This window comes from Aegilops tauschii, chromosome 2 (genome assembly GCF_002575655.3).
Source record: "Aegilops tauschii subsp. strangulata cultivar AL8/78 chromosome 2, Aet v6.0, whole genome shotgun sequence".
Classification (NCBI taxonomy): domain Eukaryota; kingdom Viridiplantae; phylum Streptophyta; class Magnoliopsida; order Poales; family Poaceae; genus Aegilops; species Aegilops tauschii.
Window position 1 is genome coordinate 636,085,896 of NC_053036.3, and position 72,089 is coordinate 636,157,984.

At 46.2% G+C, this 72,089-nt stretch overlaps 3 protein-coding genes across 3 annotated transcripts; 2 read left to right on the forward strand and 1 right to left on the reverse strand.

Moving 5' to 3' along the window:
• Positions 1–20,774: 20,774 nt before the first annotated feature.
• On the forward strand, positions 20,775–22,389 carry LOC109734153 (protochlorophyllide reductase A, chloroplastic). Its single transcript, XM_020293371.4, has 2 exons — positions 20,775–20,938; positions 21,031–22,389. The coding sequence occupies exons 1-2, from the start codon at positions 20,894–20,896 to the stop codon at positions 22,150–22,152; spliced, it is 1,167 nt and encodes a 388-aa protein (XP_020148960.1). The 5' UTR covers positions 20,775–20,893; the 3' UTR covers positions 22,153–22,389.
• A 17,297-nt stretch (positions 22,390–39,686) lies between these two features.
• Positions 39,687–40,811, reverse strand: LOC109734158 (uncharacterized). Its single transcript, XM_020293374.1, has 3 exons — positions 40,737–40,811; positions 40,329–40,481; positions 39,687–39,947 (listed from the first exon to the last, which is right to left on the reverse strand). The coding sequence occupies exons 1-3, from the start codon at positions 40,809–40,811 to the stop codon at positions 39,687–39,689; spliced, it is 489 nt and encodes a 162-aa protein (XP_020148963.1).
• Positions 40,812–41,077: 266 nt separating this feature from the next.
• LOC120974294 (protochlorophyllide reductase A, chloroplastic-like) lies at positions 41,078–42,081 on the forward strand. The gene has a single exon (XM_040400767.3). The coding sequence runs from the start codon at positions 41,126–41,128 to the stop codon at positions 41,840–41,842; it is 717 nt and encodes a 238-aa protein (XP_040256701.2). The 5' UTR covers positions 41,078–41,125; the 3' UTR covers positions 41,843–42,081.
• Positions 42,082–72,089: the final 30,008 nt, after the last annotated feature.

Consider the following 72,089-nt stretch of genomic DNA (forward strand, 5'->3'; position numbering starts at 1 on the left):
CCGCGGTGAGCGACACGCTCATCGTCGCTAGACACGGTCGGTTTCAGTGTGCCGAGGGTGGCGTTAGTGCTGTGGCACGACCAACAGCTAGTATGTTTGGTTTGTGCCCAAGGTTGCCCCATCAAAGCATTGGGTAGCCAAAATTTTGGTTGAGGTTTTGGTTGCCCATGATTTGGCCGACATCGGCAAGAAAAATGAACTAGAGTTGGCTAGAGTTCATTGGCATGCCAAAAAAATGGCAACCATCCATTTTTTGGGTCATGACCAAAACCTCAAAAAAAATGGCAACCATCCAAACAAAGACCAATCTTTGGGTCATGACCAAAATTTTGGTAAGGTGCACTTTGGCCACAATCCAAACACACCCCAACACCAGGCTCGTCGAGAATGCACGGGGCGCCGGAACGCGTCCATGGAGTGGTGTAGCGCGGCCAACTGCATCCTCAGGACCTGAGACCATGCCGGGTCGTCTTGCTTTTTCAATGACATGCGTCGATCACATGTGAGCAAAGGGCCTCTCCAACGTTGCCATGACCGCAGCTGACTACCCTGGCACACCAAAAACCCTCGTCCCTCGCGTCGTCGCGTGGTGCGTTCCCAGCCGGCGCCAGCTGCCCGCATTCATGCCGTCCGTCCGTATGCCGTCGTTAAGAGGCTCGGTGCCCGAGGAACCAACTCCGGCGACTTAATGACGCACCAGGACACTTGGCCTCACCGGAATGCGCTACTTAAAGTGGCAACGCCCAGCTAACCTCCACACCATAGCGCACCGTCCTCCTACCTGGCACCACATTCGCCATGACCGCAAGCGCGAACGCTCTGCGGAAGAGCCTGTCTTCGGGGATGGAGCTCGAGGTCACCGCCCTCGCTCAAGTCGCCGCACAAGCGGTGGCCACGCTGGGGGCCGACGACGGGAGCACCGTCAGCCACGCGTCCTACTTGCCGCCGTCCAACGTCCGGCACCGCCGAGGTCGGGGACTCCTCCGAGGATGAGTAGGGCATGGGAGGCGGCAGGGCATGGTGTGCCAACTGGCCGGTCCGTCTCCCGTGTTCTACTTTTCCTCGCCGGAGACCGCACCTTCACTTCACGGGTCTTGAACCCCGCCCCCGTACATGGAGATCGCAGATGGAGGACGTCGGTCGCCACCATAGAATAGGTTTAGGGTCGGGTTTCTTTTATTTTTCTATCCTATAAAAGTTCGAAATGTAATGAAAATCTGCCGTGTTTGCATTAATCTCGGCCGGTGTATATGAACTTTCACAATAATATAGTATATTGTAGGAGTATTAGCAAGATGCCCGTGCGTTGCACGGAAGATCAAGATCTTGTGGGAGAAAAGGATGAATGAGGGAAGGCCTTATCTGCAAATGCACATTCACGCATTTCACATTTTTCTACATCTACGGGAACCTACGAAAGGGTTAACATAAATTGCCTCTCTCTCTCCTCCCCTGATTTTCATGGTGGTGGGCCCCTCCCTCCCCCCAATCTACAATAAACAGCTCACACATTTCACATTATGTTAATTACGTAACTGGGACTACTTAGGTGTAGCATTACTCGTCCTAAAAAACCCAACTAAGCCATCCTCCCAGCATATCATGCGGGAAAAGACCCGGCTGCGCCGTTTTAGTCGGGATTACTGGATTACTAGTAGTAGTATCGATGGATCGCACGAAGCAACAAGTTTTTTTAGGGGGCGAAGCACCTAGTTTAAAAGGAAAAAAGGCGGTACACTCACAGCACCCCTGTCGTGGTCGCATTGCACCCCACACACGTTCGGTCCTGCACACGGCTCACGCAAACGAAACGCGCTTCGGCTTGCCTCTTTACTGACACGTGGGACTGCACTTGGAGAAACCGACCATGCGCCAAACTCCCCCCGCCCACCGCGCGAAAATCCTCCCCCACCCAAAAATTCCCCTCAAATCCTAGATTCAACCGCCCTTCGGCCAACTAGCCAATAATATTCCCCAAACCCCCCTCCCCCCGTCCCCCTCCACTCCATTCGCTCCGCCAAAGCCGCCCTCCCCGCCACGCCGATACGTCGGCGCCCCGGTTCATCGAGGGGAAGCACGGCTATCCTCTCGCTCCCACAGTACGCTCTCGTAGACTGCCGTCCTCTAGCCGCGCCGCCACCGCTGGCGACGTTCTTGTGGAGGCGCACGCGGTCAGCACTGCCACCACTGGCGACGTCCGTGTGGAGACGCACGGCGGTCAGCTTCTCCCACGGTATGCGCATTCTAGACTGAGGCCCCGTGCATGTCGGTGTAGCGCTGAATGTTAGCTGATAGACGTTGTTAATCTCACTGTTTGCCGAAGTAGTTTACAGTCAACATGCTCTCCTTAAGAAGCTTCCTTGCCCTGTTCTGCACTCAATCTGCTTAGCTGAGATGGCAAGCCAAGGCCGATTAGTTGCTAAAATATCCTGCCATATATTTATTGTGTCGTAGATTGCCATGGTCTAGTAGCCAATCTGTTAGGTGAAATAGCTCTACACCATTTTATACTCGATCTTTGTTGCTGCGATGGCCTTTGATAGTTCGATGGCTGTGTGCTCGGCCTCATTGACTGCTGAAACAGCCTGCCATAATTTAGCACTCAAATCTGTTTGCTGAATTAGCTTTACATATATTTCGTTACTTAGATCTGCTCCTCCAAATATCTTTCCATAGCTTTAGACATCGACCTAGGTATTTTCTTCTGGACTTCATAAAAAAGCATATATGTTTTTCCTGTAATATCTAGTAGAAGAACTAATTTGTATGTCTAACAGATGGACATGACTTGGATAACTTCTGCTCAAAGATTCTCCGCTGCATATGTCGAGGGGGTTGAAAACTTCATGAACTTTATCAGAGCTGAGTACGGTGGTCTGAAATCAGATGTGCTCTGCCCGTGTAGCAGTTGTATGAATTCAGTTACAAGACCCCGGTCAACTGTGCAAAATCATCTACACTTGTATGGGATGTCGGTCACATATACTAGGTGGGTTCATCATGGTGAAGCTGTGAACGTCTATGTTATTGACTACATGGAAGCAGCAGATCACCATCTTGATCTGCCTGATGCTCAGGTGGAAGAGGAGGTGGAGGAGGTGGTGGCGGAGCAAGTGAGTTTGATCAACATTGAAACAATGCTACAAAATGCTCGTGCATTCCGTGAACTTTCACCTGCAGAAGAAAAACGGTGGGCCCGCATGTTGGAACAATGCGACGTGGCTGTCACCTCAGGAAATAAGCTGTTAGTATTCTCAGCTATGGTCACCTTTCACGTGTGAGATTCCCACATGGATTTGCTTCCAACCCTGAAAGGAGAGTCAGTGCAGATGGAGACAAGGTACAAGGGTTGAAAACTCATGACTGCCACGTCCTACTTCAAAGGGTTTTACCTGTTATCCTTAGAGGATTGGGCCACCCTGACTTATACAGAGCAGTTGCAGAGTAGGGACAATTCTTCAGGGAACTCTGCAGTAGAAATATCAGGATAGATGCTTTGGAGCGTCTTAGAGACAAGATACCAACTATCCTATGCGACCTTGAGAAGATATATCCTCTAGCCTTCTTTGATGTGATGGTGTATTTGGCTGTTCATCTACCTGATGAGGCACTACTTAGAGGTCCAGTACAGTATGGCTGGATGTAACCTATTGAAAGGCGGCTAGGCGCTTTCAAGGGCTATGTTAGGAACAGAGCTAGACCCGAGGGTTCCATTGCAAAGGCATATATTGCTACAGAAGCGTTGACATTCTGCTCAAAATACATTGAAACAGCTGATCAGCTTAGCAAAGACGTGGATGAAGACAATCCCGGGCTCAATGTTTTCGATTATTCTGTTTGAGTTACAGGGAAGAGTCGACAAGAGGACAAACCTAAAGATTTGGACAAAATGGTTTGGTATGTGTTGAATAACTGTCCTGAGATACTACCTTATATCAAGTAAGTGCTAAGTACTGCAGCTTATACATCGTAATCTACTAAACTTGCAGGACATTCTTATATATTTAGATGTTTAACGCGATCACTATGTTGTGCAGCATCTACAAAAAGGAGTTACCGCCTCAAAATCCAAGAAACATTGACAAACTGGTTATGGCAGGATTTGCGAAATGGTTCAAGAGCCATGTAAGCTTTTGAATTGCACTGTCAGTTTTTTTTAATATATTGAGTACATAAGATGATCAGCTTGTCTATTTTCTAACCATAGGTTAAGAAGATGCGGGAGGATGGGCAGGCAGTTGATGATGCCCTTTACTCACTAGCAATGGGTCCTGATACTCGGGTAAGACATTATGAATCTTGCGTTGTTGGAGATGTGCGCTACAACACCCTTGCACGAGACGAAGGCAGGAAGACACAAAACAGTGCCATCATGAGCACGGATACATATGACAAAGAGACAACTGAAATGTATGCTAACATAACAGACATTGTTCAGTTGCAGTATATCTCCAGTTTCGAGGATCATCGGTGTGTGGTTCTGTTGTGTTGTCGTTGGTATAACTTGTTTTCCAGGATCGCAAAACCCAGAGCTGATGATTATTTCAAATCCATCAATGTCAAGGCGGCGTACCAGACCAACGATCCTTTTATTTTGGCAAATCAAGCAACACAGATATTTTTCTTGGAAGACACATTTGCACGTAGCGATGACTGGAGAGTAGTGCAAAGGTTTGAGCAGAGGAATTCGTTTAATGAAGTTGCACAACAAGATGATGCTTACGCTGCTCCTGATGTACAAGATAACACAGATGTTCCTAATATCTTTGAGAACCATCACGTTAATGACGCCGGCGAAAAGATTGACTGTCGTGTTGTGGACATACAAGAGTTGATCAAGAAGAAGCCAACGTTCGAGGACGTTGAGGACGAAGAAGAAGATGACACCATGGGGAATTACGATTCAGACTGATACACATGGCGAAGATGTTGACGCTGCTGCTGCGGATGATGATTACATTGCTTTTGTCGTATTTGCCTGTTAGAAGACGTTTTTTTTATCTACTATGTGAAATTGTGTTTGCTATGACAACTGAAACCTGATGAACATGTTGTTTAGTATTTTCCTGTGAGAACATCACTTGTTATGTATGCTCATTTGTGTTTGGTGATTGTATGACGACTAAAACATGATGACATTGTTGTTTAGTTGTACTCATATTTGGCTGTGAAACTTGAATTTGATGACATAGTTTGTTGTTGGACTGCAATTTGCTCGACGTCTTCGAATGAGAACAAAGCTGACCCGACAGGTCCTATGCTAATTTATTTATTTATTAGCAAAAAGGCCTCTGCTATTTATTTATTTATGAGCAAAAGGGGATACCCCCTGATTTCTGTTAATAGAAATCATTAGATGTTCACAACACTACACCCAGACTGCTACACAGGTTTCATTCATTACTAGTTTCAGCAAAGTGCTCATGTCATAGCCACTTAATACATCACGAGTGCTACATACACTGCAAATAAAGAGACAATCATCCTACAGAGCACATTAATTTTGCCCATTATCTTCACAAGCTCTTTCATCTCCTCATTGCTGTCAAGGCCGTTCAACAACTGTTGCTTGGCCATGATCAGAGGAACTGCATCTTTAACCTTCTGCTCTGCATCTTCCTCTTCTGCCGTTCCTTCAATTACTTGTCCAACACCCCAACCTGCTGGTATTGGGATTCCTCAGCTAACCAAATAATCAGCATAGTTGCACTCCCCCACATCAGCAACTTCCCAGAAATACAAATCACACGAATATTCCCTTTTCTGCACGAATCAGATTGGAAGATCATCAACCAAACTATTAAAAAATCAGCAACTGAAAGCAGCAGAACAACACTTAAACATATTATTACCCCATGATTCGGGCATTTGTAGAAGACTCGGCCAGGGTTGAGGATTGTGGTTGAGACGCGACGGATGAGTCTGCGTGATTTGCAGCAGTGGCACGACACCAACGGCAGCGGGTTGCGATGAGCAACCGGCTGCGGTGCGCGTGCCGGCGGGGGTGTGATGAGACCCACAGGCGATGGTACGGGTGGCGACTTGGCGCATATTTGGTTGTTGCCTGCTGAAGAGCAGGTGGACGAGCAGCCAGCGGACATGGTTGCTGCGGCCGGAGCTTCTGATGCTAGGCAGAGTAAGTAGAGAAGAGGAGAAGCAAACGTTGGATATGTCAGTTTCATTAATTGCAGAGTAGCATAGCACCATATATAGTCATAGTCTAGGTTTGGATTCGAACCAGCTACAGGAGCACGTCTCTTTTTTTTCTAAAACTCAGCAACGACTCTTTACTGGTACACTAGCTTGTTCTGTACGCCTTCTCAAGTCTTTGATTCCTCCACCTGACATCTGGGACCCACCGGAAGGGCCTCTGTATTTCGCGAAAAAAACGTGCCCCCCGCTGATAGGTCGGACCCACCAGCTATCTTCGCACATAAGGAAGTGCCTCCTTATTACGCACAAGAAAATGAATACTCCCCCTGCCAGCTGGAACCCAGCATCGTGGGAGGCTGACTTGTGGGCCTACCAAGTTGACAGGGACGGAGGGCTTTTTCAACTTAGTCAATATAAACGATTCTAGCTCCAGTTACCGTACGATGTTCATCCAACGACAGTAGTGCTTCTTCAACCTCTGGTCTTCTTGCTCCAGCCGCCCAAACCAGCGCCGGTCGTGCCGCGTGCTCCTGCCTCCCGTGGCTGGCTGTGATGCCGCGTAGGCCTCACCGCCCCCTACTACTCCCACCGCTCGCCAGGCCATCCCTCTACTCACCCACACCCCCTGTTATTCTACGGCGACGGCAGCCTCACACCGCAGCCGAACCAGTGAACCCTCGTACTCCTCTCCGCGTGGGCATCCACTGCCGCGTCTTCCCCGGCTTTGCGTCGTCCCCTTCCTAGGCCTCGCCGTCGTCCACCGCCTTGGTGCTCTCGGCGCGGCGTGGTCAATGTGGTCAACGACCGACTTCTATCGGAAGAGTACTGTACGTGGAGAGGCTGACAGCTGGGTCCACGGCCGCAGCTGGGTCCACGGCCACAGCCCAGTTTCTTTGTGATTTGCCAAGTAAGTCGCTTTGTCAGGCCTGTTGGGCTACAAATCTTTCAAGACAAGGAGAGCTTCATTTGGCTGGCCGAGAAAATGGCCTATCAGTAATGAGAAATTGGCTGTACATTTTTAAAACACATCAAACCGGCAATTAGATTCAAATTTCTTTTTTTTCATTTCGAGATTTTAAATTGCATTGATTTTATGCGTGGACAATTTGTTGGATTTTATATTGATATAAATTTATTTTTAAAATCAGTTTGAATGTGACTCGAAATTTCGGGATAAAAAGCAGTTCGGACCACACCGAAATATGCAAAATTTCGTATAATTTTTTAACCGTGGCCACAATATGGGCTGTAATGCTAACAAAAAGAATATGGGCTCAAAAAAACCTTAAGAATTAGCTAATGGGCTGTAAATTATTAGAAATAATGGCAGATGGGCTGTATGATGTTTTCCACAGATTTGAGGCTTTCCTAAAAAAAGGTTGACGCACAAGCAGTGACTGTTGGATGTCCATCCAACGGCCGTCGTGCTTCTTTAATCTCTGCTCTTCTTGCTCCAGCCGCTCAAACAAGCGCCGACGGGACTGCCTGCTCTCTCCTCCCCGTGGCCGGCTGTGCTGCCGCGCAGGCCTCACCGCCCCACCGTACTCCCATCGCTGGCCTAGCCATCCCTCTACTCACCCACACCTGCTGTTATTCTCCGGCGACGGCAAACGAACCAGTAAACCCCCGTACAGTCGTACTCCCCTCCGCGTGGGAAACAACTGCCAAGTCTTCCCTGCCTCCGTGTCGTTCCCTTCCTAGGCCTCGCCGTCGTGCACCGCCCTGGTGCTCTCGGTGCGGCCTGGTCAACGTGGTCAAGGAACGACTTCCATCGGAAGAGTATTGTACGTGGAGAGGCTGACAGCTGGGTCCACGGCAGCCGCAAGGAAGTGCCTCCTTATTACGTGGAAAATAATTATTCCTCCACCTGACGACAGGGACCCACCGGACGGGCCACCGTATTTGGTGAAAAAAATGTTTTCTCCCTGACTGCTGGGACCCACCGGACGGGCCAACATATTTCGCAAAAAAAAGTTCCCCCCGCTGTCAGCTCGGACCCACCGGAGGTGCCTCCTTAGTACGCACAAAAAAATGAATACTCCCCCTTCTAGTTGGGACCCACCTTGGGCCTACTAAGTTGACGGGGACGGAGTGCTTTGTCAACTTAGTCAATATGAACGATTCTAGCTCCAGTGACCGTACGATGTCCATCCAACGGCCGTAGTGCTTCTTCAACCTCTTGTCTTCTTGCTCCAGCCGCCCAAAGCAGCGCTGGTCGTGCCGCATGCTCCTGCCTCCCGTGGACGGCTGTGCTGCCGCGGAGGCCTCACCGCCCCCTACTATTCCCACCGCTGGCCAGGCCCTGCGGCGACGGCAGCCTCACACCGCAGCCGAACCAGTGAACCCTCGTACTCCTCTCCGCGCGGACTTCCACTGCCGCGTCTTCCTCGGCTCCGCATCGTCCCCTTCCTAGGCCTCGCCGTCGTCCACCGCCCTGGTGCTCTCGGCGCGGCGTGGTCAACGTGGTCAAAGAACGACTTCCATCGGAATAGTACTGTACGTGGAGAGGCTGGCAGCTGGGTCCACGGCCGCAGCAAGGAAGTGCCTCCTTATTACGCGCAAAATAATTATTCCTCCACCTAACAGCGGGGACCCACCGGACGGGCCACCGTATTTCGCGAAAAAACGTTTCCCCCTGACTGCTGGGACCCACCAGCTACATCTTCGCACGCAAGGAAGTGCGTCCGGGCAAAAAAACGATTCGCCCCCCTGACTGCTGGGACCCACCAGCTACATCTTCGCACGCAAGGAAGTGCCTGACAGTCGGGACCCACCTGGTCGAAGCGTACATAGCGTTATCATTCTGGTCGCGAATGTGTACGTACATACTGGTCGATGTATAGGCGCGCACGTGTCGTAGTAGAGGCGCGCACGTAGCATGTATAAGTACGTACAGCGGCCAGGGTGCAAGAAAGTAAATACGGCCACGTACGTACATACGGGCAGGGTCTCGAACGCCTACTCGCGCGTACGTACGGCCAGGGCTCGTGTACATGACTGGGTCGGAATGGAGAAACAGCGTCGTCGTCGTGTTCATGGGGAGGCAACGGAATGCGTCGTGTTCATCGGGAGGCAACGGAACGCGTGGGAGCCAACCGGCTTGGACGGAACAGCCGACGGAAACGAGGCCTGGCGTATCGCAGAACGGAGGAAACGGCCTTGTGTTCGACCGGCCACGTTCGAAACAGGATCCTGTTCATCGGGAGGGGTGTGGCGTACCGCAAAACGGAGGAAACGGACCTCCTACGGTCGAAACGGGGGTCCTGTTGATCGGGAGGGGTGTGGCATACCGCAAAACGGAGGAAACAGACTTGTGTTGGATCGCTACAGTCGAAACGGGGGTCCTGTTCATCGGGATGGGTGTGGCGTACCGCAAAACAGGACTCCACGGGACACTGTTCATCTCCACCGTCGACCCCCTCCAGCCTCCACGGGCTACTGTTCATCCACCGTCGACCTCCTCCAGCCTCCACCTGCGACTGTTCATCCATCGTCGACCTCCTCCAGCCTCCACCTGCGACTGTTCATCCACGGGCTCCTGTTCATGCAGCTTCCACCGCGCGCTACTCCACTGGCTACTGTTCAACCAGCCCTCTCCACGGGCTCCTGTTCAACCACCCCTCCATGGGCTACTGTTCATCCTGCCCTCCACCGTCTACTGTTCATCCTGCCCTCCACGGGGGTGGTCCTGTTCATCCAGCCCCAACCGGCTCGATCGATCGGGGTCCTGTTCATCCATAGGCAACACCACGGGGTCCTGTTCATCCACCCCCACCGGGAACTGTTCATCCAAATCCCCCCAGCACGCTCACCGTTCATCCAGAGGCAGCATCGATCGGCTTCAGTTAGCAACAGTAGCGGAGGAATCGCTCGATCGGGTTCAGTTAACAGCCATCGATCGATCGCTCGGGATCAGTAACGCGTAGCCTACAGTGCAATCGCTCGGGTTCAGTTAGAGCCCAACGCCTCGCTCGGGTTCAGTTAGATCCCAACGCCTCGCACCCACGCGCGTGCGTGTACGAGAGAAACGCGCATCGCTCGGCCCCGACCACCCACCGTAACCTGGAACACCCCGATATTTTCCTCGCCCTCGCGTCTACCACGGTTTTTTCCGTCATGGACGGCCCAAAGAATGTCATGCAGTTGCGTCTCTGGCCCGCCCAAGACGAAAAACCCATTTTCTGTCATGATTTTTTGTCATAGAAGTAGGACCCCACCACATCTATGATGATACCGTGTTTTGTCATAATTATTGTCATAGAACTGTCATAAGTATGACAGAAAAAAAATCCGTTCGGCCCAAAATGTCACGGATGTGTCTTTTTTTTTATAGTGCCTGGCCGGCGCCCTGGCCACACGAACCGGGAGTGGTGTCCCCTTTGGTCCCGGTTCGTGAGTGAACCGGGATTAATGCCTTTACCCAGGCCTCAATCAAAGCCTTGTTTTCTACTCATTCTGTAAACTAATATAAGAGTGTTTAGATAACTAAAGTAGTGATCTAAACGCTCTTATATTACTTTACGGAGGGAGTACTAGTGTAAAGACATACTGTGTTTCCATTTGCCCGCCGCTTTTTGGATTCACTTAGCTAGGGAAACTGAATTGTTCCGCGTGGTGTTAATATGTTTTTCTAAATGATTAATGAGTAGTAAAGAAGGACGTATGTACCAATCAGCGCGCATGCCTCGGTACAATTGAGACCTCTGTGTTAAGAATAGAATAGTTGCTTATTATTAAGTTAATTAGGATTAAGTTAATTGTTAGATAGGTTGCTTGGTTCTCAAGCAACCATGTACTTCCTTGGCTCTCAAGGCAACTATGTAATTCCTTGGTTCTCAAGTAACTATGTGTTTACTTGACCGCCAAGCACCATGTGTACTTCTGCCTGAGTATAAATACCCCACTTCTATCATCAATAAAGACTGATGGATCATCTTTCGTTCAAACTCTCTCGTTCTTTACTTTTCACCCGAAACACGTTATTATGCACTTTGCTCTCCGCTCGGGCGAATTGGTCACAGAGAAAAGGGGATCACCCTAACAAACGACGAATGGCACTGTCCTCGACCATAACAGATGCAACTCCGGCGGTCTTCAACATCGACCACTGGACACAACGCTGGCCTCGAGAAAAGATAAATCGGAGTCCAACAGCGTGGTTCCTTTCTGATTTAATTTCTGCCATAACAAGTCCTTTTGCAGGAAGAATAGAGAAGGAGAAGATGCAAGAGGAATCAGCGAAAAATTAGAAACACTCCTCTTACGGCAGAAAACTCAGGTGATTTCTTTGAACGGCGCCAGAAACAGAGGCAATCCATCAACGACATCGTCAACAAAAGATCAAAGAAGAACAGAGCTTGTCAACCTGGCCTCAATTAAAAAAACAGAGATTACTAATCTTTGCCTATTTGATCTAATATCCTTGTGATGAACAAATGATCTAACAATGGATTGCTTTTCCCTGTATGGCTGTATGTACGTACTCACGCAAATCACACATAGAAGCAATCAATCGTTCGAAGCACCGGCACAAGCGACTTAAGCCCAAGACAAGGCGACTTCCAGCGGGGAGCGCATGACAGCCCTCGGCACCGTCGCTGCTCCTACCAGCGCAGCACTCCATGGCGCACGGCGCCCAACGGCGTGACACCACTTGGCCTTGACGCGAGAAACGGCCGGCGTAGCCCGCTGCGGACGCGTTCCCATCGCGACTCCCGGTGGCGCGTCCTCAGGCGCGCCCAACAACCGGTGCTTGGAGCAACGGATCCATCCGGCTGCACGGCGCGGTCCATGCACCAACCGGCCGGAACGCGGCGCCTTCCGGTGCAGTCCCGTCGAGGCCACGGCCCGAGACGAGGTGGCGGTAGAGATCCCAATCCTCCGGTCTGGCCCGCAGGGCAAATCCCTAGCAGCGGTGGTTACGGGCAGAACACCCGAGTTGGAACCGCACAGGATAGACAGATCGATGATTGGGGAAATCTTTATCTCTTTGGCATTGTTCCAATTAGCCTTGTATTCTGTATATCCAATACATGTCCCTGCAGTTTCAGCGTAAAGGACGTGGGTTACTAGGATTCACTAAACCTACGGTTTAGTTCTCCAACAATTTGAAACTATGTTCTGAACATAGCACTTGCAAAATATTCCATCAGGCTTACTTTTCTTTTGCAATTTAGTATGTGTACGTACTTTAAGTTGTAGATTTGACGATCAACTATTTTGCAAGTTTGGATCGGAGACTCGCTTTCCATATTGCATTTACAGATTGTAAATGATAATTCTATCTTAGAAAAAATCAACATGTTCAATACGTCTGCCTCAAGCATTCTATGTAGCATATAATTTTATTACAACAACTATATTATACAACTAAAGTTAAACTTGGAATCACAAGGTATTGATGACATCTACTGCATAATTTGCAGATTATCCATCATTGCTATGAGGTCTACGTCTCGTCGTTTGATAAGATGACTACCTTTTCAAAGTGCTCTTTCAAATATTAATATTAGATGTGACTACCTCAAGATATCATAAAGTAATACTAGCAGTTAGTGCGAATTTTGCAGACTATCCATTATTACTGCAAGGTCTACATCATGTCATTTTGGCAGATGATTACCTTCAAAGTGATTTTCTTAAATATAGCATAACATAAGGTAATATAGATATGAACATCTACTGACAAAAGTCAGACTATGTTTTCTATTACTGTGAGATCTACACCGCATTCGGTGATTATCTTCAAAGTGTTATCTATATAATTTGTGGTATACACATAAGACCCCGATAGCATCAGCTATATTTATAAAATTTGCTCCTCAGAAGCATTTGTTGTTGTTCACTAAAATGATTTACTCTCATAGTAAATATTGTTCTTGCGCACTCACTATACGCTGAAAATGGTATTGTGTGCTAATATCAACTGTTTAAGCCTAATTTTGCTTGAATATATCATAGGAAACTATATAAATATTTGCATATAATCGTGGTTGACTTCTATTACATTGGTAAAATACATGGCAGTGAAGCCTATGTCACTATCTATAATTATAGTGTTGTCCATCCATCAAGATGGATCCCATAATTATGGCAACGGTCGAGTGTCTCAACACTTTTGCAATGTCCACATCATATTGTGGTTATACTTTCACAGTGACTAACCAATGTCAAACATGCAACATCTATATTTTTGGCGGTGACTCTAAAGTTGCAACGCTCATATGCATTGTATGTGTCCCAACTTCACTTAGTTCTCAAACTAAGTACATAATGGATGAATTTTTTTTCACGCTAAATATTTCCATTAATATAAACATGATGCCTTGAGCACATCACGAATGATTACCATTCGTCTTTCAAGACCTCAAGTCTATCGCAGCTCACATTTTTATCACATAATCAACTTCAAGTTGAGATATCGTGATCAAATATTTTCCTATATACAGATCCAGTTGAAAAGTCCTTAATGCACATTATATCCTCTTAAGGTGGTGCTACCATTTTTATGATGAAAAAACATGAAATTTCTTAAAATCATCAGATTTACCCAACGGGTGCTATTACATTATTTGAGATTCTTGCTAGTACTGAGAATACTAAGCAATTCATTGGTCACAAAATAGAACCATGAGGAATACGAAGTAAAGTGGAGGCTAATAGACAACCAAAGACATAATTACCTCTTGATAGGAATCGGTCATTTTCAAATGATCACAAAGAGAACTTTCAAGTTTGTCAAATGTGTGGTTATATAAATATCATACCTATGACCACCAAACCCTCAAACATATGGTCAAACCACACCACATATTTATTAAAAAGGCAATAAGTTCAATGGGATAAACCTGAAAATTTGCAAATAACAACCAGAAATATTCTGGTAAAGCATTGTTATCAGAATCTTCATCACAAGGAGGACCAAAATTGAGTGCAGAAAATGGAGGATGAACTCATTTGCACTCAATAATATCGGAGACCTCAGGTAATATCCTAATTATCCCAACATATTATTAGCCTATACTTGTACTACTACATGTAGTAAAATGTCCAATATCATATCCCTTGGATGCAATATTCGATAAATTTGAATGTATGTTTCAATTCATACTCCATATTCTTGCGTACACAATGATATTCTAAGTACTAATAAATTAAATATTAGGCTTGATAGCCTTAGCCATCCTGTGGTTTGGGGATGATTAGAAAATTATTGATAATTCTGTTGGTCACAACTTAAAAGTTACAAATTCTCCATATCATCATATTATATGTGCACCGCATGTGCCATAGGGGGAATTATTTTTAAGGAACTCTCACCTTAAAATTCTAAATGAGCCACTCAATCTTCCTTGAATACATTCAGGGATATATGTGGATTAGTTAACCATTATGTGGAATTATTTAGATACTACATGGTACTCATAGAAACATTTATAAAATGATTTCAAGTGTGCCTCTTATCACACACAACCATGCATGATCTTACTAAATAGATTGCTCAACTTATCAAAGTAGGAGCAAATTCTCCCGAACAAAGGATAAACCCATTCGAATGGACAATGTTGTTGAACTCATTTCACGAGAATTTTCTAATTGCATTCATTACCCTATGTACATACCCAGAATGGTTTAACTAAATTTCTTATCAAAGATAGTCAAATGAATTACATGGCCACTTTTAAAGAATTGTAAATTTACCAGCCTCTTGCTGGACGCATACGACCTTACACACCGTAAGTATGATCTAAATCATACCAACTGCATTTCACACTACTTTCCCCTTGTAGTAACTACGTGGAAATCAACAAAGTATTTCCCATCTGTGATAATTTGGTTACATACCGATATCACCACTCCAGCATACATCAATAGGCACTCAGAGAAGATTAGGGATCTATGTGAGGAATAACAATTTATCCATCAATCAAAATTATTCATAGCCCGTATGCTGATTGCATCAGCAATAAGGATATTTTCCGGCATTAGGGGGAGATAAGTACCACAAGGATTGCCGAGAAATAAATTAGAAATGTTAGTGACATTCAATCCTTATATCCACGTACTCAAAGAATCTGAACTAGAAGTTTAGAGAATCATATATTTGCAACACATTGCAAATCTGCCACATACATTTACTGATGACAAGGTGTCACTAAATTTTATATTCCTGCAATAATGGTCAGAAAGAGTGGAGGTGCCTAATAAACCACTCTTCTCCCCAAATGAGAGCAAGAGGGGGAGAAAATCTGACAAAACGAGATATAACTTCTTATATGCTTCCGCGGAAACAGAGGAAATCAAATCCTCAACCAGTAAATGTAATTCAACATCAAGTTGAAAGACACCTCACTGGATGCTCATCATCCAAAGCCCGGCATAAATGTGCACAAATATTTTGTTGCCGGGACATCAAAACACCTTGACTCCATTTGTTGTAGGAAATCACAAGGAGTTAAAAAGGAATAAACATATTATCCACAAACTTCAATGATTCCATCAGAATCATATAAAATAAAGACTACATTTGTCGACATATATTTCTTCTCAAATTGCTAAAACCTTTTGGGCCCAGAACCAAAATCCATGGTAGAGTGCCTCTTGAACTCATATTGGTTTGAGTTAATTGCAAGGAAGTACCACACTTGGGGCAGTTGTAACGGATCAGTACCACTATTCAGATTTTTTACAAGTCAGTACTACGTTTGAGGCTAATCATTGCAAAACGAGCAAAACGCCGTATAACGCAGTATTGACGCTGTATCTGACCACGCGGCCCCACCTGTCAGGTGACATATTGTTTTTGCAGATAAGACCCCCGCATTGCACTTAATGACGCAAATGCCCCCGCAATGTTTATAAAAAGAATTGCGCGTGCCGGGGATTCGAACCAACGCGGTCCCGGTTTCGACGAAGAGGCCCTGCCACTACGCTAGCCCATGTTGGCTGTTGTAATAGTATAGTTGGTTTGTATATTACGTAACCGTTAAATAAATAAAACAAACAGAAAAAAACTCGCGTTTGCGCTGATTCGAACCTGCGCCTGCGACTGAAAAAAAGAACGCGCCAGCCACTGCTCTAGACAGATGCCCGCGTCAGGCTAGTGGCATTCTTACATCTAGTTTGGACACGTCCTGGTCTTTTTTCACTTTTAATTATGTTTTTTGTTTCGCATTTCTTTTTTATATAGGTTTAGTATGCAATATTTTTTAAAATACAAACTAAACATTATTATATAAATAAACACTGAACATTCTTGTATAATGTACGATGAACAATTTTGTTATACACACTGAACATAAATATACGGTGAACTTTTTAAAAAATGCATAAATTCCTTTTTTTGTACGTGTTTTTTTGTTTCTGATTTCTTTTATCTTTTTCAGATCTTTGGTATTCTTCGGATTTTCATGTTTTCAATTTTTTTACAGTTTTTTATATAGGTTTAGTATGCAAAAAAGGTTGTAAATACACACTGAACATTATTCTATAAATAAACACTGAACATTCTTGTATAATGTACGATGAACAATTTTGTTATACACACTGAACATAAATATACAGTGAACTTTTTAAAAAATGCATAAATTCCTTTTTTTTGTACGTGTTTTTTTGTTTCTGATTTCTTTTATCTTTTTCAGATCTTTGGTATTCTTCGGATTTTCATGTTTTCAATTTTTTTACTGTTTTTTATATAGGTTTAGTATGCAAAAAAGGTTGTAAATACACACTGAACATTATTCTATAAATATGCATTGAACATTATTGTATAATATAAATGAACAATTTTGTTATATACATTGAACATTTTTAATATACAATGTACTTTTTAAAATTTATAAATTACATTTTTTTTGTATATGATGTAATTTTTTTTAACAATATACGATACACACTATGTACGGCGCGTGCTATTTATCTTTTTTGTTACCGTATGAAAAAGAGAACGAAGCACAGTATAAAACATGTACGCGTGCTACGTAAACAGAGGAACACTCGCGGCGCAGCGGTAGTGAGCGCGCGCCGCGTCGCCCTCGTCCGGGTTTGAATCCCGGCTGCGGCGCGCCCTCTCTGCGATTGCTACTTTTTTGGTTCGTTTTATTTATTTAACAGTATAATAATATAAGAGCTAAATATCCTAACTGAGCAACTGACTAGGCCTAGCGTAGTGGCAGGGCCTCTTCCTCGAAACAGGGAGGGCGCGGGTTCGAATCCCCGCTTGCGCCATTTCCTTTTTTTAACTTCGCGGGAGCATTTGCGTGATTAATTGCAATGCGGGGGTTTTATCTGCAAAAACAACATGCCACCTGTCACCTGACAGGTGGGGCCGCGCTGTCAGATACAGTGTCAATACATCGGTGTACGGCGCTTAGCCCGTTTTGCAACGATTAGCCTCAAACGTGATACTGACTTGCAAAAAATCTGAATAATGGTACTGATCCGTCACAACCGCCCTAAGTGTGGTACTTCCTTGCAATTAAATTTCCTTTTTTTAACTTCGCGGGAGCATTTGCGTGATTAATTGCAATGCGGGGGTCTTATCTGCAAAAACAACATGCCACCTGTCACCTGACAGGTGGGGCCGCGCTCTCAGATACAGTGTCAATACATCGGTGTACGGCGCTTAGCCCGTTTTGCAACGATTAGCCTCAAACGTGATACTGACTTGCAAAAAATCTGAATAATGGTACTGATCCGTCACAACCGCCCTAAGTGTGGTACTTCCTTGCAATTAAATTTCCTTTTTTAACTTCGCGGGAGCATTTGCGTGATTAATTGCAATGCGGGGGTCTTATCTGCAAAAACAACATGCCACCTGTCACCTGACAGGTGGGGCCGCGCTCTCAGATACAGTGTCAATACATCGGTGTACGGCGCTTAGCCCGTTTTGCAACGATTAGCCTCAAACGTGATACTGACTTGCAAAAAATCTGAATAATGGTACTGATCCGTCACAACCGCCCTAAGTGTGGTACTTCCTTGCAATTAAATTTCCTTTTTTTACTTCGCGGGAGCATTTGCGTGATTAATTGCAATGCGGGGGTCTTATCTGCAAAAACAACATGCCACCTGTCACCTGACAGGTGGGGCCGCGCTGTCAGATACAGTTTACATGTCACCTACCGACTAAATGAGTTCCTTCTTAAAACGGATTACTCGAATAATGATGATTATTTACATGTTTAATTAAGGTATCAATTTGATTTCCTTTCATCACCTCAGTATATATTGATGACCTCATCATCAATGTCTATACAAGACCTAAACATACACAAAATCATCTTAAGACCGAAAAATTGGATTTACCAAATTTAGCTTAGGCTTACAACTTGAGCATTCTCTCAAGAATACATATCAGTCTACATATATCCAAAATATATATGAGAAGTTCATAACAATTAAAGGACATATATGGTAGGGTACAAATCCATTCATACCTAGGGGTGTTAATGAAGTGATATCAGGACCTAAAGTTCTATATCTCACTAATGTCAAAGCACTCACATAATTGCAAACTACGTCAGGCCTGACACTATATTTGCTATCTTTATTCAGAGTGCAACTCCCAACAAAAGGTATATGGTCGATATAAGAAATATCAGCTTATATCTCAAGCTCACAATAAATCTTGGATATTTCCATCAGGAAATACAAGATATGGCCATGATATGATATAATGATATTGGCTCTTTATTTGATCCCAACAATGCCATATCAATGACTGAATTTGCTGGAATAGCCTTCATATGGAAGTCATCTAAATGAGCTTTAATGTCTATTTCTAGTTATCATTCTGACATAATTGCTTTATCTAAAAGCATTGCAAAATATGCATGGCTTAGCAGAATGATTAGCCACACTCAAAATCATGTGGTTGAGATTCAGCAGAATCACATAACTTGATTTATCAAGATGCTACCACTTGTGTTACTCAAAAACAACAGGTTATATGAAGAGCAATATCGTCAGTGCATTGCTCGAACATTACTTATCCTCACGAATTATAGAAAGTGAGGAAACAATATGCAAACAACATACTTTGAAAATCCTACATATTATTCATAATGTCATGATCATATCAATGGAATTTGTTACACATTCTCCAGGTTTGCAAAGTTCAGGGGGAGTAATTTCCCAAATCTATAACCTATTAACTATCCTAAGATTGCATATATTGTACTCTTTTTCCCTTCATGAGTTTTCCCTAATGGTTTCTCATAAAGGTTTTTAACGAGACAATATAAACAGAAGTGCCCGTATATGTCATACACTTTCTCCTTATATTTTTCCCACTGGGTATTAAAGGAGTTTTCAATGGCATATCATATCGCACTCTTTTCCCTTATGAGTTTTCTATCAAAGTTTCTCATAATGGTTTTTAATGAGGCAATATCTTATCAAAGATAATACGTCATACTTTCTATTTTCCCTATCAGGTTTTTTAAAGAAAGTACTCAAGACATATTAATTGTTCTCTAAACTCATCGATGATTTTTCTCCTTCTTCAAGGGTTTTTTCTCATATGAGTTAACAAGAGACAATAATCATTATATGTTGCATCATTTTCTCCTTATTATTTTTCCCACTGAGTTTAAAGGAGTTTTAGCAACATATCTGCACTATTCTCCTCATATTTTTTCCACAGAGTTTTTGGAGGAGACATTCGAGATTATTCAAAGAATTTGTCAAGATGATGGATATACCAAAGAAGAGGCGATGTACAAGGGGCAGTGTTAAGAATAGAATAGTTGCTTATTAATTAAGCTAATTAGGATTAAGTTAATTGTTAGATAGGTTGCTTGGTTCTCAAGCAACCATGTACTTCCTTGGCTCTCAAGGCAACTATGTAATTCCTTGGCTCTCAAGTAACTGTATGTTTACTTGACTGCCAAGCACCATGTGTACTTCCGCCTGGGTATAAATACCCCACTTCTATCAATTATACAACTTGGCTCCAAAACGGTCGGTTTCTTCCCTGTCTTCATCAGAGGTAAATGGAGCAAGCACACACCGTGCCATGGAGGCTGCTCCATTTGACAAGCTTCGTAAAGCCATAAACGGATAGAAGATAGTAGAAGTAAGGACACGTGACATGCATGGCTCCGGGAGGTAAAAGGCGCGAGCACAGCCTGCCACCTCGGACGCCACGTCTGCCAAGGCCCAATGGGTCGATCCTACGTGTCGCTGCCGCAGCCAGTCGCTTACCGCACGTTCACATGGGCACTTCCCGCGCCGACGTGGCGTCGCGGCGCGTCGCAAAGGGACAGATCTACGTGCCGGGCCCACACATCCTCACCCATGCAGGCCATGCTGCATTATTTCCAGATTTGCGGGCAACCCCATCCCGTGCTCCGTGCAGCCAGCTCGCCGCGCTGGTCCGGCCACTGAACCACTGCCATGGCAGCGTTTCGGAAGGAGCCGCTGCAGCGCCGGGCGCAGCGGATCCCGCGGTGTCGCCGTCGGAAAAGCGGACAGAAATATCCACGCGCGGCGCGTCGATGGGGACAAATCCGTCCCAGAAAATCCCGTCCACGCCCTGTGATTGGCTGTGGAGGCGCCACGGTGGCGCCAGCCCCGCGCCGTTATCCGCAGCCCGCGGTGCTCCTCCCGTGTATAAATGCCGCCGGCGAGCGAGAGCTCACTCACCAACTCGCCAAGTACAGTACATCAGCACAGTACACTCGCGGCGCACGCTCGAGCTTGCTAGCGACAGTCAGTCCGTCCGAGCTCACCGTCATCCATGGCTCTCCAGCTCCTCCCCTCCACCCTCTCCGTCCCCAAGAAGGTAAGTAACACATGATCGTCTTCAACGTCGATGTACATTGCTGCTGCATTTGGTTCCAGTGGTGAGATTCATGTTTTTTTTTATGGATGCAGGGGAGCAGCATGGGCGCGGTGGCGGTGAAGGACACGGCGGCGTTCCTGGGCGTGAGCAGCAAGGCGAAGAAGGCGTCGCTAGCGGTGAGGACGCAGGTGGCCACGGCGCCTTCGCCGGTGACGACGAGCCCGGGCTCGGCCGCGGCGAAGCCGAGCGGCAAGAAGACGCTGCGGCAGGGCGTGGTGGTGATCACGGGCGCGTCCTCCGGGCTTGGCCTCGCGTCGGCCAAGGCGCTGGCAGAGACGGGCAAGTGGCACGTGGTCATGGCGTGCCGCGACTTCCTCAAGGCCTCCAAGGCGGCCAAGGCTGCCGGCATGGCTGACGGGAGCTACACCATCATGCACCTCGACCTCGCCTCGCTCGACAGCGTCCGGCAGTTCGTCGACGCGTTCCGCCGCGCCGAGATGCCGCTGGACGTGCTCGTGTGCAACGCCGCCATCTACCGCCCCACGGCGCGCACGCCGACATTCACCGCCGACGGGCACGAGATGAGCGTGGGCGTGAACCACCTCGGCCACTTCCTGCTCGCCCGCCTCCTCATGGAGGACCTTCAGAAGTCCGACTACCCGTCCCGCCGCATGGTCATCGTCGGCTCCATCACCGGCAACAGCAACACGCTGGCGGGCAACGTGCCGCCCAAGGCCAGCCTCGGTGACCTCCGCGGGCTCGCCGGCGGCCTCAGCGGCGCGTCGGGCTCCGCCATGATCGACGGGGACGAGAGCTTCGACGGCGCCAAGGCGTACAAGGACAGCAAGGTGTGCAACATGCTGACCATGCAGGAGTTCCACCGGCGGTACCACGAGGAGACCGGCATCACCTTCTCGTCACTCTACCCCGGCTGCATCGCCACCACGGGGCTGTTCCGGGAGCACATCCCGCTGTTCCGGACCCTCTTCCCGCCGTTCCAGAAGTTCATCACCAAGGGATTCGTGTCCGAGGCGGAGTCCGGAAAGAGGCTGGCGCAGGTGGTGGCGGAGCCCAGCCTGACCAAGTCCGGCGTATACTGGAGCTGGAACAAGGACTCGGCGTCGTTCGAGAACCAGCTCTCGCAGGAGGCCAGCGACCCCGAGAAGGCACGCAAGGTCTGGGAGCTCAGCGAGAAGCTCGTCGGACTCGCCTGATCTCCCACCCACCTCCGGCTCCGGCGACGTCCAGGCAATGCATGCATCTAGGACGCCGATGCCGAATTTGTCGCATTTTTTAACGTTGGTAATTATCATTTTTACGTCTTTTTAGAAACTCAATTACGCGGGAGAGGCCTTGCGAGTGTCGGCGAGAGTGCATAGATCTCGTGTGGAAGATGTACAATTTTCGGCGAACCATGAATAATAAAACCGCAGGCCTGATTGAGGATGGCATACATTGAGTCTGGATTGATTGATTGAGTTGCTTATTTTTAACATTTAATAACAGCACATTTAAAGAATAATAAAACAGAGCATATGGTTCTATTTAAGAGCATCTCCAATAGCCGCGCTACGCGCGTCGCGCTAAAAAACCTTTTGCAGCGCGGCTCGCCATGGATGATTAGTGGATGGATGGGACTCGACACCTCGCACCATAGCTCTGTCCCCTTGCAACACCATCGGCTGCCTTGCAGCATCATGTCGACATCGTTAAACCGCCCCTGGTAGTCCCTATCGATCTCGCCTGGCTTGCAGCACGGGTGTCACACTATTGTAGCTTGCAGACCACCGCAGCTGCAGCTCCTGCCATGTAGCCGGTTCGAGGAAGCAACAATGCCTCGCCGGGACCCTGATGTCGTCGCAGTTGCCCAAATTGCATGTCCGCCAACGCAGCAAATTATGCCGCTGATCCCCGCAAATCGCTTCGTCAGTTATAGCTTTCACATCACGGGGTCTGCCTATGCAACAAAATGAAGCATCAGTTCCAGCAAAACTCGCCAACGGATCCAGCAAATAACATCATCGATTGTAGCATCAACGTCGCATGGTCTGCCTACTCAACAGAAAAATCAAGCACCAGTTCCAGAAAAACTCATCGACTGCTCGAGGAAATCATGTCGCTAGTTGTATCATCTACATCGCATGGTCTGCCTACGCAACAAAAATGAGCATATGTTCCAGCAAAACTTGCAAATGGTTGCATCTTTTTGACGGTCGGTTTCAGCATCTCACCGGTTTCGCCAGGACCTCACCTCCACCCGTTGCGGCTTCTGATGGCGCCAGTCGCAGCTTCCGAAGGTGCCGGATGCAACTTTACCACGGTTGGTTGCAGCACAGGTGTTGGTCCTCTGCTTGAGGGGGGGGGCATGGGGATTTGCGAGAGAAGCATGCGGGAGGTCCCTGGGCCCTGGCATGGTAAAGGAGAGGATGCCATGGGATTAGCGAGTGATAGAGAAAGGGTGAGGAAGATCGTCTGCCTGTTTAGGAGAGGGAGTCATGAGGGGATTTGGGGATATCGATGCTGAAGGGATGCATGGCCTCAACCATGAGAATGAGAGAGACAATGGATACAAGGGGATCCGCGTCGAGGAAGAAGATAAGAAGGAACGGGATAGTGGTGTGCGGTCCCCACAACCCATGGACCGGTGGAGGACACTGTTGGAAATATGCCCTAGAGGCAATAATAAATGGTTATTATTATATTTCTTTGTTCATGATAATTGTCTATTGTTCATGCTATAATTGTGTTATCCGGAAATCGTAATACATGTGTGAATACATAGACCACAATGTGTCCCTAGTAAGCCTCTAGTTGACTGGCTCGTTGATCAACAGATAGTCATGGTTTCCTGACTATGGACATTGGATGTCATTGATGACGGGATCACATCATTAGGAGAATGATGTGATGGACAAGACCCAATCCTAAGCATAGCTCAAAGATCGTGTAGTTCGTTTGCTAGAGCTTTTTCAATGTCAAGTATCTTTTCCTTAGACCATGAGATCGTGCAATTCCCGGATACCGTAGGAGTGCGTTGGGTGTGCCAAACGTCACAACGTAACTGGGTGACTATAAAGGTACACTACGGGTATCTCCGAAAGTGTCTGTTGGGTTGACACGGATCGAGACTGGGATTTGTCACTCCGTATGACGGAGAGGTATCTCTAGGCCCACTCGGTAATGCATCATCATAATGAGCTCAATGTGACTAAGGAGTTAGCCACGGGATCATGCATTACGGTACGAGTAAAGTGACTTGCCGGTAACGAGATTGAACAAGGTATTGGGATACCGACGATCGAATCTCGGGCAAGTAACGTACCGATTGACAAAGGGAATTGTATACGGGATTGATTGAATCCTCGACATCGTGGTTCATCCGATGAGATCATCGTGGAACATGTGGGAGCCAACATGGGTATCCAGATCCCGCTGTTGGTTATTGACCGGAGAGGCGTCTCGATCATGTCTGCATGTCTCCCGAACCCGTAGGGTCTACACACTTAAGGTTCGGTGACGCTAGGGTTGTAGAGATACTAGTATGCGGTAACCCAAAAGTTGTTCGGAGTCCCGGATGAGATCTCGGACGTCACGAGGAGTTCCGGAATGGTCCGGAGGTGAAGAATTATATATAGGAAGTCCAGTTTCGGCCACCGGGAAAGTTTCGGGGGTTATCGGTATTGTACCGGGACCACCGGAAGGGTCCCGGGGGTCCACCGGGTGGGGCCACCTATCCCGGAGGGCCCCATGGGCTGAAGTGGGAAGGGAACCAGCCCTTAGTGGGCTGGGGCGCCCCCCCTTGGGCCTCCCCCTGCGCCTAGGGTTGGAAACCCTAGGGGGGGCCCACTTGGCTTGGGGGGGAAGCCACCCCCCTTCCCCCTTGGCCGCCGCCCCCCATGTAGATGGGTTCGAAGGCCGGCGCCCCCCCCCCCCTCCAGGGGGCCTATATATAGTGGGGGGGAGGGCAGCAATACAACAGCCCCTCGCGCCTCCCTCTCCCCCTGCAACACCTCTCCCTCTCGCAGAAGCTTGGCGAAGCCCTGCCGAGATCCCGCTACTTCCACCACCACGCCGTCGTGCTGCTGGATCTCCATCAACCTCTCCTTCCCCCTTGCTGGATCAAGAAGGAGGAGACGTCGCTGCTCCGTACGTGTGTTGAACGCGGAGGTGTCGTCCGTTCGGCACTCGGTCATCGGTGATTTGGATCACGGCGAGTACGACTCCATCAACCCCGTTCATTGGAACGCTTTCGCTCACGATCTACAAGGGTATGTAGATGCACTCCTTTCCCCTCGTTGCTAGTATACTCCATAGATGGATCTTGGTGATGCGTAGGAAATTTTAAAATTCTGCTACGATCCCCAACAGTGGTATCAGAGCCAGGCCTATGCGTAGGTACTGTGCACGAGTAGAACACAAAGCAGTTGTGGGCGTAGATGTTGCCAATTCTTCTTGCCGCTACTATTCGTATCTTGTTTCGGCGGTATTGTGGGATGAAGCGGCCCGGACCGACCTTACACGTACGCTTACGTGAGACAGGTTCCACCGACTGACATGCACTAGTTGCATAAGGTGGCTAGCGGGTGTCTGTCTCTCCCACTTTAGTCGGAACGGATTCGATGAAAAGGGTCCTTATGAAGGGTAAATAGAAATTGGCATATCACGTTGTGGTTCTACGTAGGTAAGAAACGTTCTTGCTAGAAACCTATACAAGCCACGTAAAAACTTGCAACAACAATTAGAGGACGTTTAACTTGTTTTTGCAGCCCGTGCTATGTGATGTGATATGGCCAGAAGATGTGATGAATGATATATGTGATGTATGAGATTGATCATATTCTTGTAATAGGAATCACGACTTGCATGTCGATGAGTATGACAACCGGCAGGAGCCATAGGAGTTGTCTTTATTTTTTGTATGACCTGCGTGTCATTGAATTACGCCATATAAATTACTTTACTTTATTGCTAAACGCGTTAGCCATAGAAGTAGAAGTAGAAGTAATCGTTGGCGTGACAACTTCATGAAGACACAATGATGGAGATCATGATGATGGAGATCATGGTGTCATGCCGGTGACGAAGATGATCATGGTGCCCCGAAGATGGAGATCAAAGGAGCAAAATGATATTGGCCATATCATGTCACTATTTGATTGCATGTGATGTTTATAATGTTTTGCATCTTATTTGCTTAGAACGACGGTAGTAAGTAAGATGATCCCTTATAATAATTTCAAGAAAGTGTTCCCCCTAACTGTGCACCGTTGCGAAGGTTCGTTGTTTCGAAGCACCACGTGATGATCGGGTGTGATAGATTCTAACGTTCGCATACAACGGGTGTTGACGAGCCTAGCATGTACAGACATGGCCTCGGAACACACGCAATACACTTAGGTTGACTTGACGAGCCTAGCATGTACAGACATGGCCTCGGAATACGGAGGACCGAAAGGTCGAGCATGAGTCGTATAGAAGATACGATCAATATGGAGATGTTCACTGATCTTGACTAGTCCGTCTCACGTGATGATCGGACACGGCCTAGTTAACTCGGATCATGTTTCACTTAGATGACTAGAGGGATGTCTATCTGAGTGGGAGTTCATTGAATAATTTGATTAGATGAACTTAATTATCATGAACTTAGTCTAAAATCTTTACAATATGTCTTGTAGATCAAATGGCCCACGTTGTCCTCAACTTCAACACGTTCCTAGAGAAAACCAAGCTGAAAGATGATGGCAGCAACTATACGGACTGGGTCCGGAACCTGAGGATCATCCTCATAGCTGCCAAGAAAGATTATGTCTTAGAAGCACCGCTAGGTGAAGCACCCATCCCAGAGAACCAAGACGTTATGAACGCTTGGCAATCACGTGTTGATGATTACTCCCTCGTTCAGTGCGGCATGCTTTACAGCTTAGAACCGGGGCTCCAAAAGCGTTTTGAGAAACATGGAGCATATGAGATGTTCGAGGAGCTGAAAATGGTTTTCCAAGCTCATGCCCGGGTCGAGAGATATGAAGTCTCCAACAAGTTCTTCAGCTGTAAAATGGAGGAAAATAGTTCTGTTAGTGAGCACATACTCAGAATGTCTGGGTTACACAACCGCTTGTCTCAGCTGGGAGTTAATCTCCCGGATGACGCGGTCATTGACAGAATCCTTAAGTCGCTTCCACCGAGCTACAAGAGCTTTGTGATGAACTTCAATATGCAGGGGATGGAAAAGACCATTCCCGAGGTATATTCAATGCTGAAATCAGCGGAGGTGGAGATCAAAAAGGAACATCAAGTGTTGATGGTGAATAAAACCACTAAGTTCAAGAAAGGCAAGGGTAAGAAGAACTTCAAGAAGGACGGCAAGGGAGTTGCCGCGCCCGGTAAGCCAGTTGCCGGGAAGAAGTCGAAGCATGGGCCCAAGCCTGAGACTGAGTGCTTTTATTGCAAGGGAAGTGGTCACTGGAAGCGGAACTGCCCCAAATACTTAGCGGACAAGAAGGCCGACAACACCAAAGGTATATGTGATATACATGTAATTGATGTGTACCTTACCAGTACTCGTAGTAGCTCCTGGGTATTTGATACCGGTGCGGTTGCTCATATTTGTAACTCAAAACAGGAACTGCGGAATAAGCGGAGACTGGCAAAGGACGAGCTGACGATGCGCGTCGGGAATGGTTCCAAGGTCGATGTGATCGCCGTCGGCACGCTACCTCTGCATTTACCTACGGGATTAGTTTTAAACCTCAATAATTGTTATTTAGTGCCAGCTTTGAGCATGAACATTGTATCTGGATCTTGTTTAATTCGAGATGGCTACTCATTTAAATCCGAGAATAATGGTTGTTCTATTTATATGAGAGATATGTTTTATGGTCATGCCCCGCTGGTCAATGGTTTATTCTTGATGAATCTCGAACGTGATGTTACACATATTCATAGTGTGAATACCAAAAGATGTAAAGTTGATAACGATAGTCCCACATACTTGTGGCACTGCCGCCTTGGTCACATTGGTGTCAAGCGTATGAAGAAGCTCCATGCAGATGGACTTTTGGAGTCTCTTGATTACGAATCATTTGACACGTGCAAACCATGCCTCATGGGTAAGATGACCAAGACTCCGTTCTCCGGAACAATGAAGCGAGCAACCAACTTATTGGAAATCATACATACCGATGTGTGCGGTCCAATGAGTGTTGAGGCTCGCGGAGGATATCGTTATGTTCTCACTCTCACTGATGACTTAAGTAGATATGGTATGTCTACCTACTCAAACACAAGTCTGAAACCTTTGAAAAGTTCAAGGAATTTCAGAGTGAGGTTGAGAATCAACGTGATAGAAAAATAAAATTCTTACGATCAGATCGTGGTGGAGAATATTTAAGTCACGAATTTGGTACGCACTTAAGGAAATGTGGAATCGTTTCACAACTCACGCCGCTTGGAACACCTCAGCGAAACGGTGTGTCCGAACGTCGTAATCGCACTCTATTGGATATGGTGCGATCTATGATGTCTCTTACAGATCTACCGCTCTCATTTTGGGGCTATGCTTTAGAGACTGCCGCATTCACTTTAAATAGGGCTCCGTCGAAATCCGTTGAGACGACACCGGATGAATTATGGTTTGGGAAGAAACCTAAGCTGTCGTTTCTAAAAGTTTGGGGATGCGATGCTTATGTCAAGAAACTTCAACCTGAAAAGCTCGAACCCAAGTCGGAAAAATGCGTCTTCATAGGATACCCTAAGGAAACCATTGGGTATACCTTCTACCTCAGATCCGAAGGTAAGATCTTTGTTGCCATGAACGGGTCCTTTCTGGAGAAAGAGTTCCTCTCGAAAGAATTGAGTGGGGGAAAGTGGAACTTGATGAGGTGATAGTCACTCCTTCCAAACCGGAAAGTAGCGCAGCGCGGGAAGATGTTCCTGTGGTGCCTACACCGACTGGGGAGGAAGTTAATGATGATGATCATGAAGCTTCAGATCAAGTTACTGCTGAACTTCGAAGGTCCACAAGGACACGTTCCGCACTAGAGTGGTACGGCAACCCTGTCCTGGAAATCATGTTGTTAGACAACGGTGAACCTTCGAACTATGAAGAAGCGATGGCGGGACCGGATTCCGACAAATGGCTAGAAGCCATATAATCCGAGATAGGATCCATGTATGAAAACGAAGTATGGACTTTGACTGACTTGCCCGATGATCGGCGAGCCATAGAAAATAAATGGATCTTTAAGAAGAAGACAGACGCGGATGGTAATGTGACCATCTATAAGGCTCGACTTGTCGCTAAGGGTTATCGACAAGTTCAAGGGGTTGACTACGATGAGACTTTCTCACCCGTAGCGAAGCTGAAGTCCGTCCGAATCATGTTAGCAATTGCCGCATACTATGATTATGAGATATGGCAGATGGACGTCAAAACGGCATTCCTTAATGGCTTCCTTAAGGAAGAATTGTATATGATGCAGCCGGAAGGTTTTGTCGATCCTAAGAATGCTAACAAGGTATGCAAGCTCCAGCGCTCCATCTATGGGCTGGTGCAAGCATCTCGGAGTTGGAACATTCGTTTTGATGAGATGATCAAAGCGTTTAGGTTTACACAGACTTATGGAGAAGCCTGTGTTTACAAGAAAGTGAGTGGGAGCTCTGTAGCATTTCTCTTATTATATGTGGATGACATACTATTGATGGGAAATGATACAGAATTCTTGGAAAGTATAAAGGCCTATTTGAATAAGTGTTTTTCAATGAAGGACCTTGGAGAAGCTGCTTATATATTAGGCATCAAGATCTATAGAGATAGATCAAGACGCCTCATTGGTCTTTCACAGAGTACGTACCTTGACAAGATATTGAAGAAGTTCAATATGGATCATTCTAAGAAGGGGTTCTTGCCTGTATTGCAAGGTGTGCAATTGAGCATGGCTCAATGCCCGACCACGGCAGAAGATAGAGAAAAGATGAGTGTCATCCCCTATGCCTCGGCCATAGGGTCTATTATGTATGCCATGCTGTGTACCAGACCTGATGTAAACCTTGCCGTAAGTTTGGTAGGAAGGTACCAAAGTAATCCCGGCATGGAACACTGGACAACGGTCAAGAATATCCTAAAGTACCTGAAGAGGACTAAGGATATGTTTCTCATTTATGGAGGTGACTAAGAGCTCGTCGTAAAGGGTTACGTCGACGCTAGCTTCGACACAGATCTGGATGACTCGAAGTCACAAACCGGATACGTGTATATTTTGAATGGAGGAGCAGTAAGCTGGTGCAGTTGCAAGCAAAGCGTCGTGGCGGGATCTACATGTGAAGCGGAGTACATGGCAGCCTCAGAGGCAGCACAGGAAGCAGTCTGGATGAAGGAGTTCATTACCGACCTAGGGGTGATTCCCAATGCGTCGGGCCTGATGACTCTCTTCTATGACAACACTGGAGCTATTGCCCTTGTGAAGGAGCCCAGATTTCACAGAAAGACCAGGCATATCAAGCGTCGCTTCAACTCCATTCGTGAAAGTGTTCAAAATGGAGACATAGAAATTTGTAAAGTACATACGGACCTGAATGTAGCAGATCCGTTGACTAAACCTCTCCCTAGAGCAAAACATGATCAACACCAGGACGCTATGGGTGTTCGATTCATCACAATGTAACTAGATTATTGACTCTAGTGCAAGTGGGAGACTGTTGGAAATATGCCCTAGAGGCAATACTAAATGGTTATTATTATATTTCTTTGTTCATGATAATTGTCTATTGTTCATGCTATAATTGTGTTATCCGGAAATCGTAATACATGTCTGAATACATAGACCACAATGTGTCCCTAGTAAGCCTCTAGTTGACTGGCTCGTTGATCAACAGATAGTCATGGTTTCCTAACTATGGACATTGGATGTCATTGATAGCGGGATCACATCATTAGGAGAATGATGTGATGGACAAGACCCAATCCTAAGCATAGCTCAAAGATCGTGTAGTTCGTTTGCTAGAGCTTTTCCAATGTCAAGTATCTTTTCCTTAGACCATGAGATCGTGCAATTCCCGGATACCGTAGGAGTGCTTTGGGTGTGCCAAACGTCACAACGTAACTGGGTGACTATAATGGTACACTACGGGTATCTCCGAAAGTGTCTGTTGGGTTGTCACTCCGTATGACGGAGAGGTATCTCTGGGCCCACTCGGTAATGCATCATCATAATGAGCTCAATGTGACTAAGGAGTTAGCCACGGGATCATGCATTACGGTACGAGTAAAGTGACTTGCCGGTAATGAGATTGAACAAGGTATTGGGATACCAACGATCGAATCTCGGGCAAGTAACGTACCGATTGACAAAGGGAATTGTATACGGGATTGATTGAATCCTCGACATCGTGGTTCATCCGATGAGATCATCGTGGAACATGTGGGAGCCAACATGGGTATCCAGATCCCGCTGTTGGTTATTGACCGGAGAGGCGTCTCGGCCATGTCTGCATGTCTCCCGAACCCGTAGGGTCTACACACTTAAGGTTCGGTGACGCTAGGGTTGTAGAGATATTAGTATGCGGAAACCCGAAAGTTGTTCGGAGTCCCGGATGAGATCCCGGACATCACGAGGAGTTCTGGAATGGTCCGGAGGTGAAGAATTATATATAGGAAGTCCAGTTTCGGCCACCGGGAAAGTTTCGGGGGTTATCGGTATTGTACCGGGACCACCGGAAGGGTCCCGGGGGTCCACCGGGTGGGGCCACCTATCCCGGAGGGCCCCATGGGCTGAAGTGGGAAGGGAGCCAGCCCTTAGTGGGCTGGGGCGCCCCCCCTTGGGCCTCCCCCTGCGCCTAGGGTTGGAAACCCTAGGGGGGGGCGCCCCACTTGGCTTGGGGGGGAAGCCACCCCCCTTCCCCCTTGGCCGCCCCCCCCCATGTAGATGGGTTCGAGGGCCGGTGCCCCCCCCTCCAGGGGGCCTATATATAGTGGGGGGGAGGGAGGGCAGCAATACAACAGCCCCTCGCGCCTCCCTCTCCCCCTGCAACACCTCTCCCTCTCGCAGAAGCTTGGCGAAGCCTTGCCGAGATCCCGCTACTTCCACCACCACGCCGTCGTGCTGCTGGATCTCCATCAACCTCTCCTTCCCCCTTGCTGGATCAAGAAGGAGGAGACGTCGCTGCTCCGTACGTGTGTTGAACGCGGAGGTGCCGTCCGTTTGGCACTCGGTCATCGGTGATTTGGATCACGGCGAGTACGACTCCATCAACCCCGTTCATTGGAACGCTTCCGCTCGCGATCTACAAGGGTATGTAGATGCACTCCTTTCCCCTCGTTGCTAGTATACTCCATAGATGGATCTTGGTGATGCGTAGGAAATTTTAAAATTCTGCTACGATCCCCAACAGACACATGGTCTGTTGGATGAAGTTAGATCCAACAACCAACACGTGATCGGCGTGCAACTTCGGCCGGATAACATCATTTATTTAATTTTTTATCAACTCCTTTGAGTTTTACGTACATATTTATCACCCTTTTAGGTTTCTGGGGGAAGTATGGTGCGAAGGAGACATGGCGCCATGGCCAAGGTGAGGTGGACGTCATCCAGTTTTAAAGGAGAAGACTTCAGCGAGAAATGTCCCGCTATGGCATGAAATCAAGCGCGAAGGTAAGTGTTCTGCGAGAAAAGGGAAGGGGGCATCATTGGGTGCGGTTTTTGTATTGGAACTGTGTGTTAGTGGTAACGTGGCGGATAGTTCAGACAACCACATTTCTCCCCCACATATGGGCTTGATTTGGGGAGCTCGGACTGTCCAAAAGATTGACTTTTGGGGAGCCTACTGGGCACCCATTTGGTGTCCAAACAATCCCAAACGTATGAGGGAGAAATGAGCTTCGACCTTGAAGACGGCCTTAATCATTTGTTTGATTTATTTATATGCATTGTAGCCTGTAGCAACGCACGAGCATTCTACTAGTTGTACTTGCTCTAATATATGGAGAAGGGAAATCATGGGCTGCCCAGCCCATCATGACGGATCACCACGATATCGCTTTAGAATTCAATTTGCATTCACTTTTTTGAGTGGGGTGATTTTTTATGAGAAAATTTTGAGTGGGGTAAATAATGTGCATTTACTTGACCCTGAGCTCTAGGCAAAAGGAAATAACATGGAGGTTAATGCGCATCCTAAATCGCAGTTAAACCTCCCATGGTTATGCGCTGGCGATTTTAACGAGATCATGTATAATCAAGAGAATAAGGGGGGGGGGGGCAGCTAGAGCACAAAGCCAAATGGGGAATTTTAGAGCATCTCTAGCGGACTGTGGATTGACAGATTTAGGCTATGTGGGGGACAAATACACATGGCGCAATCAGAGTTGGGATGCTAAACGCTTTGTTAAAGAAAGATTGGACAGAGCAGTGGGGACGAAGAGTTGGTGCACAAGATTCCCTAATTAACTTCAAAGTTTTGGGGACCCATACCACTCAGATCACATGCCAGTAACCATCCAAATGGAAGAATATGGGAGATCACATATGCCTAGGAGAAGGATTCATGGCTTCAGGTTTGAAGCCAGATGGTTACAAGAAGAGGAGCTTCTGGTTAATAATGCTTGGGCCAAAGCTAGCATACAAGGGGAACATAATACCCAGGGGATGTTACGTAGGGTAGTAGGAGAGCTAGGACTGGGATGCTAATGTTTTAGGCGATCTCCAACAGCGTATTAAACCCTTAAGAAAGAACTAGAGGAGGTACGCAGAGGGGACATGAACCAAGAAGGGGTCAGCAGAGAGCACTTATTAATGGAGAAGCTAGACCGTTTGGAACAACAACAAGATACGCATTGGAAACAACGAGCCCATATTAAGTGGTTGCAAGATGGTGACAAGAACACATCCTTCTTTCATGCTTTTGCCTCCGAAAGAAAGAAAAGGAATACCATTTTTCGTGCTAGGGTTCCAAAAAACCACCACTTTTTTGATTGTGACTGATACCTACCACTTTTCTCGTCGGCTGTCTCAAAAAACCCAAATCGCCCGTTGCTAGCGTTTTGAACCGTTTTCTGACGGTCCGGGCCCGCCTGTCAGGCCACGTCAGCACCGCGCGTGACGGCGAGGCCGTTAACGGCCGTTACTCGGACCGACCGGTGCGGTCGGACCGCACCCGCTCGCTCGGTGCCTTGCACTCTCTGTCGGCAGCATCTCTCTCTCGCTCCTCCTTTCCCCCGTGCTCTTTGTCTCTCCCGACGATGGCGGCGGCGAAGAAGAAGGACGACGGCGAGCCTGGGGCGACAGCCAGCGGCGAGGGCGGTGCTCACTCCAAGGTCAAGAAGTGGCTAGGCAGCGCAAGTTTCCCGACCCAGCGCTCGTCTGGGCCACCGATGCAGGAGGTCCAGATCTCGCCGGCGTTCCGCGCGGCCAGGGCAGTGGCCAAATGCATCCACGCGGATCCAGAAGGCGGGCACCAGTGGGCCTCCTCACTTGGTGGTGTGGAGTAAGTTATGAATTGTTTTAATTATTTTTCTTAGTTTATTTATGAACTAGGGTTAGGATTTGTTTCTTAGATTGGTAATGAATTAGTTTCTTTGGTATATTATTATGTATACATTGTAAGCAATATATGAATTAGGGTTTAGGTTTGGATGATATGTTGTGCAAGTGAAACTGTTGCATACTTTTTAACTGGAAAATTTGAAGAAATCTGAATGTGTTGTTTCTTTTTTTTTGCATAGTTTGGATGATGAAGTATGGGAATTGAGGCTGCATTTTCAGGGTAGAGACAACATGGAAAGGAAGTTTTCCTTATCAGAAATGAATTACCTGTTATTGTTAGCACTTATTGAACTTGAGGGCTATGGGTTGGATGCCTATCTGTCATATGTTAAGGATGAGGGTAAGGGGCTGGAGGGGATTGAGGTTTTGGACAGTGATGAGAAGGTGGAGGAGATGCTAGATTTGTTTGCTGAGAAGAAGGTATTGAACATAACAGTGAGAGAGGCTAGTGACCCAAATCCAGCAGATGCAAACATGGACCACACCTTGCTTGAAGAGCAGATTCCAATGAGTCAAGTTGGTGATCCCATTGTTTATAGTGTTTCCCAAGAAGGTGTCCTTTTCCCTGTCTCAAATTCTTCACAGCCTCCAGTTGTGCCTGTTGATCCATATTTTAACACACAGCAAAGCTGTAATTTCAACAAGGGAAAAGAGGCAGTGAAAATTGAAGGCATTGAAGCAGAAGATCAAGATGAAGATGAGTTGGACAAATCCTCTTCAGATTTTGAGTTTTTCAGGGGTGATTACAGAGGGAAGAAAATTTCATACAAGTCTTGGGCTAGGGGAGAAGATGAAGGTGGTGAAGGAACAAGTCAGCACTACAGGGAAGAGGAAGAGATGGCTGAGCATTATTTTGGGGCTGCTTCTGAACCCTCAGAGTTTTGGCAGGAGCCAAATGGTTCTGAAGAAGATGATGAAGAAGAAGCTTCAGATCATGTGAAAACTGTGACACAGAAGATACATGTGAGGAAACAAGGCCCAACAAGCAGATCACACAATGAGCCAGATCACATAAAGTTTGAAGATTTCGTGCCAGAAGCTGATGAGTTCTGCTTTCCAGGTGATGAAGGCATTTCTGATGAAGAAGATGATGCACCTAGGTTGCCTTGTGGCAGGAAGAGAAAATTGAAGAAGAAGAAGGAGAGAATATGGTATGATTCCTCTAGGCCTGATGCACATGAACAGTTTAGGATTCATTTGTGCTTTCTAAATGTGGTAGAGTTCAGAGAACCATTGAGAAACTACCATGTTAGGACACTTAGGAACTTTGAGTACCATAGGAATGATCCAAGTAGGATCATAGCCTGGTGCTCAGATAGAAAGCATGGTTGTGAGTTTTATATTACTGCTTCTAAGATTTCCCATGAGTCAACCTTTAGCATCAAGAAGATGAATCTTGATCACACCTGTGGAGCAAGTGGAGAGAACACAAAGGTTACCATGAAGTGGGTTGCAAAGGCTGTTGAGGATACTGTAAGATCCAATCCTGGTGCAGGTGTTGAGACTATACTGAGTTATACAAAAAAGAAATTTGGATTACATGTTCCAAAAAGTTTGGCCTACAGGGCAAGGAGGAAAGCAGTTGATGTTGTGCAAGGGGATCACAAGACACAATACTACAGGTTAAGAGACTATCTACAGTGTGTTTTGGACACAAACCCTGGTAGTAGGTGTGTTGTGACAACAAAGGAATTTGAACTCCACCCAGCACCTACCCCAAGGTTTCATTACATGTTTTACTGTCTGTTTGCTTGTAAGGAGGGGTTCCTAAATGGTTGCAGGCCTTTCATAGGTAAATCTAGTCTGTATAGTGCTTAAATAGGGATTGCATTACATGTTGCTGCTTACTAATGGCTTAAAATGCAGGTCTTGATGGATGCTTCATCAAACTAAGCACTGGGCAGCAAATCCTGGCAGCAACAGGGAGGGATGGCAACAACAACATCTTCCCTATTGCATTTGGTGTTGTTGACAAGGAGGAGACAGATAGTTGGACTTGGTTTCTTACACAGTTAAGGACAGTAATTGGTAGTGGCAACAAGTTTGGGCCCTACACAATTATGTCAGACAGGCAAAAGGTACAACTACTCTTCATGATTTAACTGCTTTTCCTTTCACTATGTACTGCTTTTCCTTGCACTATGTAATGCTTTCTCTACTTACTTCACTAGTTATTAATACAAAATCAATGAACAGGGTCTGCTCAATGCAATAGAGGATGTATTTCCTGATTCCCCTCAAAGATTTTGTTTAAGACACATATATGCCAACTTCCAATCAGCTGGGTTTAGAGGGCATGAATTGAAAAAACATCTAGACCAGGCTGCATATTCTTTCACTAAGCATGGGCATGATCTAGGCATGGAAGCATTGAAGAAAGAGAGTGAGAAGGCATGGAAGTGGTTGTCCAACATACCAGTCCATACTTGGGCCAGGCATAGAATGGATACTATATGCAAGACAGACCTTGTTGTAAACAATCTTAGTGAAGTTTTCAACAGGATGATTTTGGATGTTAGGAACAAGCCCATAAGGACAATGCTTGAAGGAATGAGGACAAAACTCATGATCAAGTTTCAGAAGATTAGGGAGAAGACAGAGACATGTAGGTGGGATATCACACCCACTTACTCTGAGATATTGGAGGAGGCCAAGAAGTGGGCAAAATATTGTGATGCATATATGGCTGGACCAGGCATTTGGCAAGTTACAAGTAGTTCAGAAAAGACCTATTGTGTAAACCTAAACAACTACACTTGTGACTGCAGGAGGTGGGATATGACAGCTGTTCCATGTAGTCATGCTATAGCAGCAATGCAGAAGGTGAAGCTACACCCTGAAGATTTTGTCCATGAGTTCTTCAAGAAGCCCCTCTACTGTGAAACCTACAAGCATACTATATACCCTGTTCCAGGCCCTGATTGTTGGCCACACACCATGGGGGATGACATATCTCCTCCAGTATTCAAAGAAAAGAAGGGTAAAAAGCAGACAGCTAGGAGGAAAGGACATTTTGAGGTGCCTGCCAAGAAGGATACATCAAGAATTGGGACAGTGACTTGTAGCAATTGCAATAAGCAAGGTCACAGATATACCACATGTGGTGTTCCACTGAAACCCAAACTGCAGATGAGAAAGAATAATCACCAGGTATGCTTATTGATAAAGAAATTTCTGTTTCATAGGCTAGGTGGTTTAATTCTAATTTGCTTTGTTAAATGTGCAGGAGAATAGGTCAGACTACTCTTCATCTACCAGAGCTACTACAGGTGTGGTTGCACCACCACCACCACCATTAGCACCATCAGCACCAGCCATACCTAGGAAGAGGCCTGCAACAGCCACAGCTACTCCAGGACCAGCAAAGAGGAACAAGGCAGCTGCTTCTGCTACTCTAGCACCTGCCACATCAGCACCTTCCAAGAAGACCAAAGCAACCAAGAAGACAAGGGCTCCTAGCACATCTTCACCAGCCAATAACACAAGGTCATCCATTGCCTCTCCAGCAAAGAACACCAGAGCATCAACAGCTAGCAGAGGAGGGGGGTACACAGGTTTTAATGCTCCAAGGCAAGCTGCTCACTCTGAGATGGAGATTGGGTCCAAGAGGGTTAGGAAGCCAACTGGAAAGTGGAAGGCATATTTCACTGCTAGTGGTAACTATTGAGTGCTGGAAAGTTGTCTTGTTTGCACTGTATGAGTGCTGAAACCTAAGTGTTTGCTTGCTGAAACCTATGTATTTGTTTGCTGAAACTTGAGTGTTTGCTTCCTAAAACCTATGTATTTGCTTCCTGAAACCTGAGTATTTGGTTCCTGAAACCTATGTATTTGCTTGCATTATGAAACCTGAGTGTTTGCATTATAAAACCTGAGTGTTTGTGACTTCTGGGTTGCACTTCCTGATGCAAAGATTGTTTCAAACTTCTGGGTTGCACTTCTGGGTTGCACTACCTGAGTGTTTGAAACTTATGAGCTTTGCAACTGATGCACAGATTGATAGAAACATTCTTTCAAATAATCAAACATTCTTTCAAATAATCAAACATTCATAGATTCCACCATGCAAACATTCTTTCATACAAAGAGTTGTACAGAAGGTGGAAGGGATACATAGCTCATACTCTTATTCATAATTAAAATAACTACTAACAACTCTCAATCGTAACGATCGAAGAAACGACGCCACTTTGCTCTGGTAGAAGGGTGAGGAGCGAGTACTGCCTGTGCCCTAGCCCACCTGATGATCTTCCCTGAGCTCTTGCGCCTGCCGCCAGGGACAAGAACTGTGAACTCATCTAAGTTGCACTTCTCCAAGATCTTCTCTGCCAGCCTCCTCTTGAACTCCAGCTCCCACTCTAGCTCCCAAGCTTATGGCATGGGCACCGCAGGGCGAGCCCTTTGCCTCCTCACATCCACTGCATGCACTGCCTCCTCTTCCTCATCTGTCACCTCCCCAAGCTCTGGATCCATCTAGGGTTTCTAGAGGTGGGGTGTGGCGGCTGTGTTCTGGAGGGAGGAGGGTGGGTGGAGTAGGCTATTTATGAGCAGTGGAGGGTGGGTGGAGTAGGCCTAGGTTTGTAAATATAACTGGGCCACAAAGCCCAGGTACAAAGCACTAATAAACATAACTACCTTTTAAACATAAAAAACACATAGCATAGTCCAGCAGTGCTTATTACTGACTCCATAACATAGCATAAGAGGTTCAAATACAGGCAGAACATTCATTACAACTTAGTTCATAACTTAGCATTAAAGGTTCTAGCAGCATAAACTACATTTCTTAACATTGGCATAGACATAGACTAGATTAGCTTCACATTCCCCAAAATGTACACCCCATATCTTCACATCAGATTGTTAGGCCACATACTTATAAAGGCCTTGGATGTACTTCACCATCTGCAGAACACACTTCATGAATCAAGGATGGCCTTGATTTTCTCGAGTTTCTCCTTGCTTGCATGCCCATCATTCAGCAGCTCATTCACCACATGCTCAAGCTTGGCCTTCTCTATCTTAAGCAAATCTCTCTCCTGTTCAACCTCCTTCATTGCCTTCCTGGTATTCTTGATAATGTCAGCTTGACTCTGTAAAATGCACCTTTGTTCCTTGGCAAGTTTGAGCTTCTCCATCTGAACCTCCAACCTAGCACTCTCTTCTACCTCTTTCTTCTTCTTCTCAAATTCTTCCTCCTCAACTGCCTTCTAGTAATCCATGTGGTCTACCCTACCATCCTGCCAATCAAACATCTTGGATACATCTTGGACAAGCTTTGTGTACTCAATGCACAGCTTGTCATTTTCAGTCTTAAGCTTGACCAAATGCTTCTCATACTTCTGCTTATCAACTACCCTGCCACAATTTTGTTCATGGTACATGTCCCACAGCCTGGACAAGCAATTCTGAAGAATTGGATGCCAGGGCTTGTCAACCCACTCAGTAACACCAGAGTTAACACCTTCACTCTGCATTTGGAAATTGAAATATACATCACTAAGTGCACTCAATTTCATAACAACAAATCATATCAAACTAAGAAACTGAAGGTGAGGCTTAAGTAAACTGAATATGTTGTTTAATATAACTCAAACTATAACTGAAACCCAACCTGCTTGTACAAGTACATTCACAAATATATGCTTCCTATACATAAGCATTTTTGATAGTAACCATATCCCTCAATACCTTAATACAAGGCATATTGCAGTTCATCCTAAATAATACAGTGTAGGTTCAGAAGAGCAACTTGTCAACATAATATTGTGTGGGTTCAGAACAGCAACTTGGCATCCTTGTAAATACATGTGTGGGTTCAGAAGAAAATGATTCCAATTAAGGTACTATACCTGCAGCACTGGACAACCATAGAAACGCCTTCTAGTTAAGGTTCCTTCAAATGCCACACACTTAATTGGCCTCATGTGGTGCATCATGCAGGTGGGTTCAGAAAGCTCCAGCTGGCCATAGAAAAGAGGCTCCACGGTGGTGTCAGGGGTCTCCTGCATGAACACATCAACAAAATCACCTTAGCTCACAGAAACAGACATAGATCACAAATTAATTCCCAAATCCAGCAAGAACCCTAACCCTAACCCTAGTTTTCAAGCATACATAAACATAGCTCAAACAGCAACCATAACCCTGCCTACTAAATAACAGTAACCAAAGCTTACCCTAGCTCACCAAGATGAACACTAACCTAATCTAGCTCCTAGATGAACCCTAACCCTAGCTCAGCAGATCGAAAAACTTACCCAAAGAGCCATGTCCATGCTTGTGATGTCGCACTCATCCTCTGAGCTCGTATCCCCGTCATTCCAGGAACGCATGGCGGCGGTGGAGCTTCCACAGCGCAAGTCGCCGCCGGTGTCGAAGAGCAGAGAGGAGAGGACAATGAGAGCGAGAGAGAGATGAGTGCGGGCCGGGGAGCAGAGTGAGAGGGAGGGAGACGACTTAATGAGCGAGCGAGCGGGTGCGGTCCGACCGCACCGGTCGGTCCGAGTAACGTCCGCTAACGGCCTCGCCGTCACGCGCGGCGCTGACGTGGCCTGACAGGCGGGCCCGGACCGTTAGAAAACGGTTCAAAACGCTAGCCTCGCTGGACAGCGTCCGGCAGTTCGTCGACGCGTTCCGCCGCGCCGAGATGCCGCTGGACGTGCTCGTGTGCAACGCCGCCATCTACCGCCCCACGGCGCGCACACCGACATTCACCGCTGACGGGCACGAGATGAGCGTGGGCGTGAACCACCTCTGCCACTTCCTGCTCGCCCGCCTCCTCATGGAGGACCTTCAGAAGTCCGACTACCCGTCCCGCCGCATGGTCATCGTCGGCTCCATCACCGGCAACAGCAACACGCTGGCAGGCAACATGCCGCCCAAGGCCAGCCTCGGTGACCTCCGCGGGCTCGCCGGCGGCCTCAGCGGTGCGTCGGGCTCCGCCATGATCAACGGGGACGAGAGCTTCGACGGCGCCAAGGCGTACAAAGACAGCAAGGTGTGCAACATGCTGACCATGCAGGAGTTCCACCGGCGGTACCACGAGGAGACCGACATCACCTTCTCCTCGCTCTACCCCGGCTGCATCGCCACCACGGGGCTATTCCGGGAGCACATCCCGCTATTCCGCACGCTCTTCCCGCCGTTCCAGAAGTTCATCACGAAGGGGTTCGTCTCGGAGGCGGAGTCCGGCAAGAGGCTGGCACAGGTGGTGGCGGAGCCCAGCCTGACCAAGTCCGGCGTGTACTGGAGCTGGAACAAGGACTCGGCGTCCTTCGAGAACCAGCTCTCCCAGGAGGCCAGCGACCCCGAGAAGGCCCGCAAGGTCTGGGAGCTCAGCGAGAAGCTCGTCGGACTCGCCTGATCTCCCACCCACCTCCGGCTCCGGCCACGTTCAGGCAATGCATGCATCTAGGACGCCGATGCCGAACTTGTCGCATTTTTTAACGTTGGTACTTATCATTTTTACGTCTTTTTAGAAACTCAATTACGCGGGAGAGGCCTTGCGAGTGTCGGCGAGAGTGCATAGATCTCGTGTGGAAGATGTACAATTTTCGGCGAACCATGAATAATAAAACCGCAGGCCTGATTGAGGATGGCATACATTGTAGTCTGGATTGATTGATTGAGTTGCTTATTTTTAACATTTCACTGCACATTTAAAGAATAATAAAACAGAGCGTATGGTTCTATCTAAGAGCATCTCCAACAGCCGCGCTACGCGCGTCGTGCTAAAAACCTTTTGCAGCGCGGCTCGCCATGGATGATTAGTGGATGGATGGGACTCAACACCTCGCACCATAGCTCTGTCCCCTTGCAACACTATCGGCTACCTTGCAGCATCATGTCTACATCGTTGAACCGCCCCTGGTAGTCCCTATCGATCTCGCCTGGCTTGCAGCACGGGTGTCACACTATTGTAGCTTGCAGACCACCCCAGGTGCAGCTCCTGCCATGTAGCCGGTTCGAGGAAGCAACAATGCCGACCATGGCACACCGAGGAGCATTTGACTCCGACGCCTTGCCGGGGACCCTGATGTCGTCGCAGTTGCCCAAATTGCATGTCCGCCAATGCAGCAAATCATGCCGCTGATCCCCGCAAATCGCTTCGTCAGTTATAGCTTTCACGTCACGGGGTCTACCTATGCAACAAAATGAAGCATCAGTTCCAGCAAAACTCGCCAACGGATCGAGCAAATAACATCATCGATTGTTGAAAGTGCGTTATATCGACTAGAGGGGGGTGAATAGGCGATTTTTATAAATTCTTCACTAAGGAATTTGTGGGTGAGGAAATTCCTTAGCGAAGAACTACTTGCAACGGAATAAGTACTCACAAGTATGCATAGCAGAGCACAAGCATAGTCATCATGATGAAATGAAAACAAGCACAGAGTACTGAAAGCGTAAACATAGGATAACACAGGATGAAGACAAACAGACTGAGGAAATTGAACTGAGGAGATTGAGAAAGTCTTCAGTCAAAGTCTTCAAACACAGATATGAACAATTGCACAACACAGGAATGAGGAAATGAAAGAGTTGTGGAAATAGAACCAGTTGGCTTGGTGAAGACAATGATTTGGTAGACCAGTTCCAACTGCTGTCTCAGTTGTACATCTGGTTGGAGCGGCTAGGTATTTAAACCTGAGGACACCCAGTCCCGGACACACAGTCCTCACTGTATTCTCCATGAACTAAGGTCACACAGACCTCGTCCAATCACTCGTGGTAAGTCTTCAGGTGACTTCCGAACCTTCACAAACTAGGTCACTCGGCGATCCACAATTTCCTCTTGGATGCTCTAGACCATTACGCCTAACCGTCTGGAAGAAGCACAGTCTTCAAAGGTAACAAGCGTCGGATCCACGCAGGATCAATCTCTTCAGTGATGCTCAATCACTTTGGGTTTGTAGGTGTTTGGGTTTGGGGTTTTTCCACACTTGATGATTTTCGCTCAAAGTCCTCGGAGGATGGGACGCTCTCAAATGACAAGTGTCAGTTTCTCGCGGAGCAGCCAACCAGCTAGTGGTTGTAGGGGGCGGCTATTTATAGCCTAGGGAGCAGCCCAACATGATAAGACATAAATGCCCTTCAATGATATGACCGTTAGGTGGGTAGATATTTTGGGACAGCTGGCGCATAGCACAACAACGGTCGGAAATTTGAGTATCAAATTCCTCAGGGCTATCATGTTCCTCACTGTGTAGACAATCCGCACTGGCGAATTCCTAACTCCTCGGTCAGAACAAATTCCTCAGAGACCAGAAGAACTTCGTCTCTGTCACTGAAGAATATGACTGAACTGTATGAGATTTCCAATGGCTTCACTCGAAGGGATTGGTAGGTGTAGGATTTTGACTTGAGCATCACATGGAAATTTTTCCTTAGTATTTCCTCGACCCCCTTTAACAGTACGGTGTTTCCTATGACTCAAGAAAGAGAAAATGAAACTACGAAAACAAAAGTCTTCACGGTTCATATTCCTCAAATGAATACCAAGTCTTCAAGGTCACACCAATTTCTTCACTTTCAAAGTCTTCAGAAAGTCTTCAGAAATCCAAAGTCTTCAGTCGAAGAACTTCATTTTTAGGGGTCGACTTTCTCTGTAATTATCAAACTCCTCATAGACTTATAGATCTGTGTACACTCACAAATGCATTAGTCCCTTAACCTATAAGTCTTCAATACACCAAAATCACTAAGGGGCACTAGATGCACTTACAATCTCCCCCTTTTTGGTGATTGATGACAATATAGGTTATGTTTTCAACGGGGATAAACATATGAAGTGTAAATACTGATATTGAGGAATTTGATTACAAGATATAGAAGAACTCCCCCTGAAGATGTGCATAGTGAGGAATTTGCTTTTGAAGCAATGCACACTTGAAGAGTTGAATCATGAAGATCTCCCCCTATATCTTGTAATTCATACACGCATTTGACATAATATATGAAGAATTTGAAATGCATGATGAAATATGGTGACTGATGTAATTCACCATGCATGCAATAACATTAACGAGGAATAAGCATGCAGAAGAAACAGCAAAAGTATCAGGTCACCATAGAGTTTAAGTTTACAACTCGATCCCGCAAAGTCTTCAAAAGAACGGGAGTTGCAACTTAGAAAAAAACGCCCATATAATAGACCCGCTTGAAGACTAACTCAAATTTCTCCCCCTTTGTCATCAAATGACCAAAAGGGTCGAAACTGAGGACTAACGCCCCTGAAGAATATCAAGGTGATGAAGGAGCGTCAGCGTTGTTGGGGTCGGTTGTTGGAGTAGGGCCTGCCGCAGTGTCGTCCAAATCTTCATTTTCATCAGTGTCACGTGATGAAGAATAGGAGCTGGCCACCAAGGTAGGAACCTTGACCTTCTTGTACTTCTTCGGAGGAGGTGCAGCCCAGTCAAGATCGTCTGTGAGACCCATTGTCTTCAGATCTTCTTCACTATAGACTTGAGACAGAACAGCCCAGGTGCGGTTGAGGATTTCATGAAGGTAGTAGTGGTTTTTCTTCACTGCATTGTGGGTAGCAGTCATGTTGTGAAGAATTGAACCAAACTGGCGCTTGACCCATTTATGATTGCGATCAACCTTCTGGTGAAGACTGAGGAGTAGCTCACGGTCAGTCATCACCCTGGGTGCTGTGCCTTGAGGATTTTGCTTGGGTGCGTTGGCGGCAGAGTCATGGGTGGCAGAGTCATAATTGGTGGAGTAGGATGCAGCCTTGCGAAATTGTCCATCCAATGGACGACTGCCTTCATCAATTACAGCAGTAGCCTTGCCCTTTTCATCAGCTGAGGAAAATGTCCGTTTGAGGACTTCAATTGGGGGCAAGTAGCTGCAATGGTTCAGCGTATCAGCTTTATAGTTGAGTGAAGACCATGTCCTGATGAATCTCATAATCCAAGGTGAAGGAAATATGCCCTAGAGGCAATAATAAAGTTATTATTTATTTCCTTATATCTTGATAAATGTTTATTATTCATGCTAGAATTGTATTAACCGGAAACATAATACTTGTGTGAATACATAGACAAACAAAGTGTCACTAGTATGCCTCTACTTGACTAGCTCGTTGATCAAAGATGGTTATGTTTCCTAGCCATTGACATGAGTTGTCATTTGATTAACGGGATCACATCATTAGGAGAATGATGTGATTGACTTGACCCATTCCGTTAGCTTAGCACTCGATCGTTTAGTATGTTGCTATTCCTTTCTTCATGAGTTATACATGTTCCTATGACTATGACATTATGCAACTCCCGTTTACCGGAGGAACACTTTGTGTGCTACCAAACGTCACAACGTAACTTGGTGATTATAAAGGTGCTCTACAGGTGTCTCCGAAGGTACTTGTTGGGTTGGCGTATTTCGAGATTAGGATTTGTCACTCCGATTGGCGAAGAGGTATCTCTGGGCCCTCTCGGTAATACACATCACTTAAGCCTTGCAAGCATTGCAACTAATGAGTTTGTTGCGAGATAATGTATTACAGAACGAGTAAAGAGACTTGCCGGTAACGAGATTGAACTAGGTATTGAGATACCGACGATCGAATCTCGGGCAAGTAACATACCGATGACAAAGGGAACAACGTATGTTGTTATGCGGTCTGACCGATAAAGATCTTCGTAGAATATGTGGGAGCCAATATGAGCATCCAGGTTCCGCTATTGGTTATTGACCGGAGACATGTCTCGGTCATGTCTACATAGTTCTCGAACCCGTAGGGTCCGCACGCTTAACGTTTCGATGACAGTTATATTATGAGTTTATATGTTTTGATGTACCGAAGGTTGTTCGGAGTCCCGGATGTGATCACGGACATGACGAGGAGTCTCGAAATGGTCGAGACATGAAGATTGATATATTGGAAACCTATGTTTGGATATCGGAAGTGTTCCGGGTGAAATCGGGATTTTATCGGAGTACCGGGAGGTTACCGGAACCCCCTGGCAACATAATGGGCCTTTATGGGCCTAGGTGGAAGAGAGGAGAGGCGGCTAGGGCTGGGCCGCGCGACCCTCCCCCCTAGTCCGAATAGGACAAGGAGAAGGGGGCGGCGCCCCCCTTCCTTCTTCCCCCTCTCCTCTTTCCCCCTCCCAAGTCCTAATCCAACTAAGAAAAGGGGGGAGTCCTACTCCCGGTGGGAGTAGGACTCCTCCTGGCACGCCCCAAGGCTGGCCGCACCTCCCCCCTTTGATCCTTTATATACGGGGGCAGGGGGCACCCCATAGACACAACAATTGATCATTGATCTCTTAGCCGTGTGCGGTGCCCCCCTCCACCATATTACACCTCGATAATATCGTAGCGGTGCTTAGGCGAAGCCCTGCGTCGGTAGAACATCATCATTGTCACCACGCCGTCGTGCTGATGAAACTCTCCCTCAACACTCGGCTGGATCGGAGTTCGTGGGACGTCATCGAGCTGAACGTGTGCTGAACTCGGAGGTGCCGTCCGTTCGGTACTTGATCGGTCGGATCGTGAAGACGTACGACAACATCAACCGCGTTGTGTTAACGCTTCCGCTTTCGGTCTACGAGGGTACGTGGACAACACTCTCCCCTCTCGTTGCTATGCATCACCATGATCTTGCGTGTGCTTAGGAATTTTTTTGAAATTACTACGTTCCCCAATAGTGGCATCCAAGCCTGGTTTTATGCGTAGATGTCATATGCACGAGTAGAACACAAGTGAGTTGTGGGCGATATAAGTCATACTGCTTACCAGCATGTCATACTTTGGTTCGGCGGTATTGTTGGATGAAGCGGCCCGGACCGACATTACGCGTACGCTTACGCGAGACTGGTTCTTCCGACGTGCTTTGCACAGAGGTGCCTGGCGGGTGTCAGTTTCTCCAACTTTAGTTGAACCGAGTGTGGCTACGCCCGGTCCTTGCAAAGGTTAAAACAACACCAACTTGACAAACTATCGTTGTGGTTTTGATGCATAGGTAAGAACGGTTCTTGCTAAGCCCGTAGCAGCCACGTAAAACTTGCAACAACAATGTAGAGAACGTCTAACTTGTTTTTGCAGGGCATGTTGTGATGTGATATGGTCAAGACATGATGCTAAATTTTATTGTATGAGATGATCATGTTTTGTAACCGAGTTATCGGTAACTGGCAGGAGCCATATGGTTGTCGCTTTATTGTATGCAATGCAATCACCCTGTAATGCTTTACTTTATCACTAAGCGGTAGCGATAGTCGTAGAAGCATAAGATTGGCGAGACGACAACGATGCTACGATGGAGATCAAGGTGTCGCGCCGGTGACGATGATGATCATGACGGTGCTTCGGAGATGGAGATCACAAGCACAAGATGATGATGACCATATCATATCACTTATATTGATTGTATGTGATGTTTATCTTTTTATGCATCTTATCTTGCTTTGATTGACGGTAGCATTATAAGATGATCCCTCACTAAATTATCAAAGTATAAGTGTTCTCCCTGAGTATGCACCGTTGCGAAAGTTCTTCATGCTGAGACACCACGTGATGATCGGGTGTGATAGGCTCTACGTTCAAATACAACGGGTGCAAAACAGTTGCACACGCGGAATACTCAGGTTAAACTTGACGAGCCTAGCATATAACAGATATATCCTCGGAACACGGAGACCGAAAGGTCGAGCGTGAATCATATAGTAGATATGATCAAGATAGTGATTTTCACCGTTGAAACTACTCCATCTCACGTGATGATCGGAAATGGTTTAGTTGATATGGATCACGTGATCACTTAGAGGATTAGAGGGATGTCTATCTAAGTGGGAGTTCTTAAGTAATATGATTAATTGAACTTGAATTTATCATGAACTTAGTACCTGATAGTATCTTGCTTGTCTATGTTGATTGTAGATAGATGGCCCGTGTTGTTGTTCCGTTGAATTTTAATGCGTTCCTTGAGAAAGCAAAGTTGAAAGATGATGGTAGCAATTACACGGACTGGGTCCGTAACTTGAGGATTATCCTCATTGCTGCACAGAAGAATTACGTCCTGGAAGCACCGCTGGGTGCCAGGCCTGCTACAGGAGCAACACCAGATGTTATGAACGTCAGGCAGAGCAAAGGTGATGACTACTCGATAGTTCAGTGTGCCATGCTTTACGGCTTAGAACCGGGTCTTCAATGACGTTTTGAACGTCATGGAGCATATGAGATGTTCCAGGAGTTGAAGTTAATATTTCAAGCAAATGCCCGGATTGAGAGATATGAAGTCTCCAATAAATTCTACAGCTGTAAGATGGAAGAGAATAGTTCTGTCAGTGAGCATATACTCAAAATGTCTGGGTATAACAATCACTAGATTCAACTGGGAGTTAATCTTCCGGATGATAGCATCATTGACAGAATTCTTCAATCACTGCCACCAAGCTACAAGAGCTTTGTGATGAACTATAACATGCAAGGGATGGATAAGACGATTCCCGAGCTCTTCGCAATGCTAAAGGTGTTGGAGATCGTTGCATGAAATTAAAAAAAATCTTCGTATCACCAAGATCAATCTATGGAGTCATCTAGCAACGAGAGAGAGGGGAGTGCATCTACATACCCTTGTAGATCGCGCGCGGAAGCATTCAAGAGAACGGGCTTGATGGAGTCGTACTCGTCGTGATCCAAATCACCGATGATCCTAGCGCCGAACGGACGGCACCTCCGCGTTCAACACACGTACGGAGCGGGGACATCTCCTCCTTTTTGATCCAGCAAGGGGGGAGGAGAAGTTGATGGAGATCCAGCAGCACGACGGCGTGGTGGTGGAAGTAGCGGGATCCCGACAGGGCTTCGCCAAGCGCAAGCGGGGAGGAAGAGGTGTCACGGGAGGGAGGGAGGCGCCAGGGCTTGGGGTGCTGCTCCCATGCGCCTCCCCACTATATATAGGGGTGGAGGGCGCTGGTTACTTGCCCTCCAAGTCCATTGGGGCGTTGGCAAAGGTGGGGGAAAGAAATCCCATCATTTCCCTTCCCCACCGATTGTTATCCCCCTTTTTTAGGGATCTTGATCTTATCCCTTCGGGATATGATCTTATTCCTTCTAAGGTGGGATCTTGGTGCGCCTTGACCAGGGGTGTGGGGCCTTGCCCCCACTACCCACGTTCATGTGGGTCCCACCATGTAGGTGGGCCCCACTTTGGAACCTTCTAGAACCTTCCCGGTACAATACCAAAAAATCCCGAACATTTTCCGGTGGCCAAAATAGGACTTCCCATATATAAATCTTTACCTCCGGACCATTCCGGAACTCCTCGTGACGTCCGGGATCTCATCCGGAACTCCGAACAACTTTCGGTTAACCGCATACTAATATCTCTACAACTCTAGCGTCACCGAACCTTAAGTGTGTAGACCCTACGGGTTCGGGAGACATGCAGACAAGACCGAGACGACTCTCCGGTCAATAACCAACAGCGGGATCTGGATACCCATGTTGGCTCCCACATGTTCCATGATGATCTCATCGGATGAACCACGATGTCGAGGATTCAATCAATCCAATATACAATTCCCTTTGTCAATCGGTACGTTACTTGCCCGAGATTCGATCGTCGGTATCCCAATACCTTGTTCAATCTCGTTACCGGCAAGTCACTTTACTTGTACCGTAATGCATGATCCCGTGACCAAACACTTGGTCACATTGAGCTCATTATGATGATGCATTACCGAGTGGGCCCAGAGATACCTCTCCGTCATACGGAGTGACAAATCCCAGTCTCGATTCGTGCCAACCCAACAGACACTTTCGGAGATACCCGTAGTGCACCTTTATAGCCACCCAGTTACGTTGTGACGTTTGGCACACCCAAAGCACTCCTATGGTATCCGGGAGTTGCACAATCTCATGGTCTAAGGAAATGATACTTGACATTTGGAAAAGCTCTAGCAAACGAACTACACGATCTTGTGCTATGCTTAGGATTTGGTCTTGTCCATCACATCATTCTCCTAATGATGTGATCCCGTTATCAATGACATCCAATGTCCATAGTCAGGAAACCATGACTATCTGTTGATCAACGAGCTAGTCAACTAGAGGCTCACTAGGGACATGTTGTGGTCTATGTATTCACACATGTATTACGATTTCCGGATAACACAATTATAGCATGAACAATAGACAATTATCATGAACAAGGAAATATAATAATAACCATTTTATTATTGCCTCTAGGGCGTATTTCCAACAGTCTCCCACTTGCACTAGAGTCAATAATCTAGTTACATTGTGATGAATCGAACACCCATAGAGTTCTGGTGTTGATCATGTTTTGCTCTAGGGAGAGGTTTAGTCAACGGATCTGCTACATTCAGGTCCGTATGTACTTTACAAATATCTATGTCTCCATTTTGAACATTTTCACAAATGGAGTTGAGGCGACGCTTGATATGCCTGGTCTTCCTGTGAAACCTGGGCTCCTTGGCAAGGGCAATAGCTCCAGTGTTGTCACAGAAGAGAGTCATCGGGCCCGACGCATTGGGAATAACTCCTCGGTCGGTAATGAACTCCTTCACCCAGATTGCTTCTTGTGCTGCCTCTGAGGCCGCCATGTATTCCGCTTCACATGTAGATCCCGCCACAACGCTTTGCTTGCAACTGCACCAGCTTACTGCCCCACCATTCAAAATATACACGTATCCGGTTTGTGACTTAGAGTCATCCAGATCTGTGTCGAAGCTAGCATCGACGTAACCCTTTACGACGAGCTCTTCGTCACCTCCATAAATGAGAAACATATCCTTAGTCCTCTTCAGGTACTTTAGGATATTCTTGACCGCTGTCCAGTGTTCCATGCCGGGATTACTTTGGTACCTTCCTACCAAACTTACGGCAAGGTTTACATCAGGTCTGGTACACAACATGGCATACATAATAGGCCCTATGGCCGAGGCATATGGGACGACACTCATCTTTTCTCTATCTTCTGCCGTGGTCGGGCATTGAGCCGTGCTCAATTGCACACCTTGCAATACAGGCAAGAACCCCTTCTTGGACTGATCCATATTGAACTTCTTCAATATCTTGTCAAGGTATGTACTCTGTGAAAGACCAATGAGGCGTCTTGATCTATCTCTATAGATCTTGATGCCTATTATATAAGCAGCTTCTCCAAGGTCCTTCATTGAAAAACACTTGTTCAAGTAGGCCTTTATGCTTCCCAAGAATTCTATATCATTTCCCATCAACAGTATGTCATCCACATATAATATGAGAAATGCTACAGAGCTCCCACTCACTTTCTTGTAAACACAGGCTTCTCCATAAGTCTGTGTAAACCCAAACGCTTTGATCATCTCATCAAATCGAATGTTCCAACTCCGAGATGCTTGCACCTGCCCATAGATGGAGCGCTGGAGCTTGCATACCTTGTTAGTATTCTTAGGATCGACAAAACCTTTCGGCTGCATCATATACGATTCTTCCTTAAGAAAGCCGTTAAGGAATGCCGTTTTGACGTCCATTTGCCATATCTCATAATCATAGTATGCGGCAATTGCTAACATGATTCGGACGGACTTCAGCTTCGCTACGGGTGAGAAAGTCTCATCATAGTCAACCCCTTAAACTTGTCGATAACCCTTAGCGACAAGTCGAGCTTTATAGATGGTAACATTACCATCCGCGTCCGTCTTCTTCTTAAAGATCCATTTGTTTTCTATCGCTCGCCGATCATCGGGCAAGTCTGTCAAAGTCCACACTTTGGTTTCATACATGGATCATATCTCGGATTGCATGGCTTCAAGCCATTTGTTGGAATCTGGGCCCGCCATTGCTTCTTCATAGTTCGAAGGTTCACCGTTGTCTAACAACATGATTTCCAGGACAGGGTTGCCATACCACTCTGGTGTGGAACGTGTCCTCATGGACCTATGAAGTTCAGTAGTAACTTGATCCGAAGTACCTTGATCATCATCATTATGTTCCTCTCTAGTCAGTGCAGGCACCACAGGAACATCTTCCTGAGCTGCGCTACTTTCCGGTTCAAGAGGTAGTACTTCATCAAGTTCCACTTTCCTCCCACTTACTTCCTTCGAGAGAAACTCTTTCTCCAGAAAGGACCCGTTCTTGGCAACAAAGATTTTGCCTTCGGATCTGAGGTAGAAGGTATACCCAATGGTTTCCTTAGGGTATCCTATGAAGACGCATTTTTCCGACTTGGGTTTGAGCTTTTCAGGTTGAAGTTTCTTGACATAAGCATCGCATCCCCAAACTTTTAGAAACGACAGCTTAGGTTTCTTCCCAAACCATAATTCATACGATGTCGTCTCAACGGATTTCGACGGAGCCCTATTTAAAGTGAATGCGGCAGTCTCTAAAGCATAGCCCCAAAATGAGAGCGGTAGATCGGTAAGAGACATCATAGATCGCACCATATCCAATAGAGTGCGATTACGACGTTCGGACACACCATTTCGCTGAGGTGTTCCAGGCGGCGTGAGTTGTGAAACTATTCCACATTTCCTTAAGTGTGTGCCAAATTCGTGACTCAAATATTCTCCTCCATGATCTGATCGTAAGAACTTTATTTTCCTGTCACGTTGATTCTCAACCTCACTCTGAAATTCCTTGAACTTTTCAAAGGTCTCAGACTTGTGTTTCATTAGGTAGACATACCCATATCTACTTAAGTCATCAGTGAGAGTGAGAACATAACGATAGCCACCGCGAGCCTCAACACTCATTGGACCGCACACATCGGTATGTATGATTTCCAATAAGTTGGTTGCTCGCTCCATTGTTCCGAAGAACGGAGTCTTGGTCATCTTACCCATGAGGCATGGTTCGCACGTGTCAAATGATTCGTAATCAAGAGACTCCAAAAGTCCATCTGCATGGAGCTTCTTCATGCGCTTGACACCAATGTGACCAAGGCGGCAGTGCCACAAGTATGTGGGACTATCATTATCAACCTTACATCTTTTGGTATTCACACTATGAATATGTGTAACACTACGTTCGAGATTCATTAAGAATAAACCATTAACCAGCGGGGCATGACCATAAAACATATCTCTCATATAAATAGAACAACCATTATTCTCGGATTTAAATGAGTAGCCATCTCGAATTAAACGAGATCCTGATACAATGTTCATGCTCAAAGCTGGCACTAAATAACAATTATTGAGGTTTAAAACTAATCCCGTAGGTAAATGTAGAGGTAGCGTGCCGACGGTGATCACATCGACCTTGGAACCATTCCCGACGCGCATTGTCACCTCGTCCTTTGCCAGTCTCCGTTTATTCCGCAGCTCCTGCTTTGAGTTACAAATATGAGCAACCGCACCGGTATCAAATACCCAGGAGCCACTACGAGTGCTGGTAAGGTACACATCAATAACATGTATATCACATATACCTTTGGTGTTGCCGGCCTTCTTGTCCGCTAAGTACTTGGGGCAGTTCCGTTTCTAGTGACCACTTCCCTTGCAATAAAAGCACTCAGTCTCAGGCTTGGGTCCATTCTTTGGCTTCTTCCCGGCAACTGGCTTACAGGGCGCGGCAACTCCCTTGCCGTCCTTCTTGAAGTTCTTCTTACCCTTGCCTTTCTTGAACTTAGTGGTTTTATTCACCATCAACACTTGATGTTCCTTTTTGATCTCCACCTCCGCTGATTTCAGCATTGAATATACCTCAGGAATGGTCTTTTCCATCCCCTGCATATTGAAGTTCATCACAAAGCTCTTGTAGCTCGGTGGAAGCGACTGAAGGATTCTGTCAATGACCGCGTCATCCGGGAGATTAACTCCCAGCTGAGTCAAGCGGTTGTGTAACCCAGACATTTTGAGTATGTGCTCACTGACAGAACTATTTTCCTCCATCTTACAACTGAAGAACTTGTCGGAGACTTCATATCTCTCGACCCGGGCATGAGCTTGGAAAACCATTTTCAGCTCTTCGAACATCTCATATGCTCCGTGTTGCTCAAAACGCTTTTGGAGCCCCGGTTCTAAGCTGTAAAGCATGCCGCACTGAACGAGGGAGTAATCATCAGCACGCTGCTGCCAAGCGTTCATAACGTCTTGGTTCTCTGGGATGGGTGCGTCACCTAGCGGTGCTTCTAGGACATAATCTTTCTTGGCAGCTATGAGGATGATCCTCAGGTTCCGGACCCAGTCCGTATAGTTGCTGCCATCATCTTTCAGCTTGGTTTTCTCTAGGAACGCGTTGAAGTTGAGGGCAACATTAGCGTGGGCCATTTGATCTACAAGACATATTGTAAAGATTTTAGACTAAGTTCATGATAATTAAGTTCATCTAATCAAATTATTCAATGAACTCCCACTCAGATAGACATCCCTCTAGTCATCTAAGTGAAACATGATCCGAGTCAACTAGGCCGTGTCCGATCATCACGTGAGATGGGCTAGTCAACATCGGTGAACATCTTCATGTTGATCGTATCTTCTATACGACTCATGCTCGATCTTTCGGTCTTCCGTGTTCCGAGGCCATGTCTGTACATGCTAGGCTCGTCAAGTCAACCTAAGTGTATTGCGTGTGTAAATCTGGCTTACACCCGTTGTATTCGAACGTTAGAATCTATCACACCCGATCATCACGCGGTGCTTCGAAACAATGAACCTTCGCAACGGTGCACAGTGAGGGGGAACACTTTCTTGAAATTATTGCGAGGGATCATCTTATTTAAGCTACCGTTGTTCTAAGCAAATAAGATGTAAAACATGATAAACATCACATGCAATCAAATAGTGACATGATATGGCCAGTATCATATTGCTCCTTTGATCTCCATCTTCGGGGCGCCATGATCATCTTCGTCACCGGCATGACACCATGATCTCCATCATCGTGTCTTCATGAAGTTGTCACGCCAACGATTACATCTAGTTCTATGGCTAATGTGTTTAGCAATAAAGTAAAGTAATTTACATGGCGTTATTCAATGACACGCAGGTCATACAAAAAATAAAGACAACTCCTATGGCTCCTGCCGGTTGTCATACTCATCGACATGCAAGTCGTGATTCCTATTACAAGAACATGATCAATCTCATACATCACATATATTTCATTCATCACATCCTTTTGGCCATATCACATCACAAGGCATATGCTGCAAAAACAAGTTAGACGTCCTCTAATTGTTGTTGCATGTTTTTACGTGGCTTGTATAGGTTTCTAGCAAGAACGTTTCTTACCTACGTAAAACCACAACGTGATATGCCAACTTCTATTTACCCTTCATAAGGACCCTTTTCATCGAATCCGATCTGACTAAAGTGGGAGAGACAGACACCCGCTAGCCACCTTAAGCAACTAGTGCATGTCAGTCGGTGGAACCTGTCTCACGTAAGCGTACGTGTAAGGTTGGTACGGGCCGCTTCATCCCACGATACCGCCGAAACAAGATAAGACTAGTAGTGGCAAGAAAATTGACAACATATACGCCCACAACAAGTTTGTGTTCTACTCGTGCATAGAAACTACGCATAAACCTGGCTCATGATGCCACTGTTGGAGATCATTGCATGAAATTAAAAAAAATTCTTCGTATCACCAAGATCAATCTATGGAGTCATCTAGCAACGAGAGAGAGGGGAGTGCATCTACATACCCTTGTAGATCACGCGCGGAAGCGTTCAAGAGAACGGGGTTGATGGAGTCGTACTCGTCGTGATCCAAATCACCGATGATCCTAGCGCCGAACGGACGGCACCTCCGCCTTCAACACACGTACGGAGCGGGGACATCTCCTCCTTCTTGATCCAGCAAGGGGGGAGGAGAAGTTGATGGAGATCCAGCAGCATGATGGCGTGGTGGTGGAAGTAGCGGGATCCTGGCATGGCTTCGCCAAGCGCAAGCGGGGAGGAAGAGGTGTCACGGGAGGGAGGGAGGCGCCAGGGCTTGGGGTGCTGCTCCCATGCGCCTCCCCACTATATATAGGGGTGGAGGGGGCTGGTTACTTTCCCTCCAAGTCCATTGGGGCTTTGGCAAAGGTGGGGGAAAGAAATCCCATCATTTCCCTTCCCCACCGATTGTTATCCCCCTTTTTTAGAGATCTTGATCTTATCCCTTCGGGATATGATCTTATTCCTTCTAAGATGGGATCTTGGTGCGCCTTGACCAGGGGTGTGGGGCCTTGCCCCCACTACCCACGTTCATGTGGGTCCCCCCATGCAGGTGGGCCCCACTTCAGAACCTTCTAGAACCTTCCCGGTACAATACCGAAAAATACCGAACATTTTCCGGTGGCCAAAATAGGACTTCCCATATATAAATCTTTACCTCCGGACCATTCCGGAACTCCTCGTGACGTCTGGGATCTCATCCAGGACTCCGAACAACTTTCGGTTAACCGCATACTAATATCTCTACAACTCTAGCGTCACCGAACCTTAAGTGTGTAAACCCTACGGGTTCGGGAGACATGCAGACATGACCGAGACGACTCTCCGGTCAATAACCAACAGCGGGATCTGGATACCCATGTTGGCTCCCACATGTTCCACGATGATCTCATCGGATGAACCACGATGTCGAGGATTCAATCAATCCCGTATACAGTTCTGTTTGTCAATCGGTACATTACTTGCCCGAGATTCGATCGTCGGTATCCCAATACCTTGTTCAATCTCGTTACCGGCAAGTCAGTTTACTCGTACCGTAATGCATGATCCCGTGACCAAACACTTGGTCACATTGAGCTCATTATGATGATGCATTACCGAGTGGGCCCAGAGATACCTCTCCGTCATACGGAGTGACAAATCCCAGTCTCGATTCGTGCCAACCCAACATACACTTTCGGAGATACCCGTAGTGCACCTTTATAGCCACCCAGTTACGTTGTGACGTTTGGCACACCCAAAGCACTCCTATGGTATCCAGGAGTTGCACAATCTCATGGTCTAAGGAAATGATACTTGACATTTGGAAAAGCTCTTGCAAACGAACTACACGATCTTGTGCTATGCTTAGGATTGGGTCTTGTCCATCACATCATTCTCCTAATGATGTGATCCCGTTATCAATGACATCCAATGTCCATAGTCAGGAAACCATGACTATCTGTTGATCAACGAGCTAGTCAACTAGAGGCTCACTAGGGACATGTTGTGGTCTATGTATTCACACATGTATTACGATTTCCGGATAACACAATTATAGCATGAACAATAGAAAAATATCATGAACAAGGAAATATAATAATAACCATTTTATTATTGCCTCTAGGGCATATTTCCAACAAAAGGTTGCGGAGGTAGAAATCAAAAAGGAGCATCAAGTGTTGATGGTCAGTAAGACCACTAGTTTCAAGAAAAAGGGCAAGGGGAAGAAGAAGGGGAACTTCAAGAAGAACAGCAAGCAAGTTGCTGTTCAGAAGAAGAAACCCAAGTCTGGACCTAAGCCTGAGACTGAGTGCTTCTACTGCAAGCAGACTGGTCACTGGAAGCGGAACTGCCCCAAGTATTTGGCGGATAAGAAGGATGGCAAGGTGAACAAAGGTATATGTGATATACATGTTATTGATGTGTACCTTACTAATGCTCGTAGTAGCACCTGGGTATTTGATACTGGTTTTGTTGCTAATATTTGCAACTCGAAACAGGGGCTACGGATTAAGCGAAGATTGGCTAAGGACGAGGTGACGATGCGCGTGGGAAATGGTTCCAAAGTCGATGTGATCGCGGTCGGCACGCTACCTCTACATCTACCTTCGGGATTAGTTTTAGACCTAAATAATTGTTATTTGGTGCCAGCGTTAAGCATGAACATTATATCTGGATCTTGTTTGATGCGAGACGGTTATTCATTTAAACTAGAGAATAATGGTTGTTCTATTTATATGAGTAATATCTTTTATGGTCATGCACCCTTGAAGAGTGGTCTATTTTTGTTGAATCTCGATAGTAGTGATACACATATTCATAATATTAAAGCCAAAAGATGCAGAGTTGATAATGATAGTGCAACTTATTTGTGGCACTGCCGTTTAGGTCATATCGGTGTAAAGTGCATGAAGAAACTCCATACAGATGGACTTTTGGAACCACTTGATTATGAATCACTTGGTACTTCCGAACCGTGCCTCATGGGCAAGATGACTAAAACACCGTTCTCCGGAACTATGGAGAGAGCAACAGATTTGTTGGAAATCATACATACAGATGTATGTGGTCCGATGAATATTGAGGCTCGTGGCGGATATCGTTATTTTCTCACCTTCACAGATGATTTGAGCAGATATGGGTATATCTACTTAATGAAACATAAGTTATAAACATTTGAAAAGTTCAAAGAATTTCAGAGTGAAGTTGAAAATCATCGTAACAAGAAAATAAAATTTCTACGATCTGATCGTGGAGGAGAATATTTGAGTTATGAGTTTGGTCTTCATTTGAAACAATGCGGAATAGTTTCGCAACTCACGCCACCCAGAACACCACAGCGTAATGGTGTGTCCGAACGTCGTAATCGTACTCTACTAGATATGGTGCGATCTATGATGTCTCTTACTGATTTACCGCTATCGTTTTGGGGTTATGCTTTAGAGACGGTTGCATTCACGTTAAATAGGGCACCATCAAAATCCGTTGAGACGACGCCTTATGAACTATGGTTTGGCAAGAAACCAAAGTTGTCGTTTCTTAAAGTTTGGGGCTGCGATGCTTATGTGAAAAAACTTCAACCTGATAAGCTCGAACCCAAATCGGAGAAATGTGTCTTCATAGGATACCCAAAGGAGACTGTTGGGTACACCTTCTATCACAGATCCAAAGGCAAAACTTTTGTTGCTAAATTCGGAATTTTTCTGGAGAAGGAGTTTCTCTTGAAAGAAGTGAGTGGGAGGACAGTAGAACTTGATGAGGTAACTGTACCTGCTCCCTTATTGGAAAGTAGTTCATCACAGAAACCGGTTTCTGCGACACCTACACCAATTAGTGAGGAAGTTAATGATGATGATCATGAAACTTCAGATCAAGTTATTACTGAACCTCGTAGGTCAACCAGAGTAACATCCGCACCAGAGTGGTACGGTAATCCTGTTCTGGAGGTTATGTTACTAGACCATGACGAACCTACGAACTATGAAGAAGCGATGGTGAGCCCAGATTCCGCAAAATGGCTTGAGGTCATGAAATCCGAGATGGGATCCATGTATGAGAACAAAGTATGGACTTTGGTTGACTTGCCCGATGATCGGCAAGCCATTGAAAATAAATGGATCTTCAAGAAGAAGACTGACGCTGACACATTTTATGATTATGAAATTTGGCAAATGGATGTCAAAACCGCATTCCTGAATGGATTTCTGGAAGAAGAGTTGTATATGATGCAACCGGAAGGTTTTGTCGATCCAAAGGGAGCTAACAAAGTGTGCAAGCTCCAGCGATCCATTTATGGACTGGTGCAAGCCTCTCGGAGTTGGAATAAACGCTTTGATAGTGTGATCAAAGCATTTGGTTTTGTACAGACTTTTGGAGAAGCCTGTATTTACAAGAAAGTGAGTGGGAGCTCTGTAGCATTTCAGATATTATATGTGGATGACATATTGCTAATTGGAAATGATATAGAAATTCTGGATATCATAAAGGGATACTTGAATAAGAGTTTTTAATGAAAGACCTCGGTGAAGCTGCATATATATTGGGCATCAAGATCTATAGAGATAGATCAAGACGCTTAATTGGACTTTCACAAAGCACATACCTTGACAAAGTTTTGAAGAATTTCAAAATGGATCAAGCAAAGAAAGGGTTCTTGCCTGTGTTACAAGGTGTGAAGTTGAGTAAGACTCAATGCCCAACCACTGCAGAAGTCTAGCAGAGAAGATGAAAGATGTTCCCTATGCTTCAGCCATAGGCTCTATCATGTATGCAATACTGTGTACCAGACCTGATGTATGCCTTGCTATAAGTCTAGCAGGAAGGTACCAAAGTAATCCAGGAGTGGTTCACTGGACAGCGGTCAAGAACATCCTGAAATACCTGAAAAGGGCTAAGGATATGTTTCTCGTTTATGGAGGTGACAAAGAGCTCATCATAAATGGTTACGTCGATGCAAGCTTTGACACTAATCCGGACGATTCTAAATCGCAAACCGGATACGTGTTTACATTGAACGGTGGAGCTGTCAGTTGGTGCAGTTCTAAACAAAGCGTCGTGGCGGGATCTACATGTGAAGCGGAGTACATAGCTGCTTCGGAAGCAGCAAATGAAGGAGTCTGGATGAAGGAGCCTGGATGAAGGAGTTCATATCCGATCTAGGTGTCATACCTAGTGCATCGGGTCCAATGAAAATCTTTTGTGACAATACTAGTGCAATTGCCTTAGCAAAGGAATCCAGATTTCACAAGAGAACCAAGCACATCAAAACACGCTTCAATTCCATCCGGGATTTAGTCCAGGTGGGAGACATAGAAATTTGCAAGATACATACGGATCTGAATGTTGCAGACCCATTGACTAAGCCTCCTCCACGAGCAAAACATGATCAGCACCAAGGCTACATGGGTGTAAGAATCATTACTGTGTAATCTAGATTATTGACTCTAGTGCAAGTGGGAGACTGAAGGAAATATGCCCTAGAAGCAATAATAAAGTTATTATTTATTTCCTTATATCATGATAAATGTTTATTGTTCATGCTAGAACTGTATTAACCGGAAACATAACACTTGTGTGAATACATAGACAAACAAAGTGTCACTAGTATGCCTCTACTTGACTAGCTCGTTGATCAAAGATGGTTATGTTTCCTAGCAATTGACATGAGTTGTCATTTGATTAACGGGATCACGTCATTAGGAGAATGATGTGATTGACTTGACCCATTCCGTTAGCTTAGCACTCGATCGTTTAGTATGTTGCTATTGCTTTCTTCATGACTTATATATGTTCCTATGACTATGAGATTATGCAACTCCCGTTTATCGGAGGAACACTTTGTGTGCTACCAAACGTCACAACGTAACTGGGTGATTATAAAGGTGCTCTACAGGTGTCTCCGAAGGTACTTGTTGGGTTGGCGTATTTCGAGATTAGGATTTGTCACTCCGATTGTCGAAGAGGTATCTCTGGGCCCTCTCGGTAATACACATCACTTAAGCCTTGCAAGCATTGCAACTAATGAGTTTGTTGCGAAATGATGTATTACAGAACGAGTAAAGAGACTTGCCGGTAATGAGATTGAACTAGGTATTGAGATACCGACGATCGAATCTCGGGCAAGTAACATACCGATGACAAAGGGAACAACGTATGTTGTTATGCGGTCTGACCGATAAAGATCTCGTAGAATATGTGGGAGCCAATATGAGCATCCAGGTTCCGCTATTGGTTATTGACCGGAGACATGTCTCGGTCATGTCTACATAGTTCTCGAACCCGTAGGGTCCGCACGCTTAACGTTTCGATGACAGTTATATTATGAGTTTATATGTTTTGATGTACCGAAGGTTGTTCGGAGTCCCGGATGTGATCACGGACATGACGAGGAGTCTCGAAATGGTCGAGACATGAAGATTGATATATTGGAAACCTATGTTTGGATATCGGAAGTGTTCCGGGTGAAATCGGGATTTTACCTGAGTACTGGGAGGTTACCGGAACCCCCCGGCAACATAATGGGCCTTAATGGGCCTATGTGGAAGAGAGGAGAGGCGGCTAGGGCTGGGCCGCGCGCCCCTCCCCCCTAGTCCGAATAGGACAAGGAGAAGGGGGCGGCGCCCCCCTTCCGTCTTCTCCCTCTCCTCTTTCCCCCTCCCAAGTCCTAATCCAACTAAGAAAAGGGGGGAGTCCTACTCCCGGTGGGAGTAGGACTCCTCCTGGCGCGCCCCAAGGCTGGCCGCACCTCCCCCTTTGATCCTTTATATACAGGGGCAGGGGGGCACCCCATAGACACAACAATTGATCATTGATCTCTTAGCCGTGTGCGGTGCCCCCCTCCACCATATTACACCTCGATAATATCATAGTTGTGCTTAGGCGAAGCCCTGCATCGGTAGAACATCATCATCGTCACCACGCCGTCGTGCTGACGAAACTCTCCCTCAACACTCGGCTGGATCGGAGTTCGAGGGACGTCATCGAGCTGAACGTGTGCTGAACTCGGAGGTGCCGTACGTTCGGTACTTGATCGGTCGGATCGTGAAGACGTACGACTACATCAACCGTGTTGTGTTAACGCTTCCGCTTTCGGTCTACGAGGGTACGTGGACAACACTCTCCCCTCTCGTTGCTATGCATCACCATGATCTTGTGTGTGCGTAGGAAATTTTTTGAAATTACTACGTTCCCCAACACAAGGTGCATAAGGCTTCAACTCAAATGGTGACATGGCAACATTAGCCAGAGTCCTCATGAAGAAATCATGGAAGTTGATGGGAATGCCATGAATGATATTGAAAAGAAGATTCTTCATGATGCCAATGACTTCTTCTTCTTCATTTGAGTCGTGGCCCTTGATTGGACTCAATGTCTTCGTCAGAATCTGATAGACAGTCCGAGGCACATACAGCAATTCCTTCACAAGGAATTTTGTTCTTGAGGTCTGACCTGGCTTCAAAGGCTCCATCAGCACTTGCATGTAGTGATCGGTTAGCTCAGGTTCATTGTAGACGCAACAAGCACCTTCAAGGGGCGGACTGAGAGGTAAGGCACGAAGCAATTCAGTAGCTGGTGCCTTGTAGTGAGTGTTTTCAGACATCCAGTGCAGCACCCATGAATTCACATCTTCAGAATTTCCGGTGATGTGCAGCGTTGCATAGAATTGAAGAATAAGTTCTTCATTCCAATCAAAGATGTCAGTGCAGAAATTTAACAGTCCAGCGTCGTGAAGAACACTGAGGACGGGCACGAAGCACGGCAGAGATTCCATATCCACGTGAGGAATGTGCTCATGATCGAAGACTTTGTCTTTGTTGAACAGCACTAAGGAATAGAAATTTGCCTGGCTGGCAGTCCAGAAACGCCTCTTCCTTATGCGAGCAGAGTCATAAGGGTTGTAATCAGTGAAGAATACATGCTCGCCAAAGAAGGCATCAGTCTTGAATTTTTGCTTTCTGGAGAAAGGATCCTTTGGTTTGGGCAGAGGAGTGTCAGTAAGTTGCATCACAACCTCAGGAATCACAATCTCAGGTTCTTCAGGCTGAGGAATTGCTGGTTCCTCTTCAGTGGCAGCCTGGTTCTGGAATTCTTCATTTTCAGTTTCTTCAGCACTAGCGGCTGGAATGTCTTCGTGAGCTTCATCAGATCCCATTTGAACTGTAGTGATTGGGGACTGGGGAATTTGCTGGAGTGGAGTGAAGAGTGGAGAATTGGGGTGCTGACTTTCCCAAAAGTCATCAGTCATCAAAGGGGTGGTACAGCCAATGTCCACATCTTCATCTTCAATTTCTTCAACGCCGGCCTCTTCAGCAGTAAATTGAGGCACAGGCGAGGAAACCACTAGGGTTGAAGGGATTTCATCCACTTCAATTTCTTCATCCATCTGCTCTGATGTAGCAGCAGAAGGAGTTTCTTCATCAGATCCGCTAGGGATCACATATTCTTCACCAAAAGGAACAAGGTCCTTTGATGGCATGGTTGAGATTGGAACAGCATCAATCGGGTTTTCAAAAGAGCTGGTCATAGGCTTCATTTTCTTCGGAGCAGAAAAATCTGAAGAAGCTGATGCTTTCTTTTTCTTCACAGCTGCACGCTCTGCAGCCTTGGTCTTCTTCACATCAGATGCAGATGGAAGGATTGGAGTTGGAGTAGGCGCAGGAGGAGCAGAGGAATTTGGTTCATTTTCTTCAGGCACAACTGATGCAGTTGCCGTGACCTCTTCATTTTCTTCAGGCGCACCGCTAGTGGGTGCCGTGGAACTCACATTTTCTTCAGCAGCCTGATTGTCATCAGCGGTGCTGGCATGTTCTTCAGTTTGCTGAGCAGATGCTTCAGCCTGAGTGACTTCAATATGCACAGGGGCAGCGGCACTTGAAGTGAGTGTCTTCGTCAGATTGACGAACCTGACCTTGGCTCCTTTCCAATCAGCATAGTAAGCGTTGAAATCATCGCTGAGGACTTTGATTTCAGACTAGAGCTTTACAAGTTCATCAGTTGTCATAGAGACAATGTTGTTCTTCAGGAACTTCTCCTTCCTGTACTGTGCTTTCTTCAGTTGTCTGGCCTTCTCATATTTCCATTTTTCTTCACTAATGAAATGGGTCAGCATGTGACTTTGGCCAGGTGTCAACTTGAAATCAGGCATAGGAGTGTTTGGGTCCTTGTGCCAGAGATCAATATAGTCGAGGATCAGCTTTGGATCCAAAAGTAGTGGCACTTCTGTGCCCTTGGCTCTAGCGGCCCTGACTTGCCTGTCTCTGATGATTTCAGCAAGTTCTTCATCATCAGCTTCGTCTTCATCAGACGGTACTTGGAAGGCGACCTGCTTCTTCTGAGGACTTGGGCGAGAGCCTCGTCCAGCAGTTGTCTTTGTCTTCAGCGGAGAGGGTCCTGTTGAAGACTTTGGTGCAGCTGAGGAACTAGCTGAAGCTCCTGAGGCAATAGAGATGCCTATAGTCCTTTGGCACGTGGCAAGATGCACAGGTGCTGAGGATTTTGTCGGAGCAGCTGAGGACTTTGGAGGAGCAGGAGAGGCTTGAGGAATTGGTCGTGAGGGCTGAGCTGAGGAAATTGGCCGTCAGGGCATTGAAGAAGAGGCACTTGGTTTGTGCGCAGGCTTCTTTGCCATGGATTTCTTCGGCCGTACAGAGGCCTCAGCAGCAGCAGCAGTGGAATCTTCGTTGAATTTCTTCACTGCATCTTTTGCCTGTTTGGCCAACTTGGCTTGGCGCTTGGCCCATTCTTCAGGAAAATCCTCACCGCGCTTGATGCTAGTGGGATCTGCCTCTTGGCCAGGTGCCAATGGAGGTCTTGAGCATGGAGGAGTAACAGCGAATTTCTTCATGTACTTTGGAGTCACATATCTGTAATCCCTCCACTCTTTTGCCCATCTCCTTTCTATCCTCTGAATGCGCACCTTGCGCTGATTCTTGTCTTCCTCAGGGGGTGTGCAGTACCCCGCATAAATGTCCTCAGGGATTTCAAAGGCAGTATTGACCTCAGGTTTCTTTCCTCCTTTCTGTGGCCTCTTTTCAGTAGCCATTTTCTTCAGTTGAGGAATTTGAACAATTGAACTCTCTGAAGAAGTATGCAACTTTTCTTCAAGGAATGCTGCAAATGAGTTAAGTTGATGAGAACCTAGTGATTCAGCAGCGGACCTGAGTACCTGTGAACAGAGTATAGTTGCGAGGAATTTGGAGAGGTCATATGCGTTCTCAGAAGGTTTTTCAATAAGAACAAGTTTGAGGAATTTGACCAGATGAGTCTTGAAGAATTTACTAAGCATTCTTTGTCTTAGGTTCCAGAGTTGTATAGATCGAAGATCCACACAATTGAGGAATCTTGAAGAAAAGTGATGCTTAGAGAAACGAATCAAGAACAGATGACATGTGACGTGTTTAGTGTGTGAGGATTTGAAGAAGAAAAAACACCTTTGAAGATTTTGTGGTAAACATTTGAATCAAAGTGGGCAGTAAAAGTAACTTTTAATTACCCTGAAGGAAGAACACGATGAACTGGGATGTGGAGAAGTGAAGCTCGTATGTGCAGATCTTCCACGCCCTAACTTGGCAGAGGAAGACGGCTACGGCGGCGGCGGAGAGAAGATTTCCGCGGCCGGTGTGAGTACGGTGGCGACGAGGTCGAGGCAGTGAAGCTCTTCCTCACCGGCGACGATGATGTAGCGGCGGCGCAAGGGTTTGAGAAGCTCGAGCTGGAGAGAGGTCGAGCGGAGTAAAAGAAGTGAGGATGGGGAGAGGGGGTATTTATAGCCACGGTGAAAAACGGTTCGCCCGAAGAAATTGGACGAACGTGCCCCTGACCCTTCTCATTCGCACGACATGTGTCACCCACGTACTGAGAGGTGGAGATTGTGTTAGATCGTGGGTGAATAGATAAGTATATCGTGGGAAGCGGAACGGTTTGAGCGGCAAAGCCGAAAATTTGGATAGGATAAGTTAAAAAGTTCCGTTCGCAAATTCTTCAGCTGACAAGGACACAGTGAAGATTTTGAACGAGTTTCAAATAGAACGCACATGAAGAATTTGTGAATAGATTGGGTTGAGTATAGCATAGAGGGGGAAGGGTCCGATCACATTCACTTAGCAGAAATAGCAACTTGAAGAATTAACCATAAGTGAATGTTGTAGAGGACATAAACTCATATATATATATATAGCCAATGAAGAGAAACGACGGAAACAGTGAAGATTTTGCAAAGTTGAAGAATATGAACAACTGAGGAATTTCAAAAACTGAGGAAAAACTCAAATTGAATATTTTCAACTTTTGTGGTGGCGTGACCCACCGTATAAGAATGATGATTTCAGACACCGCGTACAATTGTCGTAGGGTTCTGAGAATCAAATTCTTCATTAATTTCTTCACACTTAGAGTGTTATTCTTCATTGATTGAAGAAAAACGTTTCTTCATGTCTTGCACATCTAAGTCATCAATTTTGCATGAGTGTTAGGATGACTGTCCTTTTCAAAGAACATTCGAAGATTCTAAGATATTTAGCTCACACCGCAACTTGCTAAATCTCTTCTCATCCAAGGGCTTTGTGAAGATATCGGCTAGCTGTTCTTCAGTCTTCACATGCTCAATAGAAATGTCGCCCTTCAACACATGATCGCGAAGAAAATGATGACGGATCTGAATGTGCTTTGTCTTCGAGTGCTGAACTGGGTTGTGAGCAATCTTGATGGCACTCTCATTGTCACAGAAGAGAAGCACATTCTTCACGTTGACGTCGTAGTCCTTGAGAGTTTACTTCATCCACAGCAATTGAGCACAGCAAGAACCAGCAGCAATGTATTCAGCTTCAGCAGTAGACAGTGATACGCAGTTCTGTTTCTTCGAGGACCAACAGACCAAAGATCGTCCGAGGAAATGACATGTACCAGATGTTGACTTGCGATCCACTCGATCACCAGCATAGTCAGAGTCAGAATATCCAACGAGATCAAAAGCCGAGCCCTTGGGGTACCATAATCCTATTGTTGGTGTGTGAGCTAGATATCGAAGAATATGCTTCACAGCCTTATGGTGTGATTCCTTCGGTGTAGCTTGAAATCGGGCACACATGCAAACACTAAGCATAATATCTGGCCTAGATGCACATAAGTACAATAAAGAACCAATCATGGAGCGGTATACCTTTTGATCGAAGTCAATACCATTTTCATCAATGCACAGATGGCCATTTGTGGGCATAGGAATTTTGACGCTTTTGCAATCTTGCATGCCGAATTTCCTCAGTACATCCTTGAGGTATTTCTCTTGAGATATGAATATGCCATTGCGCTGTTGACGAATTTGAAGACCTAAGAAGAATTTCAACTCTCCCATCATAGACATTTGATATTCGTCACTCATCATATAGGCAAATTCATCACTATAATGGTGGTCAGTACAGCCAAAAATGATGTCATCAACATATATTTGGCATACAAACAATTCATCATCATATGATTTAGTGAAAAGAGTAGGGTCGAGTGAACCGGGTTTGAAGCCTTTCTTCATGAGGAATTTCTTCAAACTATCATACCACGCCCGAGGGGCCTGCTTGAGGCCATAGAGGGCCTTATTTAGTCCGAAGACTTTGTCAGGATGCTTAGGATCTTCAAAACCTGGGGGTTGAGCAACATATACTTCTTCCTCAAGCTTACCATTGAGGAATGCACTTTTACATCCATTTGATATAAGGTGATATCATGATGGTTAGCATAAGCAAGTAATATGCGAATAGCTTCAAGTCTAGCAACAGGTGCAAAAGTTTCATCGAAATCAATTCCTTCAACCTGTGTGTAGCCTTGAGCTACTAGCCGTGCCTTATTCCTCACCACAAGGCCATTTTCATCTTGCTTGTTGCAGTAGATCCACTTTGTGCCAATGATATTGTGTTTGCGAGGATCTGAACGATTGACCAGTTCCCAAACGTTGTTGAGCTTGAACTAATGTAATTCTTCTTGCATGGCCTGAATCCACTCAGGCTCCAGAAATGCTTCATCTACCTTAGTGGGCTCTGAGATAGAGACAAAAGCATAGTGCCCACAAAAGTTAGATAAATGTGAAGCTTTTGAGCGTGTGAGAGGACCTGGTGCTTCAATGTCATCGATGATCTTCTCAACTTGCACTTCTTTTGCAACGCGAGGATGAGTAGGTTGTCGTCGAGGAATTTGATCAGCAATTTCTTCAGCACCATTTTCTTCAGCAATTTCTTCAGGTGCATTAGCTCGACGTTCTTCACGTTCTGGAATGAATTCTTCAGCAGATTCTTCGGTAGGAATGACATCCTCAGTAGCCTTGAACTTGATAGTTTCTCAGGTGATGGTTCATCTATCACAGAGGGTAGGTGCTCTCTTTGCGAGCCATTAGTTTCATCGAACCGCACATCTACAGTTTCAACAACCTTGTGAAGTACGGTGTTGAAGACTCTGTAGGTGTGCGAGTCCTTTCCGTAACCAAGCATAAAACCTTCATGTGCTTTCGATGCAAATTTAGCATTGTGATGAGGATCTCTAATCCAACATTTAGCACCGAAGACTTTGAAATAACTCACATTGGGTTTCTTGTCAGTGAGGAGTTCATAGGCAGTCTTCTTGAAGAATTTGTGAAGATATACCCTGTTAATGATGTGGCACGCAGTATAAATTGCCTCAATCCAGAAGTGACGAGGCGTCTTGTACTCATCAAGCATAGTGCGAGCCATCTCAACAAGAGTTCTGTTCTTGCGTTCCACGACGCCATTCTGCTGAGGAGTACAAGGAGCAGATAACTCATGAGTAATACCAAGTTCATCAAGATAGTCATCAAGACCAGAATTCTTGAACTCAGTTCCATTCTCACTTCTGATGTGCTTGATCTTCACACCAAAGTTGGTTGAAGCCCTCGAGGAAAATCGTTTGAAGACTTCCTGCACTTCATGTTTGTAAGTAACAATGTGTACCCATGTGTAACGAGAGTAATCATCAACAATAACAAGCCCATAGAGAGATGCGTCATTTGCGACAGTTGAGTAATGGTTAGGACCAAAGAGGTCCATGTGAAGCAATTCGAATGGTCGAGTAGTGGTCATGATAGTCTTCGCTGGATGCTTAGCCTTGGTCATCTTTCCAGCTTCACAAGCTCCACATAGGTGATCCTTGAGGAATTTGACATTCTCAATGCCAATGACATGCTTCTTCTTCACAAGCGTGTGCAAATTCCTCATGCCTGCATGACCAAGTCGTCGATGCCATAGCCATCCTTCTGAAGCTTTTGCAAGTAGGCACACGGCTGGTTGCGGTCCTGTAGAGAAATCAACAATATACAAGTCTCCTCTCCTAAAGCCTTTGAAGACTTTGGAGTTGTCAGCTTCCATAACTACAACACAACGATACTTGCCAAAGACAACTACCATATCAAGATCACAAAGCATTGAGACCGACATGAGGTTGTATCCTAAGGACTCGACAAGCATGACTTTGTCCATGTGTCGATCCTTTGTGATAGCAACCTTACCTAGACCCAATACCTGACTTTTGCCTTTGTCAGCGAAGATGATATGCTTCAGATGCGATGGTGATAAGGGAGCATCAATCAATAGATTCTTGTCACCAGTCATGTGATTTGTACATCCACTATCGAGGACCCACTCAGTGGCTTTGGGTTGATCATCCTACAGATGAATTAGTGCAGCTTACGAACTTCATATACTTCATCAGTGAAGAATATGACATCAATTCATCAGATCAATTTCATCAAGCAATAGAACAGATAAAGCAGTATTGAGGACGTGAGAAATGAAAGTTCATTTCTTCATGATTAGCCTGCGTCCTTTCAGGCATTTTGTCAGGTCCCCAGCAAATTCTTCAGACGTTAAAGTACGTCTGGAGACCTGACCCTGCATAAGAGATTAGTTCTTTTTCTTCACCACCCACATCTGTGTTGGGGAACGTAGCAGAAATTCAAAATTTTCTACGCATCACCAAGATCAATCTATGGAGTTTACTAGCAAGGAGAGGGAAGGAGTGCATCTACATACCCTTGTAGATCGCGAGCAGAAGCGTTCAAGAGAACGGGGTTGATGGAGTCGTACTCGTCGTGATCCAAATCACCGATGATCCTAGCGCCGAACGGACGGCACCTCCGCGTTCAACACACGTACGGAGCAGTGACGTCTCCTCCTTCTTGATCCAGCAAGGGGGGAGGAGAGGTTGATGGAGATCCAGCAGCACGACGGCGTGGTGGTGGAAGTAGCGGGATTCCAACAGGGCTTCGCCAAGCGCTGCGGGAGGAGGGAGATGTTTCACGGGAGGAAGAGGGAGGCGCCAGGGCTTAGTGTTTGCTGCCTCCCTTCCCCCCACTATATATAGGGCCAAGGGAGAGGGGGGCGCAGCCTTGGCCCTTCCTCCAAGGAAGGGTGCGGCCAGGGAGGAGTCCATCCTCCCCAAGGCACCTAGGAGGTGCCTTCCCCCTTTAGGACTCTCCCTTTATCTTATCTCTTGGCGCATGGGCCTCTTGGGGCTGGTTCCCTTGGCCCATATAGGCCAAGGCGCACACCCCACAGCCCATGTGGCCCCTCGGGGCTGGTGGACCCCCTTGGTGGACCCCCGGACCCCTTTCGGCACTCCCGGTACAATACCGATAATGCGCGAAACCTTTCCGGCGACCAAAATAAGACTTCCCATATATAAATCTTTACCTCCGGACCATTCCGGAACTCCTCGTGACGTCCGGGATCTCATCCGGGACTCCGAACAACTTTCGGATTACCGCATACTAATATCTCTACAACCCTAGCGTCATCGAACCTTAAGTGTGTAGACCCTACGGGTTCGGGAGACACGCAGACATGACCGAGAGGACTCTCCGGTCAATAACCAACAGCGGGATCTGGATACCCATGTTGGCTCCCACATGCTCCTCGATGATCTCATCGGATGAACCACGATGTCGAGGATTCAATCAATCCCGTATACAATTCCCTTTGTCAATCGGTATGTTACTTGCCCGAGATTCGATCGTCGGTATCCCGATACCTTGTTCAATCTCGTTGCCGGCAAGTCTCTTTACTCGTTCCGTAACACATCATCCCGTGATCAACTCCTTGGTCACATTGTGCACATTATGATGATGTCCTACCGAGTGGGCCCAGAGATACCTCTCCGTTTACACGGAGTGACAAATCCCAGTCTCGATTCGTGCCAACCCAACAGACACTTTTGGAGATACCTGTAGTGCACCTTTATAGCCACCCAGTTACGTTGTGACGTTTGGTACACCCAAAGCATTCCTACGGTATCCGGGAGTTGCACAATCTCATGGTCTAAGGAAATGATACTTGACATTAGAAAAGCTCTTAGCAAACGAACTACACGATCTTGTGCTAGGCTTAGGATTGGGTCTTGTCCATCACATCATTCTCCTAATGATGTGATCCCGTTATCAACGACATCCAATGTCCATGGTCAGGAAACCGTAACCATCTATTGATCAACGAGCTAGTCAACTAAAGGGTTACTAGG

Excerpts from the sequence above, each read along its gene's own strand:
- LOC120974294 (XM_040400767.3), top strand. The coding sequence starts at position 41,126 with ATGCCGCTGGACGTGCTCGTGTGCAACGCCGCCATCTACCGCCCCACG.
- LOC109734158 (XM_020293374.1), bottom strand. The coding sequence starts at position 40,811 with ATGCGTTCCTGGAATGACGGGGATACGAGCTCAGAGGATGAGTGCGAC. Across the intron at positions 40,482-40,736 it reads GCATGGACATGGCTCTTTGG|GAGACCCCTGACACCACCGT; the intron begins GTAAGTTTTTCG and ends GTGTTCATGCAG. Across the intron at positions 39,948-40,328 it reads ATGGTTGTCCAGTGCTGCAG|AGTGAAGGTGTTAACTCTGG; the intron begins GTATAGTACCTT and ends TTCCAAATGCAG.
- LOC109734153 (XM_020293371.4), top strand. The coding sequence starts at position 20,894 with ATGGCTCTCCAGCTCCTCCCCTCCACCCTCTCCGTCCCCAAGAAG. Across the intron at positions 20,939-21,030 it reads CCCTCTCCGTCCCCAAGAAG|GGGAGCAGCATGGGCGCGGT; the intron begins GTAAGTAACACA and ends TTATGGATGCAG.